At 47.6% G+C, this 72,089-nt stretch overlaps 1 protein-coding gene across 1 annotated transcript; it reads left to right on the forward strand.

Moving 5' to 3' along the window:
* Positions 1–8,935: 8,935 nt before the first annotated feature.
* Positions 8,936–52,422, forward strand: LOC119964348 (serine/threonine-protein phosphatase 4 catalytic subunit). Its single transcript, XM_038793689.1, has 8 exons — positions 8,936–9,108; positions 20,893–20,944; positions 22,589–22,639; positions 22,979–23,080; positions 31,174–31,347; positions 32,724–32,850; positions 46,572–46,761; positions 51,887–52,422. Exons 1-8 carry the CDS (start codon positions 9,011–9,013, stop codon positions 52,014–52,016), a joined length of 924 nt encoding a protein of 307 aa, XP_038649617.1. The 5' UTR covers positions 8,936–9,010; the 3' UTR covers positions 52,017–52,422.
* Positions 52,423–72,089: the final 19,667 nt, after the last annotated feature.

Below are 72,089 nucleotides of genomic sequence, written 5' to 3' on the forward strand. Positions count from 1 at the left end.
GGCTGTATTCTCACCCTCCACCTGACTCCCTTGACTAGCCAATCTGCTAGCCCGGTGACTCATCACTCCAGCGCCCACCTGTCTCATTCCCATTGTTTCCCCGTCCTCATCCCCACTCCCCTGCACACCATCCCCCCCCTCCAACCCACTGGAGCAATCTCACTAACACAGGAAGGTCAAACAAAATGTAAACCTCAAACAGCCCCACAAGGCTGCTCCATGTGCAATACATTTCCCGCCGCGTACACAGAAAAGTGTTAACCCACGTCCTTTTCCGAGCATTAATACAATAACCCCGCAATACCCCAGTACCCATACAACACCCACCCGAAACAAACCTAACAAACCACAAACATAAATAAAACAAAAGTCCCCAACCCACGTCTTTAATCCCCATTGCTGACCGGCCACACCTTTGTTGCAATACCGGCTCCAGTGCACTCAGCGAGCCCAACAAAAGGTACCCACCACAGCAGAAAGACCCAGAAAAAGAAAATAAAAGCAACAAAAACAGGAAAAAGACCATACGAGAGGAGGGGGGGGGGGGGGGGGGGATGGAGAAATCACCCCCCCCGCCCCCAGGTAAAAACTGCCCACAAAAAAAAACAAATGCCCGACATGGCACCTTTAAAACAGTAAACAGTTGACCAACAGTCTAGGCACAATCGGCGTCCCTTCAAACGGTAGTTCTCGGACCCTAGCTTGCGTCCATGGGACCTCTTTTCGGGACCAGCCCCTGATCCCTCGCAAAGTCCATCGCTTCTTCGGGCTAGGAGAAGTAGTGGTGTTGACCCTGATGCGTAACCCAAAGACGGGCCGGAAGAGCAGACCAAACTTCACATGCTTCTTGAAGAGTACCTCCTTAACTTGTTTAAAGGCTGCTCGCCGCCCAGCCACCTCCTGGCTTAGGTCCTGGTAAATGCGAAGAACACTGTTATTCCACATGCTGCTCTTGCCGCTCTTTGCCCACCGCAGCACCCACTCCTTTTCCACAAACCTGTGGAACCTAATCACCATCGGACAGGTCGCGGAAAGGCTTCAGCCCCCATCAGCTGGATCAACAGGTCAGCCACAAACGCTGTGGCATCGGCCCCCTCCGTGTGGCCGATGATCCTCAGATTTTGTCTACGGACTCTATTTTCCAACTCCTCTACTCTGTCCAGCAGTCTTCTCTGCCTCTCCTTCAACCCGTCGACTTCTAGCGCCGCAATCGTCTGCGCGTCCGCCTGCTACTCCACCGCCTCTCCCAGCTCCTTAACATTTTTGTCCTGGGCATCCAATCTCTGGTTCAGCTGATCCACTGCCTTCTGAAGTGGGTCCATGTTATCCCGATTCAACGATTCAAAGCTGCTTTTAATAACCTGCAGCATGTTTTCCAGCGCTTGCTGGGTCCGAGGTCCGCAGGTCCGCCATCTTGGGTCCCAGGTGAGCTTCCCCTGCACCTTGTCTTTTTCCCTTCCTCTCCAGTTTCCGTTGCTTCCTGCTCTCCCGCAGTTCCATACAGCGCTGCCCGCTCCTCCGCACCTCCGTGGCTGTCCTTTCACCGCTCCACAGTCCCGCTATACCGGGGAACCAGGTCCTTAAGTCCCGCCAGAGTGAGAGCGCCAGATGTGCGGCTCACTCACTCATTGCTGCAACCGGAAGTCTAAAATAAATTTATTATACCCAATTATTTTCTTTTCCCAATTTAGGGGCAATTTAGCGTGGCCAATCCATCAAACCTGCACATCTTTGGGTTGTGGGGGTGAAACCTACGCAAACATGGGGAGAATGTGCAAACTCCACACGGACAGTGACACAGGGCCGGGTTTGAACCCGGGTCCTCAGTGCTGTAGTCCCAGTGCTAACTACTGAGCCATATTCCGCCCCTTCTTCCTCCGTTAGTAATTAATAATCCTCTTCGGCTGCAGAGGTTCAAGATGGTTCAATTCTGCCTTGGGTGACTCTTTGTGTGAAGTTGACAAGTTTTCCCCGTGTCTGCGTGTGTTTCCTCCGGGTGCTCCGGTTTCCTCCCACAGTCCTAAAATGTGCGGATTAGGTGGGGTTACGGGGACAGGATGGGAGAGTGGGTCTATGTAGGAAGCTCTTTCGGAGGGTTGGTGCAGAGTCGATGGGCAGAATGACCTCCTTCTGCAGTGTAGGGATTGTACAGATTTGCCTGAATGTCTCCTTGTGTGATGTGCTGTCAAATTGTATTACTGCTCCTGTGAAGTGCTTTGGGATGTTCAATTATATTAAAGGCTATGTCAATACAAGTTGTTGTAAAACTCATTGTTTCAATGTTTGTCAGACAATCAGCCTATGTAAATAGCATTGACTATGTCAAGTCCTGAGTGTAGCTCTGGATTGGTAGTCCACAATATGCAGATTAGGTGGTGTTATGAGTTTAGGGTGGGGGAGTGGGTCTGGGTAGGATGCTTTTTTCAGAGTGTTGGTGCAGACTCGATGAGCCAAGTGGCCTCCTTCTGCACTGTAGGGTTTCTATGGTTTTATGGATCTTTCAATTTATCTGTGGCTTTTTTTGGTACTGTAATGGAGTGCATCTGTTCAGTTCCTTCCTGTATGCCATACTTTACATTAAAATCTCCATTAAAGATCTGTGTGCTTCCCTCATGTATTTTTGCAAGCTCATGTGGTAGGACTATGGCTGCTGTTTGGAATTTGTCAGCCACTTTGACCAGTAAACGTTAAACTTCTGAGTTGGAGTCACAGACCCAGCTGCGGCAGGGATTAACCGGGATAGGGAGAAAACAGTTTTTAGATGAAGAAAGGGTTGGGTGTGGTTGTTGGATCTCTGTGGCATTAACCCAACAAGAAGCAGCGACTAGCTGGGACCGCTGAGTGGATATTGTACCTGGGCTGATGTACCTGAGCACAGCGGTATAGAGGGGGAAGGAGAGTACTTCTCCAGTACACTGAATTTGGGGACAAAGATGATTACACTTAAGGAAGTGTGTTCTGGTCAGTTTTTGGTGTTGAATTGGAGGCCACAGCCATATTGCTGTTTTTCACTGCACAAAGTGGGAAACTGATACAATAACTGTGAGATTCAGCAGGAGTGAAATCCTGAGTGACTCGAGCTGTCAAACTGGCTGATTCCTGCCTCCCAACTCGGGTGTAAGGGCGATCTGTCTGCAACATCTGTAACCCCATTGATCGCTAGGGTTAATTCGGCTGATCTGGCTGGCTAGGCGGGTGTTCTCCTTCCTTCACAGGTCCATGTGTGTCCCTCTCGAAGCTCAACGCTCGGTCACAGAGGATGACACGCTAGAAGAGGGCCACTCTGCCGGTCCACGGAATATGACGTAGCTGCACTCGCCTGCAAGGCTAAACCTCCAAGACCATTTGTGGGATGACATAGGGAAGTCAAGCTCCAAGACTTCAGAAGATGTCTTGGAGGCTGTGTGCATCGTGTTGCACTGTGGTGTTCCCACTTCCAGAGAAAAACCCTGCCCAACAAGTCCGGAATGTACCCTGCAGCCCATAAAGTGTTGAACAAAGTTCTCCCATGTTTCAACATTTGCACAAAGATTAATGTTGTTAATTGTATATGATGTGGAGATGCCGGCGTTGGACTGGGGTGAGCACAGTAAGAAGTCTTGCAACACCAGGTTAAAGTCCAACAGGTTTGTTTCAAACACTAGCTTTCGGAGCACTGCTCCTTCCTCAGGTGAGGAAGGAGCAGTGCTCCGAAAGCTAGTGTTTGAAACAAACCTGTTGGACTTTAACCTGTTAATTGTATAAACTATGTTAAGTATACATGGGTAGGATAGCATGATGGAGCAGTGATTAGCACTGCTGCTTCACGGTGCTGAGGTCCCAGGTTCACTGTCCATGTAGAGTTTGTGGAATCTCCCCATGTTTGCATGGGTTTTGCCCCCACAACCTAAAGTTGTGCAGGGTAGGTAGATTGACCACGCTAAATTGTCCCTTAATTGGAAAATACAAATTTGGGTACTTTAAATTTAAAAAAGTATACATGATTAGAGGGCAATTATTAGATGATTTCATGGGCTAGGGCAGTTAATCCATTATATATTAATTAATTTGTTTTATATACTCAAGAGTATAAAGTCACATTTGGGGTTCAGTGGGAGAAACGCTGCCTTTGCGTTAGAAGCTTCGGGTTTCTTAGATTCCGTACAGTGGAGGAGGAGGCTATTTGTCCCACCGAGTCTGCACCAACTCTCTAAAGAGTGTCCTACCCAGCCCCACCCCTCACCATATCCCCATAACCCACCTAACCTTTTAAACATTAAGGGACAATTTAGAATGGCCAATCCACCGCGCCTGCACATCTTTGGACTGTAGGAGGAAACCAGAGCACCCGTAGGAAATCCACACGGACAAGGGGAGAAAGTGCAAATTCTAGATAGTCAGTCATCTAAGGCTGGAATTGAACCCAGGTCCCTGACTTTGTGAGGCAGCAGTGCTAACCACTATACCACCGTGCTCACTTTGGTGCTATTTGGCCAAGGAAGCTGTGTTCATAATGTGGCCAAACGGGTTGAGTATCAACTTGTCAATCCTTTGAATATGCTTAAACAAGGGGGGCCTTGTGGTGCAGCTCGTAGGGTCCCTTCTTCTGAACCAGAGGTTCAGAGTTCCAATCCCCCTCCAGGATGGATGTGGAAGGTGCGTTTGCAACATGACCAACAGGTTGAGTATCAACTTGTAAATCTTTCAAACATGCATTAATAGAAGGTGGTAAGAGCAGGAGAGACTCCTGTTCAGCCATGTGACAGCAAGAAAATTGGAGCCACAGTTCCAGGCTGCATTATACATGTAAAAAGGGTATGTTGTCATACAAGCTGACTCCTTCGTTGACTGAATGGCCGGCGTGTATCACATTGGAGCCAGCAACATGGGGCTGATTGTGATTCTGCTGGGGTGGTTTCAGAACCTGCCTCGTTGCTGTGGTGGGAGCCATGGTACTGTGCGTTTGATCTGCCCTTGGGCAGCGAATACGGGATGCTGACACGGGTGCAAACAGTAGCTTGTGGGTAAAGGGGAGAAACCAAGGCATCAATAATGAAATGCAGCTGATATGTAAATCAACCTGCAAATCCTTCCTATATGCCTATGGCAGGTAGTAAGACCGGGTCAGTCATGGTTGACTTTAAAAAAAAAAAAAATTATTATGGGATGTAGCTAGGCCAGCATTTATTGCACATCCATAATATAGGGGCTGTTTAGCTCACAGGGCTAATCGCTGGCTTTGAAAGCAGACCAAGGCAAGCCAGCAGCACGGTTCGATTCCCGTAACAGCCTCCCCGAACAGGCGCCGGAATGTGGCGACTAGGGGCTTTTCACAGTAACTTCATTTGAAGCCTACTCGTGACAATAAGCGATTTTCATTTCATTTCATTTCATTACCCTTGAAGGTGGTGGTGAGTTGCCTTCTTGATCCACTGCAGTCCATGTATTGTAGGTACACTCTCAGTGCCGTTAGGGAGGATGTTCCAATATTTTGCCCAGCGATAGTGAAGGAATGGTGATATATTTCCAGGCCAAGGTGGTGAATGACCTGGCGGGGAACTTCCAGGTAGTGGTGTTACCATGGGCGGGATTCTCTGTCCGTGTCCGCCCAAGGTCAGTGGACCTCTCCATTGTCCGCAACTTGCCCGCGGCGGGCGGAGGCGGAAGAATCCAGCCCCATGTATCTGCTGCCCTTGTCCTTCTAAATGATGGTGGTTGTGGGTTTGAAAGATAATGTCAAAGGAACCATGGTAAGTTCCTGCAGTGCATCTTGTAGATGGCACATCCGGCTGCTACTGTGTGTCAGTGGTGGAGGTAGCGAATGTTTGAGATGAGGTGTCAATCAAACGGGTTGCTTTGTCCGAGATGGTGTCCACCTTCTTGAATATTAGAGCTACATTTCCTACTTCACAGTCTGAGTATATGGAGTTGACCATTTAGGGGAGAGATGAGAAATGTCTTCACCCAGGAGTGGTTGGCCTGTGGAATTTGTTACCACAGGAAGTAGTTGTATGTTTTCAAGAAACAATTTGATATAGCACTTGGGGTGAAGGGGATCAAAAGAAAGCGGGTTCAGTCTATTGAGTTGGATGATCAGCCATGATCACAATGAATGGTGGAGCAGACTGTTAAGGGCCAAATTATCTCCTTTTGTTCCTATTTTCTATGTTTCACCTACTGGCTGTGAGGGGTTTAGCAAATGCAACATCAACAATGATTTGATATTGTCACATGTATTGGTATACAGTGAAAAGTATTGTTTCTTTCATGCTGTACAAACAATGCATACCGTACATAGGAAAGGAAGGAGAGACTGCAGAATATAAATGTTACAGTTATAGCAAGGTGTAGAGAAAAGATCAACTTAATACGAGGTAGGTCCATTCAAAAGTCTGATGGCAATAGGGAAGAAGCTGTTCTTGAGTCGGTTGGTACGTGACCTCAAACTTTGGTATCTTTTTCCTGATGGAAGAAGGTGGAAGAGAATATGTCCGGGGTGCGTGGGGTCCTTAATTATGCTGGCTGCCTTTCTAAGGCAGCGGGAATTGTAGACAGAGTCAATGGATGGGAGGCTGGTTTGCGTGATGGATTGGGCTACATTCACGACCTTTTGGAGTTTCCTGCGGTCTTGGGCAGAGCAGGATCCATACCAAGCTGTGATACAACCAGAAAGAATGCTTTCTATGGTGCATCTGTAGAAGTTGGTGAGAGTCGTAGGTGACATGCCAAATTTCCTCAGTCTTCTGAGAAAGTAGAGTCGTTGGTGGGCTTTCTTAATGATAGTGTCGGCATGGGGGGACCAGGACAGGCTGTTGGTGATCTGTACACCTAAAAACTTGAAACTCTCGACCCTTTCTACTTCGTTCCCTTTGACGCAGACAGGGGCATGTTCTCCACTACGCTTCCTGAGGTCAATGACAATTTCCTTCATTTTGTTGACATTGAGGGAGAGATTATTGTTGTCGCAGCAGTTCACCAGATTCTCTATCTCATTCCTGTATTCTGTCTTGTCATTGTTTGAAATCCGACCCACTACGGTGATGTCATCAGCAAATTTGAAAATCGAGTTGGAGGAGAATTTGGCCACACAGCCATAGGTGTATAAGGAGTATAGTAGGGGGCTGAGGACACAGCCTTGTGGGGCACCGGTGTTGAGGATGATCGTGGAGGTGGTGTTGTTGCCTATCCTTACTGATTGTGGCCTGTGGATTAGAAGGTTCAGGATCCAGTCGCAGAGGGAGGAATCAAGGCCACGGAGTTTGGGGATGAGTTTCGTAGGAATGATGGTGTTGAAGGCTGAGCTGCAGTCGATAAATAGGAGTCTGACATAGGTGTCTTTGTTATCTAGATGTTCCAGGGTAGAGTGCAAGGCCATGGAGATGGCGTCTGCTGTGAACCTGTTGCAGCGGTAGGGTAGGCAAACTGTAGTGGATATGTCAATGTCAATCGAGCCTGAAATTGCAGCACAGAAGGAGTTCATTGTATTTGGCAAATGGATTCTGGCCATGGAGAATGCATCAGGAAATAATTGTCTCCCATGCTTCTGTTTAATAGAAGTGTAATATCTGGCCATGTTCTTTCTGTTTGTAGAGGGCAGGGCCCCATGTATGAATATCTGTACCTTCTAGCAATTGTAAGTGAACTTCATTGCAAGCCCAGCTGATATCTTAAAACAGGCACAGTACGGACTGTAGCAAATATTTATAAAATATAGCTCCAACATTAGATGTAATTCCATGATTGGACAGCACTTGCTGAACAACCACAAGTGTGCTCAGACTGACACTAACAACTAAATTAAATCGCGGTCACAATTTAGCAACACCGTGACCAATCAGAGTTCATTTGGCAACCAATCAGCACCCTTTTCTCATGCATTGTAAATTGATCCATTTGAAATTTGGTATTCTTACACCTGTCCTGATGAATTCAAGGTGAAGAGCTTTGACAGCCTGTCTATTTTTCAGCAAAACTACCAAATTCTGTGTATATTAAGCACCGATTCTCTGCAGATCCCCTATATTTAAAACTCAACCCCATTTGTCCTTTTGAATGGTTTTGTCCATTTATAATTTTAAGTTTGAAATTAGAAAATTATACTGTTTGCTGTCTTTCAGTTGTTTCTTAGTTTCTATTGTAAATCTGAGTGAATGTATTAACACGCTTTTTATTTCCTCGAACTGCATTTTCCACCTATCTACCCACTCATAACCTACCTCATTTGGTCACAGCTTGACATCTAATCTGGTGTCTTGAGCAGGTTTGCTGAATGTCCAGATCATTTGTGGCTTTACAGAATATTGGATTCCAAATCCCCGGGGTACTCCACTGGTTACATCTTGCCAGTGTGAGAACCATTCATTGAACCAATTCTGTACCCTTCCTCTCACTCTACCGTTGATACTATTGAGCATCAATCTTTGACTACATCTGTAACATGAACACTTTATGAAATGTTTGGAAAATCTCAGTGTATTAGACTCACTTTGTCGACACACTGTTATTTCCTTAAAGATATTGGTTTATCAGACATTACCTGTTCTTCATAAGTTCCTGCTGACTGTCCCAAACCGTTTCAAGTTCTCGCTAATGTTAGCCCCCGCAGTTCCAAGTAGTTTAATGGGTTTCCTACTATTGAGGGTAACTGGCTTTCAGGTGTCCCTTTGTACAAAGGCATAACATTTGTCCTTCACCAGTTGTTTGGTGCAGACCTAGGTTCTCAATGAATTTTTGATTTGCTATCAGGTGCAAGCAGTCACTTTAACTGTTCCTGAAAACACCGCACACACAGACTGATAGCTGCGACTTAATATATTCTACGTGCACACTTCGGCATTTTGTTTCCACTTGTTTTGTCTTCAATTGTGGTATGACATTGCAGATTTGAATAATTCCACCTGGATTATTGAGATTGTGTTGCAATTAATTTTTTAGGGCCAGGGATTTCTTTTCACTTTTGACAACTGTTTTGTGTTCCGTTTCAGCCTGTTGAGGACACTCTCTCCTTGCCCCCTCATTCCCATTTATCATCATGGCTGACACAAGTGACCTGGACCATCAGATAGAACAGCTAATGCGCTGTGAGCTCATCAAAGAAAGTGAGGTGAAACTGCTGTGTGCCAAAGCCAGGTAATGGGACTAACCAGAATATGACCTGTTAAAGGATAAGATGGGGAGGAGTGAGCTACTTGTTTGCAATTTAAATTTGTTCTTTATGCAATGGATGGTGTTGCACGCAGAATGTGTGTTTGCAGCAGGAGCTTGAAACATTTCCAAGTAAAATGAATACTTTTTATGTTTGTGGATATTCCAATCCAGGAAATCATCCTTGCAAAGGACAGCATTTCATGTTTAATGGATGTAAGGTTCGGAGTGTTTAGGCTATTTTTTTTTTACTCTGCGGTTTGCGGTCACTTTTACCTTAGAGGCCTGCCCCAACACTACCTGCGGGTGTTCTCTGCGGGTGTTCTCAACGGAGGAACATTCACCAGATTAAATGAGCATAGGCGCAGGTGGGTAGATCATGCAAGTCCTTGAGCCTGCTCTGCCATTCAATTTGATCATGGCTGATCTGCACCTTACTTCTGTTTACCTACCGTGGTCTGGAAAATTCTTTGTCAATTCAAAATTTCAGTTGTCTTAGCTTTCTTATTTGGGGGGGGGGGGAATATTTCCAGACTTCCACTCCCTTTCATGTGTTCGCTCACTCTGACCTGGTTGCGAGTGGCTGCAACGAACATCAAACACACAGCCTCCAGTCTATGCTGAGGTAGCCGATCTGGGTTTTCAGATGTTGCCACAATTGACCTTCGTCAGCAGGGTTACTGTTCCCGACTGCCAGTCAGTGACCCAAGCGGGAAAATGTATGAAAACCCAGCAGAGGCGAGACTGAGTTTGCCTGCCCCGGTTTCCACAGTTGAATGGTCTATCATTATTTTCCCTCCCCCCAAACTGCCCTGGCCTCATCAGCGGTGTTCCTTTCACGTCCGGAATTCAGTCAGCGGCTGAACAGTCCGCCGTGTTTTTGCACGATGGTATAGTTCGTGCACAGGCCTCTAGAATTGGGAGATCTTCAGGGCCTGTTTCTATAGCGACAGTTTACGTATTCTGTAACTAAGCTCCTGAAGATTATGTCTTGATGTAATTAAATATCTTTAAAAAAAGAAACAACTTGTTTCAGAAAGTGAGTCTTTTAAAAAAAATTGACTGTCCTCATTGCTGCTTGGCTATTTATAATGTTAACCGTCTCACCTGATGCTTCAGCCAAGCAGATGAGACAGCTCATGTTGGGAGACAGCTGATCAAACTGGTGGCAGCACGGTAGCACTGTGGGTTCACAGCATCAGGGTCCCAGGTTCGATTCCCGGCTTGGGTCACTGCTGTGCGGAGTTTGCATGTTCGCCCTGTGTCTGTGTGGGTTTCCTCCGGGTGCTCCGGTTTCTTCCCACAAGTCCTAAAAGACGTGCTGTTAGGTAATTTGGACATTCTGAATTTTCCCTTGTGTACCCGAACAGGCGCCGGAATGTGACAACTAGGGGCTTTCACGGTAACTCAATTGCAGTGTTATTGTAAGCCTACTTGTGACAATAAAGATTATTGTAAAATTATTATTTAACAAAGTTGATACTTCAACTATGAATCTCCTGTTTTAGCTCAAGTTTCACATGGTGAATGTACTGTTAAACTGCAGCATCGATTGGTAGTAAGTCCTCTGCTATCTTTATAGATAAAATGATCCCTGTTAACAGGTAAATTCAGACAAACTTGCATTGAGAAAGACCCTTCTCTGACCTCTTGACATCCCAACGCAGTTTTGTTTTAAACAAATATTTTTATGAGAACTTTCCAATTTTAACAATAAGAGATATACAAACTTAGTGAGACGTTTCCTTTGTACAATTTACATGTGCCCCTTTAATCGGCCCTCCCCCTTTCCTTGCTCCCCCTTCTCTTCTCTTCCCCCCCCCCACCCCCCCCCCTCCATTGATAGTCGGGCTCCGTATTGGCCCCTTCCTTCGCCATAGGTGTTGTATTTTTATATTCTTCCTTTCATTTTGCAGTTGTTGCTATTCCCCCTATGGCTTCGCTGGAGGGATCTCTCTGCTCCACCACACCCACGCTCTTTTCGGTGAGAGAGACATTCCTGTCAGTGCAGTGTATTAGTGACTGAACCTGTGTCTCGGTGTGAGGAGAGACATTCCTGTCAGTGCGGTGTATTAGTGACTGAACCTGTGTCAGTGTGAGGAGAGACATTCCTGTCAGTGCGGTGTATTAGTGACTGAACCTGTGTCTCAGTATGAGAGACATCCCTGTCAGTGCGGTGTATTAGTGACTGAACCTGTGTCAGTGTGAGGAGAGACATTCCTGTCAGTGCAGTGTATTAGTGACTGAACCTGTGTCAGTGTGAGGAGAGACATTCCTGTCAGTGCAGTGTATTAGTGACTGAACCTGTGTCTCAGTATGAGAGACATTCCTGTCAGTGCGGTGTATTAGTGACTGAACCTGTGTCTCAGTATGAGAGACATTCCTGTCAGTGCGGTGTATTAGTGACTGAACCTGTGTCAGTGTGAGGAGAGACATTCCTGTCAGTGCGGTGTATTAGTGACTGAACCTGTGTCAGTGTGAGGAGAGACATTCCTGTCAGTGCGGTGTATTAGTGACTGAACCTGTGTCTCAGTATGAGAGACATTCCTGTCAGTGCGGTGTATTAGTGACTGAACCTGTGTCTCAGTATGAGAGACATCCCTGTCAGTGCGGTGTATTAGTGACTGAACCTGTGTCTCAGTGTGAGGAGAGACATTCCTGTCAGTGCAGTGTATTAGTGACTGAACCTGTGTCAGTGTGAGGAGAGACATTCCTGTCAGTGCAGTGTATTAGTGACTGAACCTGTGTCAGTGTGAGGAGAGATATTCCTGTCAGTGCGGTGTATTAGTGACTGAACCTGTGTCTCAGTATGAGAGACATTCCTGTCAGTGCAGTGTATTAGTGACTGAACCTGTGTCTCGGTGTGTGAGATCTTCCTGTCAGTGCGGTGTATTAGTGACTGAACCTGTGTCTCAGTGTGAGGAGAGACATTCCTGTCAGTGCGGTGTATTAGTGACTGAACCTGTGTCTCAGTATGAGAGACATTCCTGTCAGTGCGGTGTATTAGTGACTGAACCTGTGTCTCTGTGTGAGGAGAGACATTCCTGCCAGTGCAGTGTATTAGTGACTGAACCTGTGTCAGTGTGAGGAGAGACATTCCTGTCAGTGCAGTGTATTAGTGACTGAACCTGTGTCTCAGTATGAGAGACATTCCTGTCAGTGCAGTGTATTAGTGACTGAACCTGTGTCTCAGTATGAGAGACATTCCTGTCAGTGCAGTGTATTAGTGACTGAACCTGTGTCAGTGTGAGGAGAGACATTCCTGCCAGTGCGGTGTATTAGTGATTGAACCTGTGTCTCAGTATGAGAGACATTCCTGTCAGTGCGGTGTATTAGTGACTGAACCTGTGTCAGTGTGAGGAGAGACATTCCTGTCAGTGCGGTGTATTAGTGACTGAACCTGTGTCAGTGTGAGGAGAGACATTCCTGTCAGTGCGGTGTATTAGTGACTGAACCTGTGTCTGTGTGAGAAACATTCCTGTCAGTGCGGTGTATTAGTGACTGAACCTGTGTCTCAGTGTGAGAAACATTCCTGTCAGTGCGGTGTATTAGTGACTGAACCTGTGTCTCAGTGTGAGAAACATTCCTGTCAGTGCGGTGTATTAGTGACTGAACCTGTGTCAGTGTGAGGAGAGACATTCCTGTCAGTGCAGTGTATTAGTGACTGAACCTGTGTCAGTGTGAGGAGAGACATTCCTGTCAGTGCAGTGTATTAGTGACTGAACCTGTGTCTCGGTGTGAGGAGAGACATTCCTGTCAGTGCAGTGTATTAGTGACTGAACCTGTGTCTTGGTGTGAGGAGAGACATTCCTGTCAGTGCAGTGTATTAGTGACTGAACCTGTGTCTCAGTATGAGAGACATTCCTGTCAGTGCGGTGTATTAGTGACTGAACCTGTGTCTCAGTATGAGAGACATTCCTGTCAGTGCAGTGTATTAGTGACTGAACCTGTGTCTCAGTATGAGAGACATTCCTGTCAGTGCGGTGTATTAGTGACTGAACCTGTGTCTCAGTATGAGAGACATTCCTGTCAGTGCGGTGTATTAGTGACTGAACCTGTGTCAGTGTGAGGAGAGACATTCCTGTCAGTGCAGTGTATTAGTGACTGAACCTGTGTCTCAGTATGAGAGACATTCCTGTCAGTGCGGTGTATTAGTGACTGAACCTGTGTCTCCGTATGAGAGACATTCCTGTCAGTGCAGTGTATTAGTGATTGAACCTGTGTCTCAGTATGAGAGACATTCCTGTCAGTGCAGTGTATTAGTGACTGAACCTGTGTCTCAGTATGAGAGACATTCCTGTCAGTGCAGTGTATTAGTGACTGAACCTGTGTCTCAGTATGAGAGACATTCCTGTCAGTGCAGTGTATTAGTGACTGAACCTGTGTCTCAGTATGAGAGACATTCCTGTCAGTGCAGTGTATTAGTGACTGAACCTGTGTCTCAGTATGAGAGACATTCCTGTCAGTGCAGTGTATTAGTGACTGAACCTGTGTCTCAGTATGAGAGACATTCCTGTCAGTGCAGTGTATTAGTGACTGAACCTGTGTCTCAGTATGAGAGACATTCCTGTCAGTGCGGTGTATTAGTGACTGAACCTGTGTCTCTGTATGAGAGACATTCCTGTCAGTGCGGTGTATTAGTGACTGAACCTGTGTCTCTGTGTGAGGAGAGACATTCCTGTCAGTGCAGTGTATTAGTGACTGAACCTGTGTCAGTGTGAGGAGAGACATTCCTGTCAGTGCAGTGTATTAGTGACTGAGCCTGTGTCTCAGTATGAGAGACATTCCTGTCAGTGCGGTGTATTAGTGACTGAACCTGTGTCTCAGTATGAGAAACATTCCTGTCAGTGCGGTGTATTAGTGACTGAACCTGTGTCAGTGTGAGGAGAGACATTCCTGTCAGTGCGGTGTATTAGTGACTGAACCTGTGTCTCAGTATGAGAGACATTCCTGTCAGTGCGGTGTATTAGTGACTGAACCTGTGTCAGTGTGAGGAGAGACATTCCTGTCAGTGCGGTGTATTAGTGACTGAACCTGTGTCTCAGTATGAGAGACATTCCTGTCAGTGCGGTGTATTAGTGACTGAACCTGTGTCTCAGTATGAGAGACATTCCTGTCAGTGCGGTGTTTAGTGACTGAGCCTGTGTCTCAGTATGAGAGACATTCCTGTCAGTGCAGTGTATTAGTGACTGAGCCTGTGTCTCAGTATGAGAGACATTCCTGTCAGTGCGGTGTATTAGTGACTGAACCTGTGTCTCAGTATGAGAGACATTCCTGTCAGTGCGGTGTATTAGTGACTGAACCTGTGTCTCAGTATGAGAGACATTCCTGTCAGTGCAGGTGTATTAGTGACTGAACACTGTGTCCAGTGTGAGAGAGACATTCCTGTCAGTGCAGTGTATTAGTGACTGAGCCTGTGTCTCAGTGTGAGAGACATTCCTGTCAGTGCGGTGTATTAGTGACTGAACCTGTGTCTCTGTGTGAGGAGAGACATTCCTGTCAGTGCGGTGTATTAGTGACTGAACCTGTGTCAGTGTGAGGAGAGACATTCCTGTCAGTGCGGTGTATTAGTGACTGAACCTGTGTCTCAGTATGAGAGACATTCCTGTCAGTGCGGTGTATTAGTGACTGAACCTGTGTCAGTGTGAGGAGAGACATTCCTGTCAGTGCGGTGTATTAGTGACTGAACCTGTGTCTCAGTATGAGATACATTCCTGTCAGTGCAGTGTTTTAGTGACTGAGCCTGTGTCTCAGTATGAGAGACATTCCTGTCAGTGCAGTGTATTAGTGACTGAGCCTGTGTCTCAGTATGAGAGACATTCCTGTCAGTGCAGTGTATTAGTGACTGAACCTGTGTCTCCGTATGAGAGACATTCCTGTCAGTGCAGTGTATTAGTGACTGAACCTGTGTCTCGGTGTGTAAGACATTCCTGTCAGTGCGGTGTATTAGTGACTGAACCTGTGTCTCAGTGTGAGGAGAGACATTCCTGTCAGTGCAGTGTATTAGTGACTGAGCCTGTGTCTCAGTATGAGAGACATCCCTGTCAGTGCAGTGTATTAGTGACTGAACCTGTGTCTCAGTATGAGAGACATTCCTGTCAGTGCAGTGTATTAGTGACTGAACCTGTGTCAGTGTGAGGAGAGACATTCCTGTCAGTGCCATGTATTAGTGACTGAACCTGTGTCTCAGTATGAGAGACATTCCTGTCAGTGCAGTGTATTAGTGACTGAACCTGTGTCAGTGTGAGGAGAGACATTCCTGTCAGTGCCATGTATTAGTGACTGAACCTGTGTCTCAGTATGAGAGACATTCCTGTCAGTGCAGTGTATTAGTGATTGAACCTGTGTCTCCGTATGAGAGACATTCCTGTCAGTGCAGTGTATTAGTGACTGAACCTGTGTCAGTGTGAGGAGAGACATTCCTGTCAGTGCAGTGTATTAGTGAACGAGTTCTTTTCCCTCTTTAATGTTTTCTTCCCTCTCTCCCTGAACTCTCTTTTTAAGCGTGAAAGTCCCTGTGTCCTGTGCTCGTCTGTCCTTCCTGCTGCTTGGTTTTCTAGTGGGGACAGGATGAAGATTTACTGGTTTCTGTGTCCATTAGCACCCCTGTTTCCTGGGTTTCTGTGGCTATGACTCATCTTTCATTCGCACTCCGCAGTATAAATATTTCCCACTTTCTCTGTTTGCTTTGACAAAGAGTCATTGGACTCGAAATGTTTGCTCTTTTCTCTCCCAAGAGATGCTGCCAGACCTGCTGAGATTTTCCAGCATTTTCTTTTTGGTTGAAGATTTACTTTGTTCACCCCACTCTCCTGTGAGGTTACTTCTGAAAAATGGCCCTTTAGATAACAAGCCTAACGTGTGCTCAATGACAGCGGAACTGCAGCTCTTCCCCAAACCCTGATGGGAAATGGCGATAGTATGTCAGGGCGATAGTCCCTCACCTCATTCTGATCTTCTGCACCATTTCTGCTTTTAGTTGGAAGTACTGAATTCCAATTCCACATCCTGATACATTTCCTGCCTCACTCCCACAACAAATAGGCAGTACTGTCATATACATGAGTTCACTTTGCTGTTTGCTGGAGGCCGAGCTGACACTGCAACATGAGATGCTGTCGTTTATTCCCCTATTTGAGATGGCATTTCTTGCTGTGTGCCCAAGACCCACATTCTCTGCAATGCTGTAGCATCCCGTGCCAGCTGCTTCCACCTCCCTCCTCCAAAAGATTTCACATCTGCATTTCATCTACAATTCAGTTTGTATAATATCTCTGCCCATTGATCTTGTCTGTTTATACAGCTGGTTTTGGAGATGCTAGAGTCCAGCCTCTTAAAGCCTCTGTATTCACAAGTTGAAAACAACATTATTCACATCCTTGTTTTCAGGGCCTCACTATCTCTGCAATGTTTCTAGTTCAACAGCTCAGATCTCTGTTTTCCAACTCTGGCTTCTTGGTCCCCGATTTTAATTATTTCATCACTGGTGGCTGTACCTCCATTACCTGTGGCCAAAGCTCTGGAATTTTCTCTCTAACAGCTCAATTCTCTCCTTGCAGATGCTCAAAATCTGTCTGACCAAACGTTTGGCCATTTACCCTCAAATTTCCATATGGTTCAGGGTGAGGTTTTGTTTAAGGATGCTTCTTGGGATGTTGTAATACATTCAACACTATATCAAAACAAGTTATTGCTTCTAACGAACCCCTACTCCGGACAAGAACCCACTATTAGCCCCCATTTGAAATTGAGACAAATCTCAAGGTCTGCATATGCTGTCAACCACAGCTGGGCTCACCAGCACTTTGAACACACAAGGTGATGCAGTATTTTAATTTAAGATTGAGGGAATTCCACTTTGTCCAGGATGGGCCTTCTCCCCATAACCAAGCAGTCACATTGTCAATGCTGGTACTTCAAAAGGCCACTGGTTTAGCTCACAGCCACTTGACACTGAGCTATTTCACTAGGCTCCATGAGAGTTACGTGGAAGAGTTTGGTATTGGAGTCAAAATATGACTAGCTGCATTTGAACAGTTTATCAAAGAAACACCCAAGTGTTATTGTGTTTATACAATATTTTCTGAGAGGCTTTTTTTGAGAGGTAAGGTTACTGTGGACTACTGAAATAAGGTGAAAAGCAGCCATGATGCAACTAAATGGTGGAACAGGCTCGAAAGCCACAATGGCCTCACAGCTCCAGGGTCCCAGGTTCGATTCCGGCTTGGGTCACTATCTGTGCGGAGTCTGCACATCCTCCCGTGTGTGCGTGGGTTTCCTCCGGGTGCTCCGGTTTCCTCCCACAGTCCAAAGATGTGCCGGTTAGGTGGATTGGCCATGCTAAATTGCCCTTGGTGTCCAAAATTGCCCTTAGTGTTGGGTGGGGTTACTGGGTTATTGGGATAGGGTGGAGGTGTTGAACTTGGGCAGGGTGCTCTTTCCAAGAGCCGGTGCAGACTCGATGGGCCGAATGGCCTCCTTCTGCACTGTAAATTCTATGATCTATGAAAGAGCTGAAAAGAATGCCGGTATTTCTTGATGATCCATTAGTAAAGTAAAGTCCCCATAGTCCCAAATGACCTTGGGCTGCTTTCTCCTTTTGAGGGGGAGAGCTGACTGGCGGTGAGTTAACCTGAAGATCACCACACCTTATGTGAGGGGCAAGGTTGAGAACGCAGAGCCTTATGGACAACCTCAGCTGGTATGGGAATTGAGCCCTCGCTGTTGGCCTCACTCTCCACCATGGACCAGCCGTCTAGCCAACTGAGCTAAACCGGCACCCAGTTTAGGTCCATTACAGCCCAGCACACACACACATCTCGTGTCAAAGATGCAGAAATGTGTCCACTATTTATTGCTGTGATGACAGGTGCCCGCAGCTATCCATATTAAAACATGCAGAAAACGATATGTTCTGGGCGCTTCCACCACCCATGGGACTTCCTGAGCCACTTTAGCAGGTGAAGATCAGACCCATTGCCTGAGAGTGTCCACTAATAAAAGCATACTACCGTGGTATTATTCCTTTCAACCATAGAGGGACCCTCCTGTTGTTTACACAATGCTGAACGCATTTGGGTTTATTGCAGCACTTGGAATGGATGGATGGACTGTGAGTTTAGGTGTCTGCAGTATGTGCAGGCAGGTACGGAGCCACCTCCTCGAGGAGGTGAACCTCTGACTGAAGCATATTTCATTGCCCATTGCTTCAGTATTAAACCTGGAAATAAGACCAATATGCATATGTATTAGCCGAGTCAGTAATGCTGCAGACTACTGTTTTCAATAAGGAATGCTTTCATCTATAAAGTACTATAAATCCTAAAGAATTGAACAGCCGATCAGTTTTGGGGAGGCAGTGGCGTACTTGTAATGTCACTCAACTAGTAATCCAGAGGCCCACAAAAATGCTCTTGGGGCATGGGTTCAAATCCCACCATGGCAGCTGGTGGAATTTAAATTCAGTTGATTACATCTGGAATTTAATGCTGCTCTTGGTAATGGGGATCATGAAACGATCATTGATTTGTCATTAAAACCCATCTGAATAACTGAAGCCTTTGGGAAGGAAATCTGCTATCCTGGCCTGGCCTACATGTGTCTCTAGATCCACAGCAATGTGGCTGTCTCTTAACTGCCCCCTGAAAAACATAGAATCCTGACAGTGCAGAAGGAGGTTATTCGGGCCATCGAGTCGGCACCAACCCACCAAAAGAGCACTCTGCCTAGGCCCACTCCGCTGCCCTGTAACCCCGTGCATTGATCATGGTTAACTAAACTGCACATCTTTGGACTGTGGGAGGAAACGAGCACTCTGAGGAAGCCCATGCAGACACTGGGAGAACATACAAACTCCACACAGACAGCCATTCAGTACCGGGTCCATTGCTAACTAACCACTGTGCCGCCTAGCAAGCCACTCAATTCAATGGTAATCAGGGATGGATTTTTGTTACAATCCTTTTTAAAAAATTTTATAGTACCCAATTCATTTTTTCCATTTAAGGGACAATTTAGTGTGGCCAATCCACCTAGCCTGCACATCTTTGGGTTGTGGGGCGAAACCCAGGCAAACACGGAGAGATTTTGTTACGATCCTAGTTGGTGTTACAACTGGACGGGAAGATCCCAGAACAGAACCCTGTCTTTTACAGTTTTATAATACAGCGTGGAGGAACAGAGTCACGCGAACGGTAATTAGTTTTAATAGCAAGAAATGAACATTTATTAAACATGGAAAATTTGTATTCTGATACAATTCTCCTTTATTTCCCCCTTAACATGGATTACAAAATACACCTTGAGCTACAATGGTCTCATTAAAGCACACAAGATGGCTGTGGTAAGACACACTGCTCCCTGAACCCAAGTGAATGTTTGTGGATTTCTCCTCAAAATCACCCCAGATGGTTCTTGTACCGTGAGTCACCTTGTCTCACTGAACTCTGGCTTCCACACGAGTGATTTCAAATCCGCTTTCATAAGTCACACTTCCAAATGTTCTTTTAAATTATACTTTCCCTCCGCTGCCTCTATCAAAGTTATGCTTTCAGCTTTTAAACTCTCCCTTCAGGTTTCCTTCGTTTTAAAGACTTTTACATCAACTCCGAGGTCCAACCACTGATTTTCACAATTATTTCAAATAATACCTCCCAAACTGTAGTAATTTCTCACAAACCGTAACACTACTGCAGATGTCTTTCTGGCCTCTCATGATCCATTGCCTTTTCAACTCTCTGTGACGTTACTGAACAGTAATCTGTTCCTCTGTTCTGTTAACTCCAGACTTCTTGAAAACCTATTTTCCTTTCTCTAGTTTCCTTAGCTAGCTGGGCGTTAGATTTCCTGCATCAGTTTTCTTAACTATTACTCCATGGTATGGCTTTTCTTTTAGCAAGGCTGAAAGAGATGGTCCCTCTTTGGTCTTCTAAAACCAAGTGCTTCTATAAGAGCTGAGAGAGCTGCCTTCTCTCACGACCTATCTCCAAATTAGTTGCAGTAAAACCTTTTTTTTAAATTTAGAGTATCCAATTTTTTTTTTTCAAATTAAGGGGGCAATTTAGCGTGGCCGTCCACCTACCCTGCACATCTTTGGGTTGTGGGGGTGAGACCCATGAAGACACTGGGAGATTGGGCAAACTCCGTACAGACAGCGACCGGGTGCCAGGATTGAACCTGGGTCCTCAGTGCTGTGAGGCAGCAGTGCTAACCGTGCTGCCCATTGCTGCAGTAAAATATATCTACCTTACAAGGCCTCAGTTGCTAAGCAACCACTGCTGGTATATTTACTCTTCACACTGTAGCTCTCTCGAAGCGCAATACAATCACAGTTGGAATTGGCGAAACCCCACACATAAACATCTTTGTCCAGCATGTATCTGACTGTAGGTTGTACCCTTCCAGACACACAAACATTAAAGTAAACCCACTTTAAAACTATATATTATTTCAATATTTACCAATACAACTATAGATCCCTAAAAACTACCTTTATTTCCCCAACATAACAAATGCTGGACTTGCCGGCGACGCCTACATCCCATCGAAAAAATATTTTCAATGATTTTCTCAGAATACACTGGAATTGGATGGGGCAGGAGATCATACAAGTAGCAAGTGAGGATCATTCTTCCTAATGTTTTCAGAAACATGTATTACCGCTTCAGCAACACAAAGTCAAGGTTAGAGTTGCGCTTTAACTCCAGAGGTTAACAGTACGATGGTGTTACCACAAGTGCCAAATCTCAAATCTTTCTTATTCTTAAACAGGGAGATTCTTGCTGAGGAGAGCAACGTCCAACAAGTAGATTCCCCGGTCACCGTGAGTTAATTTATTTAAATTTGTGCATTAGTTTGCAACACCATCAGTGTCTGTCTGCATTCATTGTGGAGATGTGGAAGGTTTTAGGTTTCTTCTAGAGTTCTTTTTCTGAAAATGTTCATAATTTTGTTTTCTTTTCTGCTTGGAATTATTTGAAACACTGTAGCCTTGTCCCAATGCAGTTAATGCCGTCGGGCAATGGGAAGCCTTGCAGAGCTAGTATCAGAGCACGACCGTGGGGATAATCCTGAATTTTAATGAGGACTCCCGTGCTTCAAGGAGCTGAGGTGAAATGATTTTGTGCAACTTAGGCAGTCCCTCAAACATGAGTGCTCTGCACTACAGCAAAATCATTTCGGAGTTGGAAATGTCGGCGTTTGATGGCAGAGGGTGGTGTGACTGATTTTGAGGAGCAGGTTTTATTCTTTGGCCGTATATTGGCTGACATCGATACACATCAATAGTTATATTGATTGAGTTATCAGATCACATAGTTTCCCACCTAAACAAACACACTTCATCCTTACTTTTCCTAAAAGAACTGCTAGGTGATCACAACATTTGAGAGCCACCAGGCCTTAATGTTTTTTTTTTACCATAATGCCAATGCTAGTAGCATCATTGTAAAACAGCAATTAAACCCCCTTGTTTCAGCTAATATCCTGCACCACTTGGTTGACAAAAGTCAAGTATTTAGAAATTTCTCCAATTTGTATCTTGTTAAACATTAATTCAAGGTGACTAAGTATTTTGGGGAAAAAAATCCCATTAAGATTTTAATTCTGGTGTTGGACTACGGATATGTCTCTTTGACAGGTATGTACAATTCTGTCAGCAAGCTGTAGCATTTTAATATTTGTATTTTGAGGAACATGCCCCCGCCCCTGGGCTAATGAATGGCAGTGTACAACCAAACCATGAGTGTGTCCCAAGTTTGATTCCTGGGATCTGCTGTGTTAGCTCAACTTTTGCTCCAAATAGGACAATGCATGCCTGCAGTATCTTCTATGGACCTCTGCTTGGCTAGTGCAAGTGTGCAAATGCTGGGCCAGGTCAGCATTGAGCTGTGATGCTCTGCAGAATCCCAGTAATGTTATGTTGGCTTGTGGGCAGCCACTGTAGCATGCTGGGAGTACATTGAATAGAACTCCCAAGAAGAGCTGTCCCTGTATGGACTGCAGGGATCAAGGAGGAGGCAAAGCTACTGATGGACAATAAATGCTGCCCTTGTGAACCATGCCCACATCCCAGGAACATTTTTATTTTCAGAGAAGTGTCATGCATTTTCCAGTCACTTGTAATGTTGATACCTGGTGGGATGTGAAACACACATGACCAGTTTCAGCAAGGACTTTAATTCCTCCCTGATTCCTGTGAACTCCAACAGATTGGGGTTTCCCCTAAAATTTAAGAGGTGGTGCTCAATTTGAAAATCCTACCATTTTTTCCCCCCAGGGAAACAGGAACTTTTTAAAGGTGTACTTCAAAAACTATACTCCATTTTGTTAAGCTGTCCTTTCAAATGTCTTTATTTTTGAGCAATTGAAAATGTTTCAGTTCTTCAGGGCAGAAGCTGAAGGACATTACCCTGAAGTAATTGCTTTGCAAATGTTTATTTTCTCACTTGCTTGTTTCTCCTTGCAGGTGTGTGGGGACATCCACGGACAATTCTACGATCTCAAAGAACTCTTTAAAGTAAGCTATATTCAATAAAATTTACAGAAAGTGTTGTGATTTGCAGCTGTATGTCACTGCATTAAGAATATGAGAAAAGTTATTGAAGCTTTGTTGGGTCCCCATGAGTGTCTGCGTCAAGTTGCCATGTTTGCTCCAGCTGAATGTCCGAATACTGTGCAGCCGTGTTCTCCTCTCGCCTTGGTCGATGGCTGAGCGAGGCTGGATAAACTGATGGCTGACTCTTGTCTGAATGTTTGCAAATGGATGCTGCAGGAGTAGCTCCGGTTGGGAGTGTTTATTTGTATGAGTTTTGCTATCAGTAAACTGTAACTTAATGTTTACTCTCTGCCCCCACAGGTTGGAGGAGACATTCCCGAAACCAACTACTTGTTCATGGGAGATTTTGTTGACCGAGGCTTCTACAGTGTTGAGACATTCTTGTTGCTATTGGCACTGAAGGTGAGGTGAACTGGAATTGAATATTTACTGAGTTGAAGGTGTTGGCTCTGGCAGCAGTAAATCCCACGACTTCAGGCTATCCTTGGCACCACATCACTAAGTAGCCAGCCTTTGAATCGAGTTGGTGATGGTTAAGGAACAGTATGCCTGAGACTGTACCCATCCAACAAGTCTTTTCAAACAATCATGCCTGAAAAATGATGTGGAGTGCCGAGAGTCCAAAGAGGTGCAGGTTAGGTGGATTGGCTATGCTAAATTGCCCCAGGGTGGGGGATTGGACCTTGGTGGGATGCTCATTCAGAGAGTTGGGGCAGACTTGATGGGACGAATGGCCTTCTGCACTGTAGGGATTGCATGATTGAGGCAGAGCCTGGGTACTCTGTCAATCCAGTGCCCCCTCTGCATCTGAGCTGCTTCTGACGGTTTAAAGCAGATTCCAGTGTGGGGTTTTTAATTCTTATTTGTGATCACATTAGGAACACAGACTCTTTGACCAGTGAGCTTGTAATTTTTTTTAAGAAGGCCTTTCATTTGCAACAGTCACTTTTAGAACTGTGCTATAACCTTTGCGTCAGATCTTGGTTACATATCTTGCTCCATATCGCATAACTGCATTCTGTATCACTGACTGTTTTCCAAAGACCACCGTACCAATAATAGCCATGTCTTGGCAGGATTGTGATTTTAAAATGCATAAAATAATTCATTTGATATTATGCAGAAAATGCCACTTGAAACTAAATTTGTCTTTGTCAGGGGACCCCAAATCATATTGAAATTATGCTGTGTGCACTCCTTGTCCTGAGCTGGTCCCTGTCAAGGCTGCAGTCAGCAGCCAGTATCCTGGTACACTCGCCCAACATCAGAGAGGGAAATAGTTTCCAGGACCAACTTCAAAGGGCCGTTACAAGCTATATGTTTCGAGATTTGCGAAGCGCTAGTTATTTGGCATTATTCCTTTGCCGTGAATGTTAAATCTGCCAACTCCCTTGCTGGCTCATGGGCTTAGCCAGGGAATAGTTGAAGGTTCCAGCTTCGATTCCCAGACGAATCACCCCACTTGGATCGTGATCGAGACATCGCAATTGGCCCCAGCTCCCAGTGTGAAATGAAAGTCAATTATTCAAGGTTTCTGTTCCTGGTTGCTCACTGAGTAACCCTTAAATGCTTGTAGTGAGTGTTAGATATGGCTGCGATAGAATGGATCTTGCAATCAGATAGCTTGCTGGCGTACTTTGCCCTTTCGCATGAGACCAAACAATGCAACCCAATTGGAACCAGCAAAATTATGGATCTCCCACAAAGATTCATTGTCTCGAAAAGAAAGAATTTGAGATGGTACACAAGGTAGCTCCATCTAATGGTGCAGTGAGTTAGTGCAGCTCTCTGACATACACTCAAGATGATTTTAATATTACATAGAATTACATCAGCATGCCCAACAGATCTACACCAGCATTCATGCCCTCCCACCCCCTCTTAACCTTGTCCAATCAGCCTGTTCCTTTCCCCTGTTGTACTTGCCTAGCTTCCCTATAACAGCATTGAATGTGTAATTATTGAAATTGACAACCATCATTCGTTCCCTATGAAGGGGCAGGCAGTGGCGTAGTGGTATTGTCACTGGACAAGTAATCCAACGACCCAGAGTCATACTCTGGGGACCCGCCATGGCAGATGGTGAAATTTAAATTCAATAAAAATCTGGAATTAAAAAGTCTAATGGTGACCATGAAACCACTGTCGATTGTCGTAAAAACCCATCTGGTTCACTAATGTCCTTTAGGGAAGGAAATCTGTCATCCTTACCTGGTCTGGCCTACATGTGACTGCAGTTCAACAGCAATGTGGTTGACTCTTCAATGCCCTCAGCGATGGGCAATAAATGCTGGCCCAGCCAGCAACGCCCACATCCCATAAACAATAAAAAAATATATATATACACCATTTAATCTTTTTTTAAAAAGTATATTTAGAGTACCCAATTCTCTTTTTTTTTAAATTAAGGGGAAATTTAGCTTGGCCAATCCACCTACCATGCATATCTTTTTGGGTTGTGTGGGTGAGACCCGCACAGACACAGGGAGAATGTGCAAACTCCACATGGACAGTCACCCGGGGCCAGGATCGAACCTGCCCCTCGGCGCCGTGAGGCAGCAGTGCTAACCACTGTGCCACCTTTGCACCATATTATCATGTGGAAAGTTCTAGTAAAATTACCCATTCTCTAACACAGTCCATTTCCTTACGTTTGAATCTGTCACTTTACATGTGAAGGTTTTCCACCCAGTGTCACACGTCCACAACAAAAATGAATAACTGACCAAAATGAGGCTTAACCTGGTTTAGTCAATGAATATTAATTGAGTTACCACAGTGGTTTTTTTTGGTAAAAATTTGAGTATTGACTAGCTGTGCTGTTAGCTGGAGGATGCTACTGTGTACCCCAGCATTGTGGGGTTACAGAGTGGGTGGGGTTATCAGTAATTGCTGCTATAAAGTGTGCATGGGGCTATGCCTGTTATGATGGATTGGGCTGGTGAAACACCCTCCACAGTTGAACAGCCAGTTAAAATTCATTAGGTCACAAAGAATTACCATTCGACATGGTGCCGGAGGGCAGCCAGGAAATGTGAAAACCAAAACTGGCAAGGAGTCGGTGTCTGCAGAGAAGGAGAAGGGAGTGTTACAGAGATAATGGGTGGGATTCTCAGTAGCTTGACGGCGAAATTGGTAACAGCGATCGGGCAGAAAATGGCTGCTGACACAAAAATCGCAGCAGGCACCAGTTTGACGCTGGGTCACGATGTTTCGCCCCCTCCAAATTGGCATCAGCAAGACGCGCGCCGCGGAAGTCCCAACCCCGTTGGAATGTCATTAGCAGGCCCATCCCCGATGCTCCGCCTCCGATGGACCGTGTTCCCGACGGCATGCGGACAATGGCCAGCATAGCCACACTCGGCTGAGATCTGGCCGGGGGGGTTCTGCAAGGACTGGGGGGAGTGATGGCGGTGGCCAGAAGGTGGGCTATAAGCAGGTACGCGGTCCAGCAGAGCCAGCGCCATCTTTTCCGGCATGATCGGTGCATGTGTGGCGGTGTAGGCGTACATAGAATCATAGAATTTACAGTGCAGAAGGAGGCCAGTCGGTCCATCGCGTCTGCACCAGCCCTTGGAAAGAGCATCTCCACCCTATCTCCGTAACCCAGAAACCCCATCTCATCTTTTTGGACACAGCAATTTAGCATGGCCAATCCACCTAACCTGCACATCTTTGGACCGTGGGAGGAAACCGGACCATCGGAGTAAACCCATACAGACACGGGGCAACGTGCAAACTCCACACAGGCAGTGACCCAAGCCGCGAATTGAACCTGGGACCCTGGAGCTGTGAAGCAACAGTACTAGCCACTGTGCTACTGTGCTGCCCACATGAACGGTTATCAACCCTCCAACCATTGGCCGCGTGTTTCGTGGGTGTTTCACGTGGCACTGATGCTAGCCCCTCACCGGTAGCTGAATCTGTGAGGATTTTGTGCCAATTTTCCCGTCATGAAACACCACGGATTAGCCTCGGGAATGGAGAATCCAGCCCAATATTTATTGTTCCACTGCATTCATAGATGTTTACAGCACAGGAGGAGGCCATTCGGCCCATCATGTCCATAGCGGTCAACAAAGATCTGACTACAGTAAACCCATTTTCCTATGCTTGACCTATAGCCCTGGAGGTTACGACAGCACAAATGAATATTTAAATACTTCTTCAGTGTTACGAGAGATTCTGAGTTAACCACCAGGCAGTACGTTTCAGTCTCCGTTACCCTCTGGGTGAAAAGTTTCTCCTCAACTCCCCTCTTAGCCTCTACCTCTTTTATCTGAAATCTATCCCCCCTGGTTGTTGACCCCATCCACCCTATCTGTGCCCCTCATAATCTTATGCACCTCTATCAGGTCCCTTCTCAACCTTCGCTGCTCCAGGGAAAACAGCCGCAGCCTATTTAATCCTTACTCGATTCCAGGCGGCATCCTGATAAATCTCCTCTGCATCCTCTCCAGTGCAGTCACATCCTTCCTGTGATGTGACGACCAGAACTTCCGCAGTACTCCATTTGTGGCCTAACTGGTGTTTTATGCAGTCCCAGCATAACCTCCCTGCTCCTGTATTCTATGCCTCAAATTTCCCATGTGCCTCTTTTTAAAAAAAAAAAAAATTTAGAGTACCTAATTATTTTTTTACGCAATTAAGGGCAATTCAGCGTGGCCAATTCATCTAGCCTAATCTTTGGGTGAAACCCACGCATACACGGGGAGAATTTGCAAACTCCATGCGGACAGTGATCCAGGGCTGGGATTTGAACCTGGGTCCTCGACGTCGTGGTCCCACTGCCCATGTGCCTCCTTAACCACCTTATCTACCTGCTCTTCCACCTTCAGGCATCTGTGGATATGCACTTCAAGGTCCCTCTGACCTGCAGTATTATCCAGAGATCTACAATTCGTATTGTAATCCTTGGCCTTGTTAGCCCATCCAAGTACTTTACCTCTCACTTTTCTAGGTTGAATTCCATATGCCACTGCTCTGGCCACCTGGCCAGTCCATTGATATCCTCCTGCAGCCCATGGCTCTCCTCCGCACTATTTACCACCCTACCAATTTTCATGTAATCCGTGAAACCCTTGATCAATAATAATAATCTTTATTGTCACAAGTAGGCTTGCATTAACACTGCAATGAAGTTAATGTGAAAAGCCCCTAGTCGCCACATTCCGGCACCTGTTTGGATACACAGAGGGAGAATTCAGAATGTCCGAATTACCTAACAGCACATCCACTAGGCTACCGTGCTGCCCATTCCCCCTACATTTAAATCCAAATCATTAAGTGTTTGTTGGGTAGGAACATGATTAATTATTTAGAAACATAGCTGCTTTTTAAAAAAAGAATTCCCAGCTGCTGTAGCTTCTCTGTGTCTGTTAGTCCAAAACTGCCCTGAGTTTGTGTCAGTACGTCTGCCAGCATCTGGAGAGAGAAGGGAGCTAACTTGATGTTAGTTCCCTTCTCTCTCCACAGATGCTGTCAGATCTACTGAGATTGTCCATTATTTTCTGTTTTTGTTTTCGATTCCAGCATCCGCAGTAATTTGCTTTTATCTGAGAGTTCATGTACTGCACAAACTCATTCCAGTGGTGTGAAATGGTTCGTATGTTCCAGTGTATGTATTAATCACCGAGTGATTCAGATTGAGACCTGGCAAATTGTTACTGACCAATTTGGGTCACGGAGAGTTTGCTAAGTCCTGGACCGAACATCACTGTTGCTTTATTGCAGATTATTATTAACATTTTATCTTTTGGGTGTGAGTGCTGCTGGCAAGGCTTCATTTACTGTCCATCCCTAGTTGCCCTGAGGTGGTTGTGGGGAAGCTGCTGTGTGACCTTCAGTTCATGTGGTGAAGTTACTCAATGCTGATGGTTAGGATGTTCCAGGATGCTCACCTTGTGATGGTGAAGGTATTGTGAAATATGTCCTAGTCAGGATGGCTTTAACTAAGAGGGGAAATTGGAGGTGATGGCATTGCCAATGCATTTACTGCCCTTCTCAGTGACAGAGATGGTGGGGGAGGGAGATGCTGTCTGTTGGTGTATGCTGAAATGAGCATTGGCAAATAGGTGCTGCTGAAAGACCCAATTGATGATTTCAATCACCTTAGATTGACTGCGTTAGATTTATTGCCCCTCTTTATAGATGGCACATGCTTGGGCCATCCTCCTCATTGTTGGGTAGATGTCAGAGACATTGGTGTACTATAGTAGTATGATGAGAGTGCAGCCAGCTCTGGCATCTCTGATTGATTGATGCCAGCTCTAATTGATGATAATCCAGAATTGCGATAACTGACTGTGGTGCTTCCATGATTCTACTGTTGATGTTCCCTGTAAAATTTCACTGATGCCTGGTTTTGAGCTGTTAAACCTAACCTTTGTCCCACTTAACACCATAATTCAAAGAACAAAGAAAATTACAGCACAGGAACAGGCTCTTCGGCCCTCCCAGCCTGCGCCGATCCAGATCCTTTATCTAAACGTGATGCCTATTTTCCAAGGTCTACTTCTCTCTGTTCCCCACCCGTTCATATATCTGTCCAGATGCATCTTAAATGATGCTATCGCACCCGCCTCTACCACCTCCGCTGGCAAAGCATTCCAGGCACCCACCACCCTCTGCGTAAAAAACTTTCCACGCGCATTTCCCTTAAACTTTTCCCCTCTCACCTTGAAATCGTGACCCCTTGTAATTGACACCCCCACTCTTGGAAAAAGCTTGTTGCTATCCACCCTGTCCATACCTCTCATAATTTTGTATACCTCAATCAGGTCTCCCCTCAACCTCCGTCTTTCCAATGAAAACAATCCTAATCTACTCAACCTTTCTTCATAGCTAGCATCCTCCATACCAGGCAACATCCTGGTGAACCTCCTCTGCACCCTCTCTAAAGCATCCACATCCTTCTGGTAATGTGGCGACCAGAACTGCATGCAGTGTTCCAAATGTGGCCTAACCAAAGCCCGATACAACTGTAACATGACCTGCCGGCTCTTGTACATTACATGATGGTGGATTCAGATGAGTTTTGGCCTTCATGAAGCCTGAGATGGTGAATTCTATCAATTATTATAATAATAATCATTGCTTATTGTCACGAGTAGGCTTCAATGAAGTTACTGTGAAAAGCCCCTAGTTGCCACATTCCGACACCTGTTCGTGGAGGCCGGTACGGGAATTGAACCTGCGCTGCTGGCCTTGTTCTGCATTACAAGCCAGCTGTTTAACCCACTGTGCCAAACCAGCCCCCTGTAATTGAATATTACAAGGAGGCACATGTTCAGTGAGGGGGATGGGTTCAGTGGAGATGTGTGGATGTGCGGGGGAGGTTTTTTTTTAACACTGAGTAGTGGTGGCCTGGAATGCACTGCCAAATGAGGTGGTTGAGGCAGATGTGTTAGCGACCTTTAAGACTTATCTGGATAGGCGCATGGCCAGACGGTGGTTTGTCTAGATAGGACACTTGATTGGTGCAGGCTTGGAGGGCCGAAGGTTCCTGTGCTGTTTTGATTTTTGTTTATAGTGCCTCTTCTCTAAAGCAGGTAAACTGACAAGTGCAAGATCCAATCAGCTGGCTGCTTGTGCCGATTTCTTTGCCACCTGATGAAGAAGTAACCTGGTTGGAGGACTTGGCCAGCTCAGTTGGTGGTGGTACTGCTGAGGCAACTATGGCGATAGATATTGAAGTGCCCCCGATTCCTCAAGTGACATTCAATATGGATGAGTGTTTATTCAGTTGGTGGGGTTGTTAGAAGATGTTAATCACCAGGAAGTTTCCTTGCCTGTGTTTGCCATGAAGTCGTGCAACCTAGTTGGGCCTAGAGTTAATTTTGACGTCCATAGTCACTAGTCTACCCCCCCCCCCCCCCCCCCCCCCCCTCCTGACTATATACTGTGCCCTTATCTCAGGTGGTTATATCCTACCAGTGGGTCAGGGCATACCCAGGAACAGTGATTTAGTAATCTAGGATGTTGGCTGATGTATGTATTTCTGAGGACCTGTGGGGCCATTGAGCAGGGGTCAATTTTGCCGCACTAGGTGGCAGCCTTTGTTTTGGTGAGCGGGGCCTCACTGGGCTGATTGGACTGCAGCCAAGGTAGGCTGAAGGACCTCTTCCTGCTTTGTAAAACTCTACAACCTAGGTCTTGTGATACAGTATTCGGTCATTGCTAAAGTTCTGCTGATTTTTTTTCTTAAACTTTGTATTGCTTTGCTAAATGGGTGGCTTGCTCAGCCACTTCCTAGTGTGGTGTAAGTTGTGTCGGCTGGACTGGGCAGGCGTCCCCAATTCCAAAATTGGTTTTAATGACGCAGCATTTTTCACAATCGTTTTCTGATATCAACCCACAATTGACCAGATTTGTTACACTGTGTCTCAAGATTCCATTTTAAACTCATGACCGTTAGGTTGTTGATCCAGGAAAGTAAGCCATAGTTTTATTGTAAAAACTAGTCCTTGGCTAACCTGGATCTCTCTATGTGACAGGTCCGCTATCCAGACAGAATCACGTTGATCAGAGGGAATCACGAAAGCAGGCAAATTACTCAGGTTTATGGTTTTTATGATGAGTGCCTGCGCAAATATGGATCAATAACGGTGTGGAGGTACTGCACAGAGATCTTTGACTACCTCAGCCTCTCTGCTGTCGTGGATGGGAAGGTAAGCAATGAATGATATTGAATTATGTTTGATTAGTGCATGTTTGTGTCTTAGTATTTCCATATTGCCTTTAATGGGTTGTACTTGGGTTTAACTGTGGCAGAAAAGGATGTGAGCTGCCACCTGTTCTGAGTTGTGAACTTGATAGAGGTGGGCTTGGATGATATAGGTGTAAACTGCTTATTGGAACTACGGGCACGTACCTAAAAGGTTTCAGTACCAATATACTGAACAACAAGGAAGTTTGTAGCAAATTTACTGCCATGTCCCTCCAAAGAGTGGACACGTGGAACACATGTTTATGGAGAAATGAAGTACTGCTGATTTCACCGGCATGGTCATCCAGTGCCATATATTCTTATCTATGCTTTTGTCACCTCTGGATTCAAATTCTGCAATGTTGTCTTTGCCAGTTTCTCTCCCTCCTAGCTTATCTTTGCCATAATCTTTAGCTTACTTGAAATTAATCACCAACTTCACTCCATAGACACTCCTGGAGTGTATTGAATTGAAAATTACTATCCTACCTCTGCACAGTGCCTCCCCACGACATGGTCCTGCCTCTGCTCAATGGTGAGCCTCGTGTCCTACCCTGTACCTTTTCAGATCCTCTCTCATGGCCTTTTATAGATATGTCCTTCGCCTGACGCGGCCTTCCTCTCTGAAACGCAGTCTGTAACTTCCATCCATCTTTTATAGCCACTCCCTTGTTTTTATTCTCCAGTGTGCTCCCCCCCCACCGTGCACTTAGCTAATGACTGAATGAGAAAAGTGGGTCAGGGAAATCAAATAGGCCCGGAGTTCTCACATTTTCACAAACCAGTGGTGGTGGGCAACTTGTGGCCCATCTGGATTCTGAGTGCGACCCACGAGACATCTTGTTGATCGTCGCCCATGTACAGAGTTGCCAATTCTGGTGATTCCCATCCGTGGAGATTTTTTTTCTACCAGTGTGACTGATACATACTTAAAGCGAAGGCGAGTGACATGAGGTGTGTGCTGAATGCTTACAACATTGACTGAGAGAGCCGGGCGCTGCCTCTGCGTAAAAGTGTAAATATTTCTTGTTGATGGTGCTATTAATATAAACCATTAAGCATTTTCTCTAATTGTTATGAGATTTTTGACATGTATTAAATGCACTGAATCTTATTCATGGGTCGTGGTTAGTGAGCAAGCCTGTTTTCAATCTTGCTGTCCACTGAGATGAAGGAGGATCACTTATGCGGCCCACTCACTAGCCTAGGTTACCCACCACTGGTCTATACCGTATACCCACGTGTGTTCCACCTGGCTTGGTGAAATACATTAAACAGTCAATTCAAATTTCTTTGCTTTAATTAAAAATATATATTTTTTTCATCTCCCTCTTGTAGATCTTCTGTGTTCATGGTGGCCTCTCTCCATCAATCCAGACCTTGGACCAGATCAGAACAATAGACAGGAAACAGGAAGTCCCCCATGATGGCCCAATGTGTGATCTCCTATGGTCTGACCCAGAAGGTAAGTCCTGTTATTAACAAAAATCATTTTAGATAAAAGTTGAAACTAGTTTTACCCTCTGGTCTCCTGGAATCATAGCATCATAGAATTTACAGTGCAGAAGGAGGCCATTCGGCCCATCGAGTCTGCACCGGCCCTTGGCAAGAGCACCCTACCTAGGCTTACACCTCCACCCTATCCTCATAACCCAGTAACCCCACCTAACCGCCATTTTGGATACTTAAGGGCAATTGATCATGGTCAGTCCACCTAACCTACACATCTTTGGACTGTGGGAGGAAACCAGAGCACCTGGAGGAAATCCATGCAGACACTGGGAGCATGTGCAAACTCCGCACAGACAGTGACCCAAGCCGGGAATCGAACCTTGGAGGTTTCAGTTTTGAAGGAACAATGCTAACCACTGTGCTACCGTGCCACCCATGTTGAAGTGCTGGCTATTGATCAGTTACAGACCCTTAAATGGCAGGTGAGCTGTTCACCTTCGAAGTCTGAGTCGTGTGCTAGTTTTTATTGTTAGACTCTATCTAATCTATCTGAATAACTTCAGCAAATTCCTGGTGCCATGTTATATTCCTTGTCTTTTCCTCCAAGATAGCCAGATATGTAGCGTTGACAAAGAATATAAAAATAAGAAGTTTGAATCAAAGCAAATTTATTTCACAAGATTAACTTTGATGTGGAGATGTCGGCGTTGGACTGGGGTGAGCACAGTAAGAAGTCTTACAACACCAGGTTAAAGTCCAACAGGTTTGTTTCAAACACTAGCTTTCGGAGCACTGCTCCTTCCTCAGGTGAATGGAGAGGTATGTTCCAGAAACATTTATATAGACAAAGTCAGATGCTGGACAATGCTTGGAATGCGAGCTTTTGCGGGTAATCAAATCATTACAGATCCAGAGATAGGGGTAACCCCAGGTTAAAGAGGTGTGAATTGTCTCAAGCCAGGACAGTTGGTAGGATTTTGCAAGTCCAGGCCAGATGATGGGGGTTGAATGTAATGTGACATGAATCCAAGATCCTAGTTTTTAAAAAAAAAAAATTTTTATTGGAATTTTTTACAGAAAATATAACAACAAGTATAGCAACAAGCAGTAATATGCAACTAACAGCCCCATAACACCCACAATTCCCCCCATACCGTAACATCACATGTATCACACTCCCCCCCCCCCCCCCCCCCCCCCACAAGAGAACTTAACCATAAATTAAAATTATATAAATCAAATTTAAATAAAATAAGCAAACATAATCAACGTCCCCCGGATCCAGGTCTCCACGCTTGGGGGCCTCGCGTCCTTCCATTGTAGCAAAATCCTTCGCCGGGCTACTAGGGACACAAAGGTCAGCACACCGGCCTCTTTCGCCTCCTGCACTCCCGGCTCTACCCCAACCCCAAAGATCGCAAGTCCCCATCCTGGCTTGACCCTGGATCCCACCACCCTTGACACTGTCCTCGCCACCCCCTTCCAGAACTCCTCCAATGCCGGGCCTGCCCAGAACATATGGGCATGGTTCGCTGGACTCCCCGAGCACCTGACACACCTATCTTCACCCCCAAAGAACCTACTCATCCTCGTCCCAGTCATGTGGGCCCGGTGCAGCACCTTGAATTGGATGAGGCTAAGCCGCGCACACGAGGAGGAAGAATTTACCCTCTCCAGGGCATCAGCCCATGTCCCGTCTTCAATCTGTTCCCCCTCCCACTTCGTTTTCAGCTCCTCTACTGACGCCTCTTCCACCTCCTGCATAAGCTTGTAGATATCGGATATCTTCCCCTCCCCGACCCAGACCCCCGAGAGCACCCTGTCACTCACCCCCCTCGCGGGGAGCGCAGGGAATCCCTCCACTTGCCGTCTAGCAAATGCCTTTACCTGCAGATATCTAAACATGTTTCCCGGCGGGAGCCCAAATTCCTCCTCCAACTCCCCCAGGCTCGCAAACCTTCCGTCGATAAACAGGTCCCTCAGCTGTCTAATGCCCGCTCTATACCATCCCCGAAATCCCACATCCATGTTCCCCGGGACGAACCTATGGTTCCCCCTTAACGGAGCCTCCATCGAGCCCCCCACTTCTCCCCTATGTCGCCTCCACTGCCCCCAAATCTTGAGGGTAGCCGCCACCACCGGACTCGTGGTATACCTCGTGGGAGGGAGCGGCCACGGCGCCGTTACCAGGGCCCCCAGGCTTGTATCCCCACAGGACGCTCTCTCCATCCGTTTCCATGCTGCCCCTCCCCCTCCATCACCCACTTACGCACCATCGACACGTTGGCCGCCCAGTAGTACCCAGAGAGGTTGGGCAACGCCAGCCCCCCTCCATCTCTACTCCGCTCCAAGAAGACCCTCTTCACCCTCGGGGTGCCATGTGCCCAAACGAATCCCATGATGCTGCTGGTCACCCTTTTAAAAAAGGCCCTAGGGATAAAGATGGGCAAGCACTGGAAGAGGAACAAGAACCTCGGGAGAACCGTCATTTTGACGGATTGTACGCTGCCCGCCAGCGATAGCGGCACCATGTCCCACCTTTTAAATTCCTCCTCCATCTGTTCCACTAGTCTGGTGAAGTTAAGCTTATGAAGAGCCCCACAACTCCTGGCCACCTGCGCCCCCAGGTACCTGAAACTCTTCACTGCCCTCCTGAAGGGGAGCCTCCCAATTCCCTCCTCCTGATCTCCCGGGTGCACTACAAATACCTCGCTCTTTCCTAAGTTCATCTTATAGCCCGAGAAGCCCCCAAATTCCGCTAACAGCTCCATCACCCCCGGCATTCCCCCCTCTGGGTCCGCCACATATAACAGCAGGTCGTCCGCATACAGCGATACCTGGTGCTCCTCCCCACCCCGCACCAGACCCCTCCACTTCCCTGACTCCCTCAACGCTATGGCCAGCGGTTCAATCGCCAGTGCAAAGAGCAGAGGGGACAGGGGACACCCCTGCCTGGTCCCACGATAAAGCCTAAAATACTCCAATCTCCTTCCATTTGTGACTACACTTGCCATCGGCGCTGCGTAAAGCAGCCTCACCCATTTGATGAATCCGTCCCCAAATCCAAACCTCTCCAGCACCTCCCACAGGTACCCCCACTCAACTCTATCAAACGCTTTCTCTGCGTCCAGCGCCACCACTATCTCCGCCTCCCCCTCCACTGCCGGCATCATGATAACATTGAACAGTCTCCGCCCATTCGTGTTGAGCTGCCGCCCCTTGACAAATCCTGTCTGATCTTCATGAATTACCTCTGGCACACAATCCTCTATCCTGGTAGCCAGGATCTTCGCCAGCAACTTAGCGTCTACGTTAAGGAGCGAGATAGGCCTATATGATCCGCACCGCAAGGGGTCCTTATCCCGTTTTAGGATCAAAGAGATCAGTGCCCGCGACATCGTCGGGGGCAAAGCCCCCCCCTTCCCACGCCTCATTGAAAGTTCGCACCAGCAGGGGACCCACCAGGTCCGCATATTTTTTGTAAAATTCTGCCGGGAACCCGTCCGGCCCCGGGGCCTTACCTGACTGCATTTGCCCGATCCTCCTGACTAGCTCCTCCAACTCTATCGGCGCCCCCCGCCCCTCTACCAGCCTCTCCTTGAACCCTTGGGAAACATAGCCTGTTCATGAAGCTCTCCATCCCCTCTCTCCCCCTCGGAAGTTCCGACCGGTACAATCCCTCGTAAAAGTCCCTAAAGACCCTGTTTACTTCTGTCCCCTTCTGCACTACATTTCCACCTCCATCCTTCACTCCCCCAATTTCCCTAGCCGCATCTCGCCTACGGAGCTGATGCGCCAACATCCTGCTCGCCTTCTCTCCATACTCGTATCCTGCGCCCTCCTCCACTGTGTCTCCGCCTTTCTGGTGGTCAACAAGTCAAAATTGGCCTGCTACCTGCACCGTTCTCCCAGCAACCCTTCCTCCGGTGCCTCCGCATATCTCCTGTCCACCTCCAGAAGCTCTCCCACCAGTCTCTCCCTCTCCTTCCTCTCCCTCCTTTCCCTGTGGGCCCGGATGGAGGTCAGCTCCCCCGGATCACTGCTTTCAGAGCCTCCCAGACTATCCCCACCTGGACCTCCCCCGTATCATTGGTATCCAGATACCCCTCAATGCTTCTCCGAACCCTCTTACACACCCCCTCCTCCGCCAGCATCCCCATATCCAGGCGCCAGAGAGGGCGCTGGTCCCGCGCCTCCCCCATCTCCAGATCAACCCAGTGCGGGGCATGGTCCGAAATCGCTATGGCCGAATACTCTGCATCCTGCACCCTCGGGATCAATCCCCTGCTCAGGACAAAAAAGTCTATCCGGGAATAAACCCTATGGACGTGAGAGAAAAAGGAATACTCCCGCGCTCTCGGTCTCCCAAACTTCCAAGGATCCACCACTCCCATCTGGTCCATGTATTCCCTCAGCACTTTGGCCGCCGCCGGTCTCCTACCCGTCCTTGAACTGGACCGGTCCAGTGTGGGATCCAGCACTGTGTTAAAATCTCCCCCCATGATCAGGCCCCCTGCCTCCAGGTCCGGGATGCGGCCCAACAATCGCCTCATGAAGCCAGCATCATCCCAATTCGGGGCATATACGTTCACCAGCACCACCTTCTCTCCCTGCAGCCTACCCCTCACCATGATATATCTGCCCTCCTTGTCCGACACCACCTCAGCCGCCTCAAACGCCACCCTCTTCCCCACTAGAATCGCCACCCCCTGGTTCTTCGCGTCCAATCCTGAATGATAAACCTGCCCCACCCACCCCTTCCTCAGACGGACCTGGTCCGCCACCTTCAGGTGGGTCTCCTGGAGCATAGCCATGTCTGCCTTCAACCCCCTTAGATGGGAGAACACCCTGGTTCTCTTAACCGGCCCGTTCAGCCCCCTCACGTTCCATGTAATCAGCCGGATCAGAGGGCAACCCGCCCCCCTCCCCCGCCGACTAGCCATAGCTTGGCAGATGTTCACCCCAGGCCAGCACACCCCGCTCGACCCGTTCCCCATGGCGATAACGCCTCTCCTCTTCCCCCATCGGCTTCTTCCTAGTCGTTCCAGCAGCAACCCGGTATCTCTCCCCCCCCCCCACACAAGGCTAGGACCCCTCCTAGCCGCAACGTACCCTCCATGGTACTCCCGTGAGTCAGCTGACTTCTGCTGACCCCGGCAGCTCCCGCCAAAACCTATCCCCTCCCGGCTTGGGGTCATCCCCCTCTTGCCACACCTCCTTGGCATTGCTGCAGCGTGGGAAAAAAGACCTGTAGAGGCCCGCCTCCACCGCAAGCTCCATCCCCCCTGCCCCGCAGCGCGGGAAACCAGAGGAAAGCCCGCGCTTTCACACTGCAACTCCCCACCCTTCTGACGCAGTTCCCCAAAATCCAGTTTCCCCTCAATCCCCAGCCCCGTACAGAAGAGAACATATAGAACACAAACCCCCAACACTCCCCACCTATCCCACAACCATGCCCAACAAACAAACCCACCCGTAAACAGAGCAAACAGAAAACCAGCATACATAACACATATGTCGAAGTTGAAAAAGTTGAAACAGTTGGAACAAAACAGCCACAGTGGAAACAACGCCGGCCAAAGTATGTCCCCAGGCCCTAGTTTGAGTCCAGCTTCTCCGCCTGTACAAAGGCCTACGCCTCCTCCGGGGACTCGAAGTAATGGTGCCGGTCCTTGTATGTCACCCACAGGCGCGCAGGCTGCAGCATTCCAAACCTGACCTGCTTAGCATGAAGCACCGCCTTCGTCCGGTTGAACCCGGCCCGCCGCTTAGCCACCTCCGCACTCCAGTCCTGGTAGATCCTCACTACCGAATTCTCCCATTTACTGCTCCTCTCTTTCTTGGCCCAGCGCAGCACACACTCCCGGTCACTGAATCGGTGGAACCGCACCAGCACCGCCCTCGGGGGCTCACCTGCCTTGGGCCTCCTGGCCATCACTCTGTGCGCTCCCTCGAGCTCCAGGGGCAAATGGAAGGACCCCGCTCCCATCAACGAGCTCAACATCGTGGTCACATACGCCGGGAGATCCGACCCCTCCAGCCCCTCCGCCAGGCCCAGGACCCTCAGATACTTTCGCCTCGTGCGAACGTCCAGCTCCTCCAAGCGGTCCTGCCACTTTTTATGAAGTGCCTCGTGCAACTCCACTTTCCCAACGAGGACCACGGCCTACTCCTCTCTTTCAACGGCCTGCCGCTGCAACTCCCGAATAGACTCCTCCTGTGCCGCCTGGGTCCCAAGCAGCTTGGTCGTAGTTGCATTCATGGAGTCCAGCAGCTCAGCCTTCAGCTCAGCAAAACAACGTAGGAGCGAGGCCTGTTGCTCCTGCGCCCACTTTCACCAGTCCTCGGGTGTTGCGCGGCCGCCATTTTGTTTTTCTTCCCCCGTTTTTTTTGGGGAGTTACTGCAGCCTTTTTCACCATATAGTGTGGGGCAAGTTCTTCCAGGCACCTTCCCCCACTGGGATACGTAGCAACAGCACCGTTTGGGGCCCTTAAAACGGCCCAAAAGTCCTTAAATAGCAGGAGTGCCGGCCGCCATTTTGTTTTTCTTCCCCCGTTTTTTTGGGGGAGTTACTGCAGCCTTTTTCTTCTTCCCACTCCGGGTGAGCACCATATAGTGTGGGACAAGTTCTTCCAGGCACCTTCCCCCACCGGGATGCGTAGAAACAGCGCCGTTTGGGGCCCTCTAAACGGCCCAAAAGTCCCTAAATAGTGGGAGCTGCTGAACGTGCGGCTTAGCTCCGCATAGCCGCAACCGGAAGTCTCCAAGATCCTAGTTGAGGCCGCACTCATGCGTGCACTCATGCGCACTCAGGACTGCAAAATCCTACCAACTGTCCTGGCTTGAGACAATTCACACCTCTTTAACCTGGGGTTACCCCTATCTCTGGATCTGTAATGATTTGATTACCCGCAAAAGCTCGCATTCCAAGCATTGTCCAGCATCTCTGACTTTGTCTATATAAATGTTTCTGGAACATACCTCTCCATTCACCTGAGGAAGGAGCAGTGCTCCGAAAGCTAGTGTTTGAAACAAACCTGTTGGACTTTAACCTGGTGTTGTAAGACTTCTTACTGTGCCCACGATTAACTTCGATTAGGTTCGCACACTTTAACAGATACTAAACTAATAAAACGGAAACTGTAATAATCAATATTCTATGTAACTAATAAACTACACGATGATTTGATCTTGTGCTATATCTCTACAATCAATTCTCACTCTGTTCTCCTAAGCCTCTCATCATGTTGTCTTCAGTTTCTCCCAGAATTCCTACCTACGCTGTCTTATACAAAATTAGTAATGCCATCTACTGTTTGATTTACACATAGTTTCAGATGTTAACCCTTTACAACACTGGCACTACACATATCATAACAGGCATCACAGCCCTTTCTGATTCAATGTGCTCCCAAGGATCGATCTTTCTGTAGCGGGAACAGGAGTGTGACCTGATTTTAACCAATGGAATCCCTATTGCCCTGAAAGCACCCTTGCTTTCCAGTTTTACCCAATTCACAAAGCGGATTTAGACAACTGCAGAAATCTGCAGCCTTCTATCTCTCTGATTTAGTCTTATACCTCCTCTGAGGGGTCAGGCATAATAGTTGCACGCAATAAGTTAGTGAAGGACAAGGAAAACCTTTTTGCCCCATCTTGGTTTGTCTGTCAAGCGAGATCTGAGTTACCCCCCCACTAGCTGTTTCTTAAATAGTTCCAGGGTTTACTTTTGCTTCTGCTGTTGCTGGGACTTTATTCCACACACTGACCACACTGAGTGAAAACAATTTCCTGTTGTCTACCTGAAATCCATTATCAGCCAGTGCCTGCCTTGGAGCACTCGCAATTCAGATAAAACCCCAGATTTAGGCTTTTCCTTTGTCTTATTAATCTTCAATTGCTCAGTGGGACAGCCTCCCCTGCGCCCCCACCCTCCCATCAGCCCGGTTGCGCCTCCGACCCCCACTCTTTCACATTTCTCCAGTTGTCTTGCAGAACTATGGGAAATATACAGCTTTGTTGGAGGCCATTCGGCCCATCTGTTGTATGCTAGTTGCCTGAGCAATCCAAAACTAATCCTCTCCCTTCTCTTAACGAATGACCATGTATATTTCGTTTGCTTCGAACACTTATCCAACTTTTAGAACAAAGAATATACAGTGCAGAAGGAGGCCATTCGGCCCATCGAGTCCCACTTAAGCCCTCACTTCCACCCTTTCCCCGTAACCCAATAATCCTTCCTGATCTTTGTTTTTTGGTCACTATGGGCAATTTATCATGGCCAATTCACCTAACCTACACGTCTTTGGACTGTGGGAGGAAACCAGAGCACCCGGAGGACATCCACGCAGACACGGGGAGAACGTGCAGACTCCGCACAGACAGTCACCCAGAGGGGAATCAAACCTGAGACCCTGGCGCTGTGAAGCCACAGTGCCATCCAAATGAGCTACCGTGCTGCCTATTAAAAGATGCAATGGTCTCTGCTTCAACCATTCCTTGGAGCTGAGTATTTCACATTTCAACAACCCACTGCTTAAAGAGAATTTTCCACACCCATCTCATTGTTAATGCCAATGTTAAATTGATGATCCATTGTTGCTGACTCCCAACAAGAAGAAATAGTCTGTTCCTTGAATATCGCTGAAATAAAAAACATGTTGAAGCTTTATTCTTCCAAATGTAAAGGGAACAACAATTTATACTTGAAGAGGAGACTGCTGAATGGTTGGCAAGTGAACTCTGGTAGAGGTGTGGCCATAGAGAATGTACCAATTAACTAATGTTTGACAATTAACTGCCAAGCTTTGTTTAAATTCAAACCACGCAGACGGACTCTGGTCATTTCATTGCCCTGGGGAATGACCCAGACACGCAGACGGACTCTGGTCATTTCATTGCCCTGGGGAATGACCCAGACACGCAGACGGACTCTGGTCATGGCATTGCCCTGGGGAATGACCCAGACACGCAGACGGACTCTGGTCATGGCATTGCCCTGGGGAATGACCCAGACATGCAGACGGACTCTGGTCATGGCATTGCCCTGGGGAATGACCCAGACACGCAGACGGACTCTGGTCATTTCATTGCCCTGGGGAATGACCCAGACACGCAGACGGACTCTGGTCATTTCATTGCCCTGGGGAATGACCCAGACACGCAGACGGACTCTGGTCATGGCATTGCCCTGGGGAATGACCCAGACAATGGCTATCGCCTAGTTTCAGTTGAAACAGGTGCAATGTGTGTACATGTTTTTTTTCTGTCTGTGCAGAACAGGCTCCGTGTGTTAATAGCTTCCAGCACACTTAAGAACGTAAGAACTAGGAGCAGGAGTAGGCACTTCTGCCCCTCGAGCCTGTCCGCCTTTCAATATGATCGTGGCTGATCTCCTCTTGGCCACAACTCCACTCTCCTGCCCGTTCTCCATAACCCTTAAACCCACTACTAATTAAAAAATCTGTCAATCTCCTCAAATTTACTCAAAGTCTCTGTATCCACCGCACTTTGAGATGGTGAATTCCATAGATTCATGACCCTTTGAGAGAAGTAATTTCTCCTCATCGCTGTTTAACCTGCTACCTGTTGCCTCTCAGTGCCAGGTACCCAGGTTCAATTCCAACCTCTGATGAGCGGTTTCATAGAATCCCTACAGTGCAGAGGAGGCCATTCAGCCCACATGTCTGCACGGACCCTCAGAAAGAGCAGCCCACATAGACGCAATTCCTCGTCCCATCCCCATAGCCTCACCTAACCTTTGGACACCTGGGGTAATTTAGCATGGCCAATCCATGGACTGTGGAAGGAAACCAGCGCACCCAGAGGAAACCTATGCAGGCACAGGAAGAAAGTGCAAACTCTGTCTGTGTGGCGTAGGTTTCCTCCCAACAGACAGTTGGAAATAGAGAAGCAGATTTTGGAAGGGTGTAAAAACAACAGGGTTGTTGTGGTAGGTAATTTTAACTTCCCTATATATTGACTGGGACTCAATTGATGCAAAGGGCTTGGATGGGGCAGAGCTTGTAAAGAACAATATGTAGATAGTCCAACTAGGGAAGAGGCTGTACAGGACCTGGTATTGGGGAATGCGCCTGGTCAGGTGGTCGATGTTTCAGTAGGGTACAGTTCGGGAACAGTGACCACAATTCAGGTACTGATGGATAAAGACAGTCCTCGGGTGAAGGTGCTGAATTGGGGGAAAGCTAATTATCTAACCATATTGGCAGAAACTGAAGAGTCTAGATTGGGGGTTGATGTTTGAGGGTAAATCATGTGAGAAGCTTTAACATGTCAGTTGATAGGAATTCAGGACTGGCATGTTCTTGCAAGGAAGGAGAATAAGTATAGCAAGTTTCTGGAACCTTGGATAACAAGGGGTATGGTGAGCCTAGTCCAAAAGAAAAGGAAGCATTTGTAAGGGCGAGAGGGCTAGGAACAGACAAAGCCAGTGGGGAATATAAGGAAAGTAGGAAGGAACTTAAGCAAGGAGTCAGGAGGGCTAAAAGGGGTCACGAACAGGTTTAAGGAAAATCCCAAGGCTGCTTATATGTATATAAAGAGCAAGAGGGTGGCCAGGGGTTTGCCCACTTGAGGACAGGCGACGTCATGGGGAGGGAATCTGCGTGGAGCCAGAGGGAATGGGCAAGGTGCAGGGCCTGATGGGTCTACCCCAGAATATTGAGGGTAGCTAGGGAGGAAATTGCTGGGGCCTTGACAGAAATCTTTGTATCCTCACTGGCTACAGGTGAGGTCAAGAATAGCTAATGTTGTTCCTTTATTTAAGAAAGGTAGCAAGGATAATCCAGGAAAGTACAGGCTGGTGAGCTTTGTGTTAGTGGTAGGGAATTTTTTGTTTAGGGTCCTTTTCTGAATGAAGGGCTGCGACTAGTGGTGTTCTGCAGGGATCAGTGCTGGGATCTTTGCTGTTAATAATCATCTTTATTATTGTCACAAATAGGCTTACATTAACACTGTAATGAAGTTACTCTGTAAATCCCCTAGTCCCCACACTCTGGCACCTTTTTGGGTACACAGAGAATTCATAATGTCCAATTTAGCTAACACGCACAACTTTCGGACTTGTGGGAGGAAACCCACGCAGACAATGGGAGAGCGTGCAGACTCCGCACAGACAGTGACCCAAGCTGGAATCGAACCTGGGCACTGTGAAGCAATAGTGCTATTCACTGTGCTACTGTGCCACCTTGTAGCATATATAAATGGTTTGGCGGAAAATTTAACTGATCTGATTAGTAAGTTTGTGGACAACACAAAGTTTGGTCGCATTGCGGTTAGCGATGAGGACTGTCAGAGGATACAGCAGGATATAGATCGGTTGGAGTCTTGAGCAGAGAGATGGCAGATGGAGTTTAATCCGGACAAATGTGAGGTAATGCATTTTGGAGGGTCTAATACAGGTGGAAAATATACAGGAAAATGCAGAACCCTTAGAGTATTGACAGGCAGAGAGATCTGGGTGTACAGGTCCACAGGTCACTGAAAGTGGCAACGCAGATGGAGAAGGTAGTCAAGAAGGCATTTGGCATACTTGCCTTCATCAGTCAGAGAATTTAATATAACAATTGGCAAGTTATGCTGCAAATGTATAGAACCTTTGTTTACCAGGATGTTGCCTGGTATGGAGGGCATTAGTTATGAGGAGAGGTTGGATAAACTTGGTTTGTTCTCACTGAAACGACGGAGGTTGAGGGGCGACCTGATAGAAGTCTACAAAATTATGAGGGGCATGGACAGAGTGGATAGTCAGAAGCTTTTTCCCCAGGAGGAAGAGTCAATTACTAGGGGACATAGGTTTAAGGTGCGAGGGGCAAAGCTTAAAGGAGACATGCGAGGGTAGTGGGTGCCTGGAACGCGTTGCCGGAGAAGGTGGTGGAAGCAGGTACAATAGTGACGTTTAAGGGGTGTCTTGATAAAGACATGAATAGGATAGGAATAGAGGGATATGGATCCTGGATGTGCAGAAGGTTGTAGGTTAGACGGGCAACATGGTCGGCGCAGGCTTGGAGGGCATTTTCCTGTGCTATACGGTTCTTTGTTCTTTTTTTCTACCAATACTTGCACTTTCATTGCATTGCGTGCTTAAACCCTAAGGTCTCCAGTATCTTCCCATCGAGGGGTGTGTACTGTTTTCCACTGATCTCCCACTCGAGGGCGTTTTATACTTGTTTGTCTTGAATTTAATCTGTCTTATTTAATTACAACCCGAATGAAATGAAATGAAAATGGCTTATTGTCACGAGTAGGCTTCAAGTGAAGTTACTGTGAAAAGCCCCTAGTCGCCACATTCCGGCACCTGGTCGGGGAGGCTGGTACGGGAATTGAACCGTGCTGCTGGCCTGCCTTGGTCTGTTTTCAAAGCCAGCAATTTAGCCCTGTGCTAAACCAGCCCCAATGGTAAATTGCACCAAGTGAAAATAAGGGGTGTATTGTTGAGGGTACTGCTAATTAATGGAACCTTGCAGGGACTTGGCTCCAGCTTCTCCTCTTGCATGTTATTCTGTGGTAACAAACAGTTGCTAGTCATTTCAGAGGTCACTTTCTTGCACCCCCAGGGGTAGGGGACTGTGTCCCTGGTGGGTGTGAGATGGATGTCAAATCTCTGAATCCTATACTATAACTGGTGAGCATGCCATGAATCAGCAGCATAGTTACTCACTGTGCAGGTTATCTGTGGTTAATTCTGTGCCCTTTTCCTCAGCTTCTACAGGATGGCACAGTAGTTAGCACTGCTGCCTCAGTGCCAAGGACCTGGGTTAATTTTTGGCTTGGGTGACTGTGTGGAGTTTACATGTTCTCCCCGTGTCTGCATGGGTTTCCTCTGGGTGCTTCAGTTTCTTCCCACAGTCCAAAGATGTGCAGGTTAGTGGGTTGGCCATGTTAAATTGCTCCGATTGCCCCTTAGTGTCCAAAGATTAGGTGGGATTATGGGGTTACAGGGTTAGGGCAAGGGAGTGGGCCTAGGTAAGGGTGCCCTTTCAGTGGGTTGGTACAGACTTGATGGACCAAATGGCTTCCTGCACTGTAGGGATTCTATGATTCTGTATTGCCAGTACCCAATGAACTCTTGAAAGATCAGTAAGAAGTCTTACAACACCAGGTTAAAGTCCAACATGTTTGTTTCAAACACTAGCTTTCGAAACACTGCTCCTTCCTCAGGCATCTCCACATCTTGAAAGATCATTCAGGTCAATTGCAACTCCCATTTTTAATCTGTGCGCTGCAAGCTTTACCTGTTTTACAATAATGTCAGGCGGGCTGGTAGAGAGAATGCAAACCTCAGTACTGATCCATTATCTGCTTGGTATTGCATAGAATTTACAACACAGAAACTTTATCTCTAAAGCTTCCTCCCATCCCCATTTGTCCCACCCTACCAAGATAGCCCTCCCTTTCTTTCTTCTTCATGTACTTGTCGAGCTTCCCCTTGAGTGCATCCATAACTCCCTGTGAGAGCAAATTCCACATTCTCCCCACTCTCTGGCTCCTGAGTTTCCCACTGGATTTATTAGTAACTGTCCTTTATTGATGACCCTAGGTTGCTCCATGATGTGTGCACCTACCATGAGGCTGGACAGGACTTTCAGTCTTTGTATGGTGCTGGCAGTGATCATTCCCACTGTTGAAATGGTATTGGTCCTTGAATAGCAGTGTACCTAGCCTTGCTTGATGTGGAATCCTGATGCTGACAGTTGATTTTGGATTCTTTACAGATACCACTGGTTGGGGCATCAGCCCCCGTGGAGCTGGCTACCTCTTTGGCAGTGATGTTGTTGCCCACTTCAATGCTGCCAATAGCATAGACCTGATTTGCCGTGCCCACCAGCTGGTGATGGAGGGATACAAGTGGCACTTCAATGAAACCGTTCTAACTGTGTGGTCAGCACCCAACTATTGTTACAGGTAAGAACATACTAAACATAGAGCTCATGGGATGAAAGGTCTCTGGTGATTTCCTGTCCCTCAACAGGTGCTGGGTGCCTACTAGAAGGACATTGAACAACTTAGTGATGTGGTTCCTACACTGGTGAGGTTATCTGACTGTGAAGCGCGGTACTGTCTCCACATTCACAGCCAGGGTCATAGGAGAGCAGTCAGGAGTGAAAGCACTAGTTAACTGTTGTTACGGGACCAGACCTCAATGTATGTTAAGAAACTGGATGAGAAACCCCAACAATTTTGCAATTTGTAAACTGTGAGGAAAGGATATGTCACCCCCAGGAGTAATTCCACTGACCAACAGGAATCTTTCACATTAAGACAAACTTTATTCTTAACACAGGGCCAACTACATTTACATCACAGAAAATAGCTTACAATTAACAGTTAAACAATTCTTAATAGTAAAAGAAAACAGTTTAACTTCTAACTTGTATCATCTCTATCTCCAATTAAGCAAAGCCCATTACAGGTCAAAGCCACTTGTGAAGAAATTTAGCAAACTCAAAGATACTTGCTCAGCCAAGGAGAGAGACCCTTTCAGACGCAAGCTGTGCAAGTGTTTCTATCTTTTGACAGACTAAAAGCTAAATTGCTTGCTACAGATCTGGCTCCTCATCTCTATCCCACTAACTTTCTTATGACCATCTTACTAAGGCTAAACACAGCCCCTCAATTATCTAAATCCCAGTGAACCTTCTGTCTAGAAACAAAAGTCCATAAACCCTATATAGGTAAACAAATGGTTATAATCAATGTTTATCCCACTTTTATGGTATTGTTGCTGCCACAGTGTGTCTTCACCTGTATACAGTGGACAAATGACTAAGTCTACTTGTTTAAATAAATCCATATTTATTCACATTAATATAATGTTATTGTTACATAATCACACTATCAACATAAGTTACACTGCAGAGTACTACACGTTAATACGAGACCTTGACTTAACTTCACAGTGACTAGCAAGTAGCAGGCAGATATTGGCCTTTATCTGTATGCTGAATCCTGTAGTCCTCAATGGTCTGCTCTATTCCTGGCTCTAGTCTTCCTTCTGTTGGCCGGGTGATGGCCTTCCTCGCATTGGCTGCTGTATAGAGGGAGATTCAAAGGTGGTGCGGCACCTTTTAACCTGGTTGGATTTAGTGTCCTTTATGGGTGGTCAGTAGGCAGTGTGCCTTGGCTAGACGGAGTGCACAGTTAGAGGCAGCAACTTCAAAGAACATAGAACATAGAACAGTACAGCACAGAACAGGCCCTTCGGCCCTCGATGTTGTGCCAAGCAATGGTCACCCTACTTAAACCCACATACCCGGTAACCCAACAAATCCCCCATTAACCTTACACTACGGGCAATTTATCATGGCCAATCCGCACATCTTTGGACTGTGGGAGGAAACCGGAGCACCCGGAGGAAACCCACGCACAAACGGGGAGGACGTGCAGACTCCACACAGACAGTGACCCAGCCGGGAATCGAACCTGGGCCCACTGGAGCTGTGAAGCATTGATGCTAACCACCATGCTACCGTGAGGCCCCGAAGAGCAAATAACTTTTTTGAACCACAGCAATCTAGCTGGTAGACTCAGAGTGCTGACTTATTTTTCTGAAAAGGGTTTGATACAACTTGCTGGGGCATTTCAGAAAGCAGATAAATTCAACAACATTGCTGTTGTTCTTGGGGTGGGTGGGTTACTTGTTGGCTGGACCAGGTAAGAACAGCTGATTTCCATCCCTAAACCAGATAGATTTTTATAACCATTCAAAGGTTTCATGGTCACCCATACTGAGACGAGCTTTTCATTGCAGGTTAAGTAACTAAATGAATTTAAATTCCCCCAGCTGCCATGGTGAGATATGAATCTCACCTCTGGTTACTTGTCCAGTAACATTATCAGTACATGACCTTCTCTTATGGTCTGAGCAAAGATCGGAATGGGTTTGGATGTAATGTCTCAGAACCTCCTTAGGATATAGAATCTCTAGAGTGCAGAAGGAGGCCATTCAGCCCATCGAGTCTGCACCGACTCTTCAAATGAGCGCACTGCCCATGCCCTCTCCCCCCTTCCCCATACCCTAACCTGCACATCCCTAGACACTAAGGGGCAATTTATCATGACCATCCACCTAACGCGCTCATCTTTGGACTACCTTTAAAGATCATGATTGTGAAGTGTATTTTAAATGGATGCAACATCTAGCTTGTGTAGAGCAGGACCTCGGAAATGACAATGGAGACAAATGTTTAAGACAACTTCCAGTTAAATAGTGTCTCTGGTTGCTATTTTATGTAAGAACAGAAGTAGACCATTTAACGACTCAAATCTATTCTACTATTCAATGAGATTGTAGCTGATCTAACTTTACATACCATATCCATATCCCGTAATATCTTCGGTTAACAAAAAACTATCAATCCAATTTAAAACTAACAGCTGACTTATCATCAATTGTTATTTTAGGGAGAGAGTTCTAAACTAGCAGCTCTGTGTTTGAGTGGGGTGTCCTTAACTTCTCATGGAGGGTTTGGCTCCAAGAGTGACTCCTCAACCTTAACTCCTCTTCCCTTAATCTTTTCATCAAATTGCCCCTTCCCTTCTCCGTGCTAGGGAAAGAACACCAGTTTCTATAATCTCTCCTCTTAATCCAAGCCATGAAGTGCATGGATAATTCTAGTAAATCTGTGTTGCATTGTTTCCAAGGTCAAAGAGGGGTGAATCTTTGTATGCTCAATCATGGATTATGATGTTTGATAGACTTTTATAAATTAAGGAATTTGAGATAGAACAGGAAGGTGGAATTAAAAGATCAGCCAGAATTGTATTGACTGGCAGAACAGGCTCAAAGGGCCGAATGATCTACTCTTCCTATTAGAGTTCTGTACCTTCTTGTCTTCTAGTCCCCTATATATTCAGGCTAGCATTTCATTAACTGTTTTGATGATTTTTCATATCTGCTCTTGACATTTTTATGATCCACATACTTTTACCCCTCCTACCTATCGTTTAGACCCCACCCCTCATGCTTTTAGACCATCCTTGATTATAGCCTTACATTATTTTCAAATGCAACACTCTTCCTGTACCGAGTGATGCACTAAGGCCAACGTTTGTCTCTTTCCACCATTGCTGGTAATTCCTGGAACAGGTCGCTAGTCTTCCACCAGAGGCTCATAGCTTCAGAGGCACCACTCCACCTCTGGCATGGTTGACCAGGAGTGTGTCTTGTGCTGGAAGGATTTTGGAGGTAGACAGTCAACCTGTTTGGCTGCGTTACAAATGTGCCTTCCTTGGCCATCAGGTCCTGGAGTGGGGCTCTAACCTGGAGCTTCTGGCTCAGAAGCAGGAACGCTACCTACAGTGCCACAAGACCTCCTTTACATTATTTAGGAATTATTAACCTATCTTTTTTTAAGATTGCAGTGAATTACCTCTTATTTCCCTGCATTTAAATCTTTTTCACAGTTTTGCCCATTCACTTAATTTTCTGCTTCCATCCCCATTGCATAGGATCCTGCCAATCTTTACAACATTGGCAAATTTCAAAATGTGGCTTTCTATCCCAAATGCTGAGTCATTAAGGAACACAATGATTAGTTGTGTTAATTCTTGTGAAACACCACTCGTCACATCCTGCCAGCCAGTGTACCTGTCCATTATGTCTACTCTGTCTCCTGCCACTCGACTTCAGCCAGGTTAATAATTTGCTTTCAAATCCATGAACTTCAACTTCAGCTAAAGGTGTCTGTGAGGAACTTTATCAAATGCCTTCTGGAAGTCCAATAACACCCATTCACATTCCCCTGTCCACTACATCAGTCACCTCATCAAAAAATTCAGTCCGATTTGTCAGATATCACCTCTTTATGAATACACACTGGCTCTCACTGATCAGCTGAAAATGTTCACGGTGATCACCCACTCAATCCTTAATTGTCGACTCAAGTAATTTTCTGATAAGATGTTGACTAATTGGTCTATAATTCCCTGGCATTCCTCCCTCATCTCCCTTAAATGCAGAGTGACATGCACAATTTTCCAATCTAAAATGACCAGTTCTAAATGAAGAGAAGTTTGGAAGATTTTTCATTAGGACATTGGCAATGCACTTCCTTTAAACCTGGGATGGGAAACATCTGGTCTTGGGGATTTGTCACTTTTTAAAGTTTATTTGTCCTTTTCATTATATTTTGGTAATATCAATTTTGGTGAGCCACTATCATTGATTCAGTAACAGGTTCCTTGGGATCTCTGGCATGATAACCTCTTGCTGTCAATACCGATGCAAAGTAATTCAGCATTTCCGTTAACAATAGCATTTCATAAAATCATAGAATTTACAGTGCAGGAGGCCACTCGGCCCATCAAGTCTGCACCAGCCCTTGGAAAGAGCACCCTACCCAAGCCCACATCTCCACCCTATCCCCGCAACCCAGTAACCCCGCACTTTTGGACACTAAGGGGCAATTTATCATGGCCAATCCACCTAACCTGCACATCTTTGTAATCTGGAAGGAAACGGGAGCACCCGGAGGAAACCCACGCAAACACTGGGAGAACGTGCAGACCTCTGCACAGACAGTGACCCAAGCCGGGAATCGAACCTGGGACCCTGGCACTGTGAAGCAACTGTGCTAACCATTATGCTACCGTGCTGATAGTATTTGTCAGTTCTCAAGAAGCCACTTTACTCCTAAGCACCCTCTCTTCCTCAAATAATTATAAAAATTGTGGTTTGTTTTCATTTCCCTTTCAAGTTACTTTCCACAGTTTACTGTTCCCTTTCATTCATCTGTTATTTATTGGTGTTATAGTGAACCTTTCTTTTAGTTTTATGTTGTCTCTTGCCCCTTTAACTACCTATTTGACAGGGTCAGGCTCTTGTCTCTGAAGGGAATAATCTAGATCTGTGTCACCGTAAAATTTAAATCTGGGAGGAAAGATGTGTGGAGTTTTTATTTGAAGTCTCTTGTTCTAAAATGAAAATATTTAGCTAATTCTGGAGTTGATATTAAACATTCTCTAGTGTTTTATTTCCCCAGGCCTCTCAGTTCCATGTCTGATTTGTCTGTGCCCTGTGCTCATCCAGGTGTGGAAATGTTGCTGCGATACTTGAATTGGACGAGCATTTGGAGAAGGAATTTACAATTTTTGAAGCGGCTCCTCAGGAATCCCGAGGGGTGTCGACCAAAAAGACAGTTGCTGACTACTTCCTCTGAAGGCGCATCACCCTCTGTCTGAAATCTATATAAACACTGAGCCTGCCGAAGATTTCTTTGTGGAGCGAGAGAGGGCAATAAAATAGTGTACAGTATTTGCAAACGACCATACATTCCTGAAGGCAAAAAGACTTAGGCGACCTGACCGAGAAAGAGCACATTGTGCCCGGTGCCATACCCAGTGTGGACATTAGAGTGAGCTCTCACAATCTGGGGTTATCTTTCTTGAAATTGGGAAAAAGAAAATCTCCGAACTATGTTTTTAAAAAAATGTGCGTGCCTCTTCAAGCTGACAGCTGTGCTGGAGAAATGATTTGCCCGGTGGTGACTGGTGGTCACACTTTGGCTAAAACCGAATTGGCACTTTTCTGTTTAAAATAATTTTTTAAAAGATTTTTTAATTAGTCACTTTGAAAATTCCTTTATTTGCTGTGATCCTTGGATTATATCTTCCCCAGACGCACTTCTCGAGTACACTCGTGACTGGGTTTTACAGTGACAACTACCTTGTTAAACAATCACAGCAATAAAACCTTGTCCGGGAGCAGTACCCTTCTGAACTAGCCTAAACTGGCAGAGATGCCTCCTATAGTCTTAATGTGCTGTACCTTGTTTTATGATTCTGTCTGATTGCTGTACAAAATGAGAGTGATTTGGGTTTTGTAACCAAGCTATTTTGGGACGGTCAGACAGGCAGGCCACCTGGTGGCTGTGGAACCTGTTGCTGCTGTTTGACCGTTTATCACTTTTCAATCCCTCCCAGATCAAGAGAAACGTCTCCCTTGGCAGCCCGGAACTCCCAGTGGTGGCTATGGCAATACAAACCCATGGCAGATGGTCTGCATTTAAACCACAATTGGCACTCGGCTCAGTAAATCTGGCCCTTTTCCACAGTCTGTTTTAGCGTGTCAGATGGGTCGAGACTCAAACATGGAGAGACTTCGATACTTCATTGGAGACCCGGGATGCGGGTTATGGAGGTCCAAGTTTCACCAGCATGAAACCGGACCCAGCTGTGCTTCTGCAGTCAAAGAGCCCGCTGCTGTCGACTGAGTGAGAGATGAGGGCACTCTAGAAAGACCTTGGAGATGGTCTGTACCCATTAAACCACACTCCGTTGAGCAGTCAGTTGTGCAGAGGGGAGGGGAGAGAACTGCATAAGAGGAAGTTAATCTTGATTCTCCTGTCCAGAGGGGCAACAACTGGTGCCAGGATACCCGGGTAAGAGCTTGGCAACAACCAAAAGGTTCCTCTGCCAAACTGGGGCAGCACATTGCTGGCTTTCACCAGGTAAAACGGTGCACCTTACTGGCACTTCCGCACCCCCTCCATTCCTAACTCTGTTCAGTAAATCCCATCTCCAAATCTGGAAATTAGTGCTGTTGATCTGGAAGCTGCCCGGGTGAAAAAGAAAATTCCCCAAAAAAACCATTTAGGTCCTCTACCAATTTAAGATGTGTTTGCAAGTGCAGGTACTGCTCCTTCCAGGTGCTCTGTTGACTGTGTCAGTCCAGAGGTTGGACATAACCTTGTGGAGTGGGGACCCTCCTCCTAGCACCCAGTGGGGCACCATCAACAACTACTGTTCATTACTGAAATGTGAATACAGACAAGGTTTGACATTGTCCTCTAAAGTGTCCAGGCTTTCAGTTCTCATGGTGTTTCGCCTTCTGTGACATCCAGTCAGCAAGTAACTTACCATATGAGAAATTAAAAAGACAGGAGGCTGTGTTGTGATTAGTGAGACTGACCAAGGTATCACTTTGTGGAGCTGTTTCATCTCCAGCTCAAACCAGCATCATACACGAACTGCAGCTTCAATATGACTTATCCGCCCACTCAGCCCTCCCTCTCTCTCTCCTCCCACCTCTCTCTCCACCCACCCCTCTCTCTCACCTCTCTCTCTCTCTCTCCCTCCACCCACCTCTCTCTCACCTCCCACCTCCCACCCCACCTCTCTCTCACCTCCCACCTCCCACCCCCCCTCTCTCTCTCCTCCCACCTCTCTCTCCACCCACCTCTCTCTCTCTCTCTCTCTCTCTCCTCCCACCTCTCTCTCTCTCCTCCCATCTCTCTCCTCCCACCTCTCTCTCCACCCACCCCCCTCTCTCTCTCCTCCCACCTCTCTCTCCACCCACCCCTCTCTCTCCTCCCACCTCTCTCTCTCCACCCACCCCTCTCTCTCACCTCCCACCCCCCTCTCTCTCTCCACCCACCTCTCTCTCTCTCTCTCTCTCTCCACCCACCTCTCTCTCTCTCTCTCCTCTCTCCCTCTCTCCACCCATCTCTCTCTCTCTCTCTCTCTCTCTCCACCCACCTCTCTCTCTCTCTCTCCACCCACCTCTCTCTCTATCTCCACCCACCTCTCTCCATCTACCTCTTTCTCCACCACCCTTCTCTCTCTCTCCATCCACCTCTCTCTCTCCACCTACCTCTTTCTCTCCCCACCTACCTCTTTCTTTCTCTCTCCACCCACCTCTCTCCACCTATCTCTCTCTCTCTCTCTCTCTCTCTCTCCACCCACCTCTCTCCATCTCTTGACCCAATTGCTGAGATTCGAGGGGGCAATGTAGCTCGGAATGAGCTGCAGAAAGTGATGTGACTGTTGAACAGCCAGTATAACTCCTGGCCTGTGTCTGACTTCATTTACAGCCACTGGAACAAGGGTCTCTGCCAGAAAGATAGCCTGGGCAGTGCAGTTGGCTCCAGTGCCCTGGCATAGGGAAAGGGAGGAGGGGGGTGGGGGGAGAGAATTGGCCGAGGTTCCTGCTTCTGATCACCATTCAGCGAGAGTGAGTGATGGATGAGAACACTGGCTAGGGCGACTTGCCCAGCTGAATAACCGAACAAAGTGCCTCGCCAAGGCACAGGTGAATGATGGGATGCTTTGGTGAGGTTGGGGACTGATATGGGCTGCGGTGCTCTTTGTATCAGGCGCAATACTGAAAACCAATCAAGGTAAGACTGAGCAGAAAAACCATCCCATAAAATGCACCCGACCAGATTGTCTGTCCAGTTACTTGTCTTGCATTCCCCCGAGTTCTTGCTGCACAGCAAGTGGGAGGACGTGCAAGCTGTGTCTGTGCTGACATTCTGTCTCCGTTTATGGCTCGGTGAAGGTTCGACCCCCCCCCCCCCCCCCCCCCCCCCACTCTGCCGGGTTAAAAGCTGTCAGGCTGCAGATAACCTTTCACAGACTCCCTAATGTGAAGCTGAATAAATGATATTCCTGATGGAGTCACAAGCTAAAAATTTTCCAGGTGTTGCCAAATTTTTAGTTTTTTAATCCATTAAAAGCGTTTTGCATAAAATTAGCAGTTTTTCCAATGGGGGAAAATGCTGTTATTTTTGTAATAACTTGTATTCTGTTTTGAAATGTTTCTGTAGAGTGATACTTGACTATTAAACATGCTGGATGTCTGTACTATATAGAGCCAGAGCCCTGGACAAATACAGGATTAGTATTTGGTCAGACCTGTTGAGCCACTAGAAGTTGCTGGATAAGGATTTGTTAAATCCACCTGTGATTTAGCAGAATTGTTTTAAATAAAGTTTTAATATTATGACCATCTGTTCCAAAGTTGTGTAAAATCACTGCTGTAAAACCAACTGAACAGGGTCAATGTGGATTTATTTATATATTGCACTTAATTTGTACCAATGTCCAGTCTTACACAAACTCAGGATGACACAAAATGCTTCCAATGAATGATTTTTGGAGTGTTGTCACTGTTGGAAAACATGGCATCTAAATTACATGCAGCATTTCTACAAGTAATCAGTTGATCTGTCTTGGTGATGTTGGTTAACGGGTAACTATTGACCAGGATGCTGCAGGGAATTCCTCTGCTCCTTGACTAGCAATATGGGATCTTTTACATCCTTGTGCAAGGAGGACCTGGGTTTAATGTCTCCTCTGGGAAGCTGCACCTCTGACTGCTGCACTGGAGGTGTTAACCGATTGTATACCCAAATTCTCAATTTCCTGACCGATGAGGCTACCTCCCCCTCCTTTATCTACGTTGGTAAAGTCTATCGCATTGTCTCAAATCACTTTTTGAGATTAATTAAAAGATGGGGACTTGGCTGAATGTGGCAGCATAGTTAAAGCACCCCCTCCCCCCGTTAGCTTTTGTGTGTGGGAGTTTTGTTTTGAGGGAAGATTACTGTCTCAGGAAGCTGGGCGATATCTGTATCCTCTATCTTTAGTGTCCGTTGGAATGTAGTCAGGGAAAGGATACACCTCCCGCAACACAGCATTCCTTTGGGTCTTCCAGGATCTCCCAAGCTGGAGAGATAACTCTTGTACCACAGTATTTATATGAATGGAAGACTCCCACCCAGATTACATTCTGCAGTCTTGTCACCCTCCGTGTTTTCTCTAGGTGGTGTTCAACATGGAGGGATGCGGATTCACCAGCTGAGGGGGGTTGGCAGTTAAAGTCCATACTCCTCCCAGCTTTCAGCAGGTTTCCTTCCTGCCACACCAGCGTGAGTCTCCCAGTGTCTTTTCAACGTTGCTTCACTCAGTCATCGGAGTATCACCAAACTGAGTGGCATTGAATTGTGAAAATCGGTCTTAAAGATTCATTGGTGACTGCTGAAGTTGTTGTCGACATTCTTTGGACGTCTAACCACTTGAAGTGGGTGTCCACCAGTCTCAAGAACATTTTCCCTGGGAAGGGAGTGGCAATGTCTATCTGCAATCTTGTCCAAGGGCGGCCTGGCCTGTCCCAGGGATGAAGTTGAGCCACAGGCAACAGGATCTGCTGTGACTGGCAGTAGTCACCTGGTGGACCAGACTCTTGATGTCCTTGGCGTCGCCCGGCCACCATTCCCAATGTGCTTTGACCAAGATGCACTCGATGAAGCTCATGCAATTGTGGCTCTCTTTCTGGGGGTGGTACCACCACCCGGGATCTCCAGGGCAGCACCTCGTCTTCGCAACTGAATAGGTCTTTCCTTAGCTGATGGGGTGTGAGCTGTTCCGATTTATCATAATGCCGGCCAGATAAAACCATCCATGTAACTCTAGACGGGATGCTTCCACTGAGTCCAATTCTCTCTATGATTTGAGGGTAGGGGCAAGGTGCCCAAGAAATGTAAAGCCAGGGTGACCCCTGGGGGGGGGGGGGGGGGTGAACCACACTCTGTGGAAGGGGGGGGGAGGGGTGAACCACACTCTGTGGAAGCGGGAGTTGACTCTGAGCAGCAGCATTGGAAATCTGAGTCCCTGGTCCATGTTGAAAAACAGAACTGGAGGCAGCCACAGCATAGCCCACCTTTGAACATGAGCGGAAGCAATGGGTGGAATGGGCTTAGCATAGCGGAGTAATCCAAATCCTATGGGCCTGTCTCCGAGCAGATTACAGTATGATTTCACCATTTCCCTTTCAGGGCATTCCATTTCACTTTAAAGGAAAGGAGACATTTTAAAATATGACTATCTTATCAAGTCTCACATTTGTCACAGGGCAGCTATCCTGGTGTTAGCCGGGGCTGCAACTTTCTTCCCAATGCCACTTGGAAACTCTCTGAAGGGTTTTCTGCTACCACATGGATATTTTTTTTTTTTTTTTAAATTTAGATTAGCCAATTATTTTTTTCCAATTAAGGGGCAATTTAGCGTGGCCAATCCACCTACTTTGCACATTTTGGGTTGTGGGGGCGAAACCCACGCAGACACGGGGAGAACGTGCAAACTCCACACGGACAGTGACCCAGAGCCGGGATCGAACCTGGGACCTCAGCGCCGTGAGGCGGGTGTGCTAACCACTAGGCCACCGTGCTGCCCTTGGTACCACATGGATATAGGCTGCTGCTCCTCTGTCCCTCCCCCTCCACCAGGACCTCCAGTGTGACGTGTGGAAACCTCGATGCACTCTCTCACATGTCCAGCCATTGCTGATCACAAAGGATACCCACCACATCTGCCATGGCACACTCTCCGCTAAGAGGTAAGTGCTGCCTTGAAGTATCACTAGATGGTCACAGTGGGCAGCAACGCTAGCACAGTGGTTCAGCACTGTTTCTTCACCGTGCCAGAGTCCCAGGTTTGATTCCTGGCTTGGGTCACTGTGGAGTCTGCATGTTCTCCCCGTGTCTGCGTGGGTTTCCTCCGGTTTCCTCCCACATGTCCCGAAAGACGTGATGTTAGGTGAATTGGACATTCTGAATTCTCCCTCTGTGTACCCGAACAGGCGCCGGAGTGTGGCGACTAGGGGATTTTCACAGTAACTGCATTGCAATGTTAATGTAAGCCTACTTGTGACAATAAAGATTATTATTATTGGACCCCTGCGGATGTGTTCTGCCAGCTAACAGTGTGAAGGGGGCTGTCTGCCGGCAGCAAACACACATAACAGTGGGTGCTGTCAGTTCACCAGCCAGCCAGCCAGCACCTCGATCAACAGGAGCAGGACGATCGCAGATTGTGACCAGCCTCTCCTCCCCTCATGGTTACAGACATGCATCAATATAAACCCCACTCTCCCTGTGGTGAGGGATTTCAGTGTGGAGGGTGCAGTTTAATTTTAAAAGGGTTTGCGATCTTAGAATAACTGATTCCAGTCCATCACACACTGATTAGCCTGCTTGTGATAGACTCCGAGTCCCTACAGTGCAGAAGGAGGCTATTCGACCCATCAAGTCTGCACCGAACCTGTGAAAGAGCACCCTATCCAGACCCACTCCCCCACCCTAATCCTGTATCTCCATAACCTAACCACATCTTTTGGACAGTAAGGGGCAATTTGGCATAGCCAATCCACCTAACCTGCACATCTTTGGACTGTGGGAGGAAACCCATATAGACACGCGGAGAAAGTGCAAACTCCACACAGGCAGTCTCTCAAGCCGCCCCCTAATTTAAAAATTAAAAAAAAAAATTTAATCTTTAAAAACTAATTCAAGGTATGTGGGTGTGGTTGACTGGGCCAACATTTTTTGCCCATTCTTAATTGTCCTCGAACTGAGTGACTTGCTGGGCCATCCCCTCGGAGGGTAGCTGAGAGTCAACCACATTACTGTGGGTCTGGAGTCACATATAGGCCAGACCAGGTAAGGACAGCAGATTTCCTTCCCTAAAGAACATTAGATAAAGAGTGATCCAGACTCAGCATTAGCTCCCTTCGCTCTCCACAGATGTAAGAACTGCTGCGACTGTCCAGTATTTTCTGTTTTTGTATTAGTGAACCAGATGGGGTTTTTAAGACAATCGACAGTGGTCACCATTAGACTTTTAATTTTGAATTTATAATTCACCATCTGCCAAGATGGGATTCAAATCCAGGTCCTCAGAGCATTACCCTGGGTCTCTGGAATACTTGTCCAGTGACAATATCAATATGCTACTGATCCTGAGAGAGAATGGGGAACTTTGCGGATTGACAGAATGAATGATACTACTGCGCAGTTTTAACCAGCCCCACAAGATGGTGCTATAGGCTGTAAAATCTACCTCATCCCAGATAAACTCCAGTTGGACCTCATTCAGTGTCCATGGGTGAGAGGGGGAAGGCCTCTTGACCAGTGAAATACACTCAACTAGCTGTTACTCCCTCAAGCCAGTGATTGCTTATAGTTATACTGTCACTGGACTTTGTTCCCATTGCAACCAATAACTATTTTTGCACTGGCACCGTTATATCAAATCATAAAAATTTTAGGCACAAAAAGAGGCCATTCAGCCCATCATGCTGTTCTGTACTGGCTCAGAAATATCTTTTTTTTTAACAAACAATTTTATTGAGGTATTTTTTGGCATTGTAAACAGTAACAATACAGATTAGTGTGCAGATACCATAGTGCAAATAACAGCTCCTCTCTAGCAAATAGACCCACCTATTCTTCCCCCCTACTCTACACTATTCTACCCCCCCCCCCCCCCCCCCCGGCTGACGATTAGTTCCCTGCGAAGAAGTCGATGAATGGTGGCCACCTCCGGGCGAACCCCGATAGTGATCCTCGTAAGGCGAACTTGATTTTTTCCAAGCCGAGAAAGCTTGCCATGTCCGACAGCCATACTTCGGTCTTTGGGGGCTTTGAGTCACTCCAGGCCAACAGTATTCGTCGCCGGGCTATCAGGGAAGCAAAGACCACAATGTCGGCCTCTATCCCATCCTGTACTCCCGGGTCCCGGGTCTTCCAACACCCCAGAAATCGCCACCTCTGGACTCATCGCCACCCTTGTTTTCAGTACCCGGGATATGACGTCTGCAAATCCCTGCCAGTATCCCCTGAGTTTTGGACACGCCCAGAACATGTGGACATGGTTCGCTGGTCCTCCCCCACATCTGGCACACGTCCTCCAGCCCAAAGAATTTGCTCATCCGGGCCACCGTCATGTGGGCCCGGTGAACCACCTTGAACTGAATCAGGCCGAGCCTGGCACATGTTGCGGTTGCATTTACCCTCCTCAGAGCGTCTGCCGATACGCCTCCCTCCAACTCCCCACCAAGCTCCTCTTCCCACTTAAGTTTCAGTTCCTCGGTCCCTGTGTCCTCTGCTCCCATAAGCTCCTTATAAATATCCGAGACTGTCCCCTCTCCTACCTCCCCCCTGGAAACTACCCTGTCCTGGATCCCCCTTGGTGGAAGGCGTGGAAAGGACGGGACCTGTCTACGTACAAAATCCCGCACTTGCAAGTACCGAACGTCATTCGCCCTCGCCAGCCCAAACTTCTCCTCCAGTGCCCTCATGTTCGCGAAGCTCCCTTCCAGGAACAAGTCACCCATCCTTCCCACCCCCTCACTCCGCCACGCTCGAAACCCGCCATCCATCTTCCCCGGGTCAAATCGGTGGTTGTCACATATTGGGGACCAGACCAGAAATATCTTTTCAGCTGAATCCCACTTTCCAGCTCTTGCTCTAAAGCCTGAAAGTCATAAACTTTTCTTTTTCTTTCTTTAAATAAATTTAGAGTACCCAATTCATTTTTTCCAATTTTCCAAGGGGCAATTTAAGTGGCCAATCCGTCTCCCCTGCACACCTTTCGGGTTGTGGAGGTGAAACCCAAGCAGACTCGGAGAGAATGTGCAAACCCCACACGGACAGTGACCCAGAGCCGGGATCAAACCTGGGACCTTGGTGCCGTTAGGCAGCAGTGCTAACCACTGCACCACCGTGCTGTCCTCAAACTACAATTCTAATCCTTCCGCTATTATTTTGAATTAATGCCTCTTACTTACTGCCCCCTCTGCAAAAGGAAATAGTCACTCCCAATCTACATTATCAAGGTCCCTTGTAATTTTATCGACCTTAATTAGATTTCTCCTCCGTCTTCTCTGTGCTAAACAACCCAGCCCGTCCAATCCCGGCCTGTCCCACCCCGGCCTGTCCCACCCCGGCCTGTCCCACCCCGGCCTGTCCCACCCCGGCCTGTCCCACCCCGGCCTACCCAATTCCAGCCTACCCAATTCCAGCCTGTCCGATTCTAGCCTGTCTGATCCCCATCACTAACATGTTGGAGTCTTTGTAAGATCCTCATTAATCCCTGCACCCTCTTTAGTGTGATCACATTCAGGGTAAGCAGAACTGTATCCAGTGCTTTATTTATGGTCTAACTATACAGTTCTAGCATAAACCCCCTGTTCTTACATTCTTTACCTGGGCTAATACACGGAAGTATCCTGTCTACCTTCTCAATCGCTTGAATTAGCTGTTTGTACACTAGCCCTCTCTCCAGTGTTACTTTGAAGAGAAGAGGCAATCTCCACAGCTTCCTTCCCTTTACTTATCCCTCAATCGCCATCATAAAAAACAATCTATCTGGTCATTATCACATGGCTGTATGTGGGAGCTTGCTGTGCACTAATTGGCTGCCAAGGTTCCTACATGATAATAGTGACCATATGTCAAAAGGTCAATACTTTGAGACATCCAGTGCTTGTGAAGGGTGCTGTATTAAAGTCTTTCCCTCTTTATGCTGCCTTCAAGGACCTATGGACATGCATTCCAAGCTCCTGCCTTGCACCACAGTTCTCAGTAACCTCCCATTTATTGTGCATTCCCTTTCTTGTTCACCCTCTCCAAACGTGCCACCTTTTCCAGATTGTAGTGCATTCAACCAGTCTATTGGTATCTTCCTGCAGTGCACAGCTTTCTCCCTCACTATCACTGTATTATCCTCAAACATCTTAATCATACCCCCTACATTAAATCTAAATGATTAATTTATATCACAAACAGCAGGGGGTAAAGCACTGCAAGATCCCACTGGATACAGCCTTCCAGTCATAAAAACACTCTTCAACACCATTATCCTTTGCTTCCTGCCTCCCAAGTCAATTTTAGATCCAACTTGCCACCTGGCCATGGAAGCCATGGGCTAATACTTTTCTGATGAGACCACCATGTGGGACCTTGCCAAAAACCTTGTTGAAATCCAGATAGATGGCATCAACTGCATCACCCTCATTGACCCTCCTTTTTTTTTTAAAGAGTACCCAATTATTTTTTCCAATTAAGGGCAATTTAGCGTGGCCAATCCACCAACCCTGCACATCTTTTGGGTTGTGGGGGTGAAACCCACGCAGACACTGGGAGAATGTGCAAACTCCACGCGGACAGTGACCCAGGGCCAGGATTCGAACCTGGGTCCTCAGCGCCGTAGGCGACACTGTGCCACTGTGCTACCCAAAAAAATTCAATCATGTTGGTCAGACATGGCGTTCCCTTAACAAATCTGTGCTGGCTGTCTTTGATGAATCTGTGTCTTTCTAAATGAAGACGCTGGGTGTGATGATTGTAGGAATTTCTGGTGTATTATATTACAGGTATTTGGTGCAGTAAAGCCTGGGTTCGAGTCTGTTTGACTGTTGCAATCGTGTTTTAAAAGAAATCCCAGTTTGAAAAATATTTTGGGAGCTCGGGATGCACTTAAAGCACCGTATAAAGCTTGGGCTAATGACATTTTCTTATCATTAAGGGAATTCCCTGTGGAGTTAATTATATTTCAGCTTGGTGAGATGATGTAATTACTGGGTGGAGCTAAGGTATCCGGCATTTTGTGGAAAAAGCAGGTCGGTGGAGTTCTAGATAAAGCTGTGACCACAAGTCATGTTTCGCTCTCTATAGTTCAATGAAGAGAGATTAACGATCTTTAAAGCAGTGCAGATTTGTCTGAGAATAAGGGGGAGCTGAAAAAAAACTGAGAAACAGCTTCTGAAGACATACAGCCAGATTTTCTGCATGGGTCTGACAGGAGTCAGATCTTTTCTGTAAAGCATGATCAAGAGATCTCTCTTTCTCAAAGAACATCTTTATAAAGTATATATTCCTGAGTGCCACTGGTCATTACAGCACATTGAGAACTGAGATTGTTTTTCTTCTTGTTTTAGTGGGAATAAAGATAGTAGTTAGGGGTATTGTAATAACTGTATTGATTGGCATTGTTCAAGGAGTCATTGTAAGTTTATTTTCTGGTGTGCTTTTAAAGATATTTTAATACTGTGTTCGTATAAAGTGTGCTTTAATCTACTATATCCTTATTTTGTGTGAAATCACTCCTGGAGTGAGGTATCCTTTCTTACATTTTTACAAAATTAAAACATTGGGGTTTCTCAGAATCGCAGAATCACAAAATAATACAATGGAGAGAGGTCCTTTGGCCATCGAGTTTTCGCTGACCCGTGAGAAACACTTTGTTACGTTCTAGTGCTTGACCGTTGGAATAAATGCACTAAAGAATGTCTTGACTAGTTAAAGTTTTATTGTTGAACAATTGCTTGGGTTAGATAACCATAAGAATATTATCAAAAAACTACTAATCATTATAAATAATCTAAGAGCTACTACAAACTTTGACTATCCGCTACAAAGACCCTCTACCAACTCCCTGAGGTAACAGTGTCATGTGGTTGTTCTCTACTGCCACCTGCTGGTTGGAGGTCTTGGATATTACTGTATACATGATTGCTTATGCGTATATAATCACATATCTGACCTACCTACCCAATTCCATTTGCCAGCACTTGGCCCATAGCCTTGAATGTTATGAAGTGCCCAGTGCTCGCCACCAACTTGTTATGTCGTTTTGAAGCTCTGCACCATTTGTCTCACGGTTCATAAGACTTGAAAGTTGTATATCATCTGTAATTTTGAAATTGTGCCGTGTGGACCACCGTCTAGGCCATTACTGTATATCTGGAAGAACGGCGTGTCCTAGTACCAACCCCTGGGTAACTCCACCAGAAACCTTCCTCTAGTCTGAGAAATGTTGATGAACCACTGCTCACTATCCCTGTCAGTCAGACAATTACTACCCATGTTGCTGCTGTCCATTTCGCTTCATGAGTTACAACTCTGCTCACAGTTGTGTGGTGTGGCACTGTATCAAGTGTAATAAGTCTAAGTTGAAGAGATACGGGTAAATTGCTGTTTCCCCTCGTAGGAATGTTTGGAATTTTAGAAATATGAGAAGTGCCATCATAACTTCCTTTCTTGGTCTTGTGCTGCACGGCTGAAATAATTCTCCCCAGTCCATTTTATCTTAATACAGCTTTCACACTCCACTATTGCAGTTAATATTAGGGTTGTTGAAATCCCCCACTATTATTGCACCATTGCTTTTCAACTACTCACCAATTAACCTCCTTATTTACTCTTGTGCCTCCCTCTGACTATTTGGGGGTCTATGGTACACTCCCAATAGTGTGAATGCGCCTTTTTGTGCTTCTCAGTTCAATCCACTTGGCCTCGTTTGGTGACCCTTTGGCCATATCATCGCTCCACACAGCTGTGACTGCTTCTTCAACCACTATCCATCTCATCCCAAACCAATCACCAGCAATGTTCAGCTGTCATCCCTGACCTTCTTTGAGACAACTTTCAGGAATAACTGTGATATGGAGTTACTTCCAAGGGTCAGTATGTGCTCTCAGCTCATTTATCTTATTTACTAGACTTTGTACATGAAAGGATATAGCATCAAATACCGCCAAACTCTTTTGTTGCCTATTTTCTAAAACTTTGCTTCATCAACCTTCCAGATCCACTTACTAACTTTCTGTCTTTTTTTTTAATTGATGGGATGTGGCTGGGCCAGCATTTATTGCCCATCCCAGGGGGCAATTAAGAGTCAACCACATTGCTGTGGGTCTGGAGTCACATGTACATCAGACCAGGTAAAGATGGCAGATTTCCTTCTCTAAAGGACATTCAGTGAAACAGATGGGTTTTTACAACAATCTTGGATGGTTTCACAGTCATCATTAGACGTTTGATTCCAGATTTTTTAAAATTGAAATGACATTACATTATCTGCCATGGTGGGATTTGAATCTGGGTTCACAGAGAAACCTGAGTACTATCTTTATCCTCACAGTGTCTGTGTGATTGACTGATAGGATATTGGGAGAAAAAAGAGAGAGAACAACAAAGTGTGAGAAGGAGAGAGGTACTGAGTTTCTATAAGATGAGTGTGCGAATAGAGAGTGAGGAGAGGAGGGAGAGAGCCTGAGACTGACTGAGTAGAGGGTGGGAAGGAGAGCAAAATTACATCAGATGAGATTAAGAAAGAACATTGGATTAAGTGAAATGAGTGCGGGAGCGAAAGAGAAATTCAGACAAATTGAATGAGATGAGAGCAAACATGTAACTACCGGCCAGGTAGCTCAACACCTGTCAGGGAAGCTGTTAGAAGCCATTAGTAAAGCTGTTCTAGCAGGGCTCTTGGTTAATGTGAGGGAAACCGGCAGAGTCAACATGGTTTTGTAAAGGGAAATCAGAGGTACAATTTCCCCACCGCATTGCGTCCAGCACCAATCCCATCACACCAGGTGCATAGCGGGAAAGGCCAAAAATACATTTTGCGCCTGGCACAGAGTCATGTGCAATGCACCCGCTGTGTGGTGCCCAATGTGATCTGGATCCCGCTCCCACTGCCCGTGACTCAGATCAGCCATTAGGCTCATTTAAATATGCGAGGCCTGTTGAGACCGCAGTCCCCCGGCTCCGGCACCAGCCGCACCAACCAGGCCTCATGCCGGTGTGGATTAGTCCTGGTCTCCAAGGGCAGCACGGTGGAGCAGTGGTTAGCACGGTGGAGCAGTGGTTAGCACTGCTGCCTCACGGCGCTGAGGACCCGGGTTCGATCCCGGCCCTGGGTCACTGTCCGTGTGGAGTTTGCACATTCTCCCCGTGTTTGCATGGGTTTCGCCCCCACAACCCAAAGATGGGCAGAGTAGATGGACTGGCCACGCTAAATTGTCCCTTAATTGGAAAAAATTAATTGGGTACTCTAAATTTATTTAAAAAAAAGTATTGGTCTCCAAAAATTGAGACCAGACGTTATGGCCATGCCGAGGGGGCGCAGTGTCCTGTCAGGGACTGGGCATGGCAGTGACCTGACAGTGACACTAGCACCCAGGCAGTGCCAACCTGCCAACTTGGCACTCTGCCAAGGGGCAAGGTCTAAGGGGGGCCATGCCCATGAAAGGGAGGTGAAGTTGGTATGAAGGACGGGGGTGGAGGGTAGTGGGATGAAGGGTGGGGGTTGAAGGGGAGGGCCTGAAAGGGGGAGGGGGGCAGGGTCTGAAAAAGGGAGGCCTGAAAGATAGGGGACAACCATTGAACCATAGTGTAGGGGGAGGGGTCGGGTGATACCCTGGTACCCATGAGGATGATGGGTGTGGAGCCAGGTCACCCTCATGCCTGTGTGCTTTTGGTGGCTTCATCTGGACTTATAGTGATGGGGGATGGGGGGAACGTTGCCCCTCCAAGGTCAACGGTTGGGGGTGGCGCCCATGTCTGCGGGTGTCACGATAGCAGTGGGTGGGGGAATGTGGGGGACCCTCAGAAGCGCTTTGAAATCTGGGCACCCTTTAAAAATGGTGCCCCGATCTCTGAGGAACCAGTCTTTACTTCCCTGCCTAACCCACCCACAATGACACTTAGTCACTTTTTGGGAGAATTGCACCCCATGTATTGGAGTTCTTTAGAGGACTCGTATGTGCTGCGGATAGAGGGGAACTGGTGGATGTTCTGTACTGAGATTTCCAGAAGGCATTTGCTAAGGTGCCACATCAAAGGTTATTGTGGAAAATAAAAGTTCTGGTGTCGGGGAAACAATTTGACATGGATGGGAGATTGACTAGCTAACAGGAAACAGAGGGTAGGCATAAACTGGCCATTTTCTGGTCAGCAAGATTTCATGATTGTGCCATGGGGATCAGTGTTGGGACCCCAGCCTTTTACAATTCATATAAATGACTTTGAGGAAGAGACCAAAGGCATGGTTGCTAAATTTGCTGATGACACACTGATAGGCAGGAAAGTAAATTATGAAGAGGACGTAAGGCGGCTACAAAAGGATACAGGTAGGTTAAGTGAGTGGGCAGAAAATCGGGAAAATGGAGTATGATATGGAAAAATGTGAAATTGTCCATTTTGGCAGGAAGAATAAAAAAAAGAAGCGTATTATCCAAATGGTGAGAGATTGCAGGGAGAGGTGCAGAGGGATCTGGGTGTCTTAGTGCATGAATCACAAAATACAAGTACAGAAAGTATATAGGAAATCTAATAGAACTTTGTCATTTATTGTGAGGGGAATTGATTACAAAAGTAGGGAGATTATGCTTCACTTGTTCAGGGTGTTGGTGAGACTATATCTGGAGTATTGTGTACAGTATTGGTCTCCTTATTGAAGGAAATATGTAAGTGCCTGAAGAGATCTACCATGCGGAATTAGTGAAGTCTTGCAACACTAAAACTCAGTAGAAATTGGAGTTAAACTTCTCGAATGCAAACAAGAATCTTTATTGCCTCTATTTGATTACAATTGCGAGAACCTTAAATCTATTCTCGATAGAGCTAGCAAAGAACGTAAAGAGAAGTAACTTATAAACAATTTAACTTTCAAAATAATACAGAAATGGTTTCTTGCTTACGGCAAAACAGCTTGCATTTACTTCAAGAGTTAGAGTGGAAAACGGAAAATAGGAAAATAAGGATAGCGAGTAGTCAGATCAAAGTACAGGATGATCCTGGATAAAGATGGCCATATGGACCATCATGTTTAAGTAGAATCTTATCAGACTTTAGGAATCTATCTACACCTCTATGTGGCCTAATTGGTTTGGGTTGGAATCAAATACATTTGATTCAATGGTGAACTGTCAATCCTTAATGTGCAACATAAGTTCCGAATGTTTCATGTTTGAATATTTGTGTATGTTATGGAATGCGATTCTGTGCTTTTAGCAAGACTGGTTTCTACTGGTTTTTTGCTGACTTTGCTTTTATCCACATTCTGGACAATGTGCCTTCATGTTGCTATGGTGCTTACTTGGCCTTGATCTGATTACTGGTACAGCTCATTTCTTAATGTCAAACTGTTTTTAAAAATATGTTTATTAGAACAACAGCTTTTTTATCTTGCTTAGTGGAAATGTTGTTTTTATCTCCAATTAGTTTATGGATGTGTCAGGCTTTTTGTGCCTCTGTTGAAGCAGAGGCACAAAATTCATGATTGTGCCATGGGGATCAGTGTTGGGACCCCAGCCTTTTACAATTCATATAAATGACTTCGAGGAAGAGACCAAAGGCATGGTTGCTAAATTTGCTGATGACACACTGATAGGCAGGAAAGTATCCTGCCTATCCTGATAACCCCAGGTTATCCTGACCTGGGGTTATGAGTGCTGAAATCCTCAATTTAAAATGGATATTAAACTGGGGCTTGATATTTACATTAAAATAGCCTTTTAACCTATCAGATCTATCAGGAAATAGTTGATTCTATCAGTGCCTCTGGCCCTGGCACCTGTCCCTGCTGCCAGGGCTCTGGCACTGCCCTTGCCAGCGGTATGCTCCCCAGCCCCCGGCCCTTGCCAGCTGTCTGCTCCATGGCCCCCGGCCCTTGCCAGCGGTCTGCTCCATGGCCCCCGGCCCTTGCCAGCGGTATGCTCCATGGCCCCCGGCCCTTACCAGCGGTATGCTCCATGGCCCCCGGCCCTTGCCAGCGGTATGCTCCATGGCCCCCGGCCCTTGCCAGCGGTATGCTCCATGGGCCCTTGCCAGCGGTATGCTCCATGGCCCCCGGCCCTTGCCAGCGGTATGCTCCCCAGCCCCCGGCCCTTGCCAGCGGTATGCTCCATGGCCCCCGGCCCTTGCCAGCGGTATGCTCCATGGCCCCCGGCCCTTGCCAGCGGTATGCTCCATGGCCCCCGGCCCTGGCCAGCGGTCTGCTCCATGGCCCCCGGCCCTGGCCAGCGGTCTGCTCCATGGCCCCCGGCCCTTGCCAGCGGTCTGCTCCATGGCCCCTGGCCCTTGCCAGCGGTATGCTCCATGGCCCCCGGCCCTTGCCAGCGGTATGCTCCATGGCCCCCGGCCCTTGCCAGCGGTCTGCTCCATGGCCCCCGGCCCTTACCAGCGGTATGCTCCATGGCCCCCGGCCCTTGCCAGCGGTCTGCTCCATGGCCCCTGGCCCTTGCCAGCGGTATGCTCCATGGCCCCCGGCCCTTTCCAGCGGTATGCTCCATGGCCCCCGGCCCTTGCCAGCGGTCTGCTCCATGGCCCCCGGCCCTTACCAGCGGTATGCTCCATGGCCCCCGCCCTGGCCAGCGGTATGCTCCATGGCCCCCGGCCCTTACCAGCGGTATGCTCCATGGCCCCGGCCCTTGCCAGCGGTATGCTCCATGGCCCCCGGCCCTTGCCAGCGGTATGCTCCATGGGCCCTTGCCAGCGGTATGCTCCATGGCCCCCGGCCCTTGCCAGCGGTATGCTCCATGGCCCCCGGCCCTTGCCAGCGGTATGCTCCATGGCCCCCGGCCCTTGCCAGCGGTATGCTCCATGGCCCCCGGCCCTGGCCAGCAGTCTGCTCCATGGCCCACGGCCCTGGCCAGCGGTCTGCTTCATGGCCCCCGGCCCTTGCCAGCGGTATGCTCCATGGCCCCCGGCCCTGGCCAGCGGTCTGCTCCATGGCCCCCGGCCCTGGCCAGCGGTCTGCTCCATGGCCCCCGGCCCTTGCCAGCGGTATGCTCCATGGCCCCCGGCCCTTGCCAGCGGTCTGCTCCATGGCCCCTGGCCCTTGCCAGCGGTATGCTCCATGGCCCCCGGCCCTTGCCAGCGGTATGCTCCATGGCCCCCGGCCCTTGCCAGCGGTCTGCTCCATGGCCCCCGGCCCTTACCAGCGGTATGCTCCATGGCCCCCGGCCCTTGCCAGCGGTCTGCTCCATGGCCCCTGGCCCTTGCCAGCGGTATGCTCCATGGCCCCCGGCCCTTTCCAGCGGTATGCTCCATGGCCCCCGGCCCTTGCCAGCGGTCTGCTCCATGGCCCCCGGCCCTTACCAGCGGTATGCTCCATGGCCCCCGGCCCTGGCCAGCGGTCTGCTCCATGGCCCCCGGCCCTGGCCAGCGGTATGCTCCATGGCCCCCGGCCCTGGCCAGCTGTCTGCTCCATGGCCCCCGGCCCTTGCCAGCGGTATGCTCCATGGCCCCCGGCCCTTACCAGCGGTCTGCTCCATGGCCCCCGGCCCTGGCCAGCGGTCTGCTCCATGGCCCCCGGCCCTTACCAGCGGTATGCTCCATGGGCCCCGTCTGGCTCCCCCTGCAGGGACTGATTTGGGTGTTGCTCTTGGATGGGCCGCATGATGCCCCGTCTGTGGGTGGCGGTCGGTTGGGACGGATGGGGTACGGGGCTGGTGGGGTGAGGGCTTGGATGCGGGGTGGGGGATTGATGGCACCCATACAGCCGGTGTCACCCTGTAGAAACGGGAGCCAAGTTAGGTCGTCAGTTGGGTGGCAGAAATATGACAGTGTCTGGACCAGCAGCCCGTGGTCACACCCCTGCATGTCCTCCTACCTCCCCCTCCCGTGATCACCCCCCTGCATGTCCTCCCACCTCCCCCTCCAGTGATCACACCCCTGCATGTCCTCCCTCTCCCTCTCCCTCTCCCGTGATCACCCCCCTGCATGTCCTCTCTCTCCCTCTCCCATGATCACCCCCCCTGCATGTCCTCCCTCTCCTTCTCCCTCTCCCCCTCCCCCTCCCGTGATCACCCCCCCTGCATGTCCTCCCTCTCCCTCTCCCCCTCCCTCTCCCTCTCCCCCTCCCTCTCCCTCTCCCTCTCCCTCTCCCTCTCCCCCTCCCTCTCCCTCTCCCGTGATCACCCCCTGCATGTCCTCCCTCTCCCTCTCCCTCTCCCGTGATCATCCCCCTGCATGTCCTCCCTCTCCCTCTCCCCTCCCGTGATCACCCCCCTGCATGTCCTCCCTCTCCCCCTCCCCCTCCGTGATCACCCCCCTGCATGTCCTCCCTCTCCCCCTCCCCCTCCCGTGATCACCCCCCTGCATGTCCTCCCTCTCCCCCTCCCTTTCCCGTGATCACCCCCCTGCATGTCCTCCCTCTCCCCCTCCCTCTCCCGTGATCACCCCCCTGCATGTCCTCCTTCTCCTTCTCCCTCTCCCTCTCCCCCTCCCGTGATCACACCCCTGCATGTCCTCCCTCTCCCTCTCCCCCTCCCGTGATCAACCCCCCTGCATGTCCTCCCTCTCCCCCTCCCCCTCCCGTGATCACCCCCCCTGCATGTCCTCCCTCTCCCTCTCCCCCCTCCCGTGATCACCCCCCCTGCATGTCCTCCCTCTCCCTCTCCCCCTCCCGTGATCACCCCCCTGCATGTCCTCCCTCTCCCTCTCCCCCTCCCGTGATCACCCCCCTGCATGTCCTCCCACTCCCTCTCCCTCTCCCTCTCCCTCTCCCTCTCCCGTGATCACCCCCCTGCATGTCCTCCCTCTCCCTCTCCCTCTCCCCCTCCCTCTCCCTCTCCCTCTCCCTCTCCCGTGATCACCCCCCTGCATGTCCTCCCTCTCCCTCTCCCCCTCCCTCTCCCGTGATCACCCCCCTGCATGTCCTCCCTCTCCCTCTCCCTCTCCCTCTCCCGTGATCACCCCCCTGCATGCCCTCCCTCTCCCGTGATCACCCCCCTGCATGTCCTCCCCCTCCCCCTCCCGTGATCACAGCCCTACATGTTCTCCCACCTCCCTCTCCCCCTCCCTCTCCCTCTCCCGTGATCACCCCCCTGTATGTCCTCCCACCTCCCTCTCCCTCTCCCGTGATCACACCCCTGCATGTCC

Source organism: Scyliorhinus canicula, chromosome 1 (genome assembly GCF_902713615.1).
Source record: "Scyliorhinus canicula chromosome 1, sScyCan1.1, whole genome shotgun sequence".
Lineage (NCBI taxonomy): Eukaryota > Metazoa > Chordata > Chondrichthyes > Carcharhiniformes > Scyliorhinidae > Scyliorhinus > Scyliorhinus canicula.

Excerpts from the sequence above, each read along its gene's own strand:
- LOC119964348 (XM_038793689.1), top strand. The coding sequence starts at position 9,011 with ATGGCTGACACAAGTGACCTGGACCATCAGATAGAACAGCTAATGCGC. Across the intron at positions 22,640-22,978 it reads ATCTCAAAGAACTCTTTAAA|GTTGGAGGAGACATTCCCGA; the intron begins GTAAGCTATATT and ends CTGCCCCCACAG. Across the intron at positions 31,348-32,723 it reads CTGCTGTCGTGGATGGGAAG|ATCTTCTGTGTTCATGGTGG; the intron begins GTAAGCAATGAA and ends TCCCTCTTGTAG.